General features: G+C 42.3%; 1 protein-coding gene across 1 annotated transcript; it reads left to right on the top strand.

The window, feature by feature from the left end:
- Positions 1 to 14,895: 14,895 nt before the first annotated feature.
- LOC146802404 (E3 ubiquitin-protein ligase TRIM56-like) lies at positions 14,896 to 59,497 on the top strand. Its single transcript, XM_085621984.1, has 2 exons — positions 14,896 to 15,034; positions 56,498 to 59,497. Exon 2 carries the CDS (start codon positions 56,502 to 56,504, stop codon positions 58,899 to 58,901), a length of 2,400 nt encoding a protein of 799 aa, XP_085478110.1. The 5' UTR covers positions 14,896 to 15,034; positions 56,498 to 56,501; the 3' UTR covers positions 58,902 to 59,497.
- The last annotated feature ends 12,592 nt before the right edge of the window (positions 59,498 to 72,089 follow it).

The raw sequence follows: 72,089 nt of genomic DNA, 5'->3' as shown, positions 1-72,089 counted from the left end.
TTCCTAATCATCAGGGGATTATTGAGGAAGGACTTGTTGATATTAAGATATAGAGCATTGCAGTAGTCTATGTTAGTTGTTATCAAGGCGATGACTACTGCAACTCGAAGTTCTGGGGGGGTTAAAGAAAAAATGTAAGGCTGTGTTCTGACTCCACACAAAGGGCTGCATACCCCCTGTAGTTAGTCTGGAGCCAGGGCAGGAAAGGCAGGATGTGTGTGCGCTTCAAGGAGAATTTCTAGAAGCCTCTCCATCTTCCAGAGTAAAGGCATCAGGTATAAATAGTGGACTTCAGACACCACCTTTTCAGTACACTTCCGGACCTGTGGATACTATTCCAGGAAGAAGGAATGCTGTGCTGCTAAAAGGACTGCCACTCTGCTGAACTGCTGATCTGAAGGACTGTTGCCCTGCTGTGCTGACCTGCTGCCCTCTTACCTGGGAAAGAAGGACTGGGTCTCCATCTGTTTGAAACCAGGACACCAGAGTGACTCCAAAGGCTAGTTGACTGGCCTTCTGACTTGAGTCTGAGGGACATAAGGCTCCAACAACCTTAACTCCAGCTCCAGCACTCAGCCATCTGTGCGACCACCCGGCAAAACCATGCCACCCCAGTCCTGGATCCTTTAAAGTGGGCCAAGGATATACTGATAGCCTCTGTGGACCGAGTTAAACTGGTGCATCACCTCTGCTGCACAGCGCAACCCTGAGCAGAACTGATGCATCACCGCTGCTGTTTAGGTCGGACCTGCTGCAAAGATCCATATTGCTGATGCAGCCTCTTTGGAATGCAGGCCCTTGCATTCCTCATTGACGGCAGCATCAACAATGATGCCTTACTCCGCATCTTAGTAGAAAACCTCTTCAGATCTGATGCATCGCTCTGATATTGTGACGCATCCTAGATGCCAGACTTTGTAACGCAAGCAGTCATAGACTGGATCCACAATGGCGATGCAGGACATTTCATCCCAGCTTTGCTGCATATCAGAATCGATGGACCAGGACACAGTCACAAGTACAGGGCAACGACGATGGAGCACAGGCTGGCTATAGGGACCCATTGAGGCCAGCTGTACAAAAGGAGCTTGTTAGACCTGGCACCTTGGCGTGAGTCTCCCTTCCATTTTTTGCTGTTGCCTTTTGTTTTTTTGCTGGTATTAGATGCTTCGGGCACTGTGCCACTGCAATCCAGTACCACAGTGCAAGTGCTCCCTATGGTAAATTGATGTATGGGTTAGTGATTCCATGATTGGCTGGTTTGGTTTACCTGTCAGTCCCTAGTACAGTAAACCAGGAGTGCCCAGGGCTGGTAATCCAAATGCTGCTTGTGGGCTTGCAGCACTGGTTGTGCCACCCATAGAAGCAGCCGTTAAAGTGTGTCTAAGGCTTGCCATTGCAGAGCCTGTGTGCAGTCTGGTATTGTCATGCTGGCTGGGCAAGTGCACCCACTTGCCAGTCCCTAAGCCTTCCCTTTTCTTCATATCAGACACCCCTATGGTAGGCCCAAGGGCAGGGTGCATTGTAAGTATAAGGAGGGCATGCCCTGGGTGTGCGGCCTGTCCTAATAGTGAATTACAGCCATTTTCGTTTTTCACTATTGCAAGGCTACCTGTTCCCCATAGGCCAGAATGGGCAGTTTTATTATTACATCTTATAATCCTAACTGACTCAGGGAACATGGTAGAATTTCAAGTTTAGTATGCCTGAACTCAGAATGATAAAATACATCTTTTAGTGAAATTGGTTTTAACATTCTGTGTTTGAAAATACCACTCTTACAAAGTAGGTATTTTCTTGTCTAACCATCCAAACCTGCCTCTGCTAGGTTGTGTGTTCCTTGTCTGGAGTTTGAGTGACAGGGGCTGGGGAATTCCGGGAGACAGGGTGAGTCAGCACAGGGCTGAATAGAGAGATCTGCATCTAGATGGGAGGGTGGACTTGCACCTGGGACCTGAATAGGGCTGTGCCTTCCCTCCACAATGCTGGCTCCACCTCCTGTAGTGCATCTGATGTCTCTGCCCTGCACTCGAAAAGGAAAGAAGGAGTCTTGTCAACAAAGTGCTCCAGGACTGACCAGAACGTGTTTGGACTAGGCAAAGGCCTCTCTGCCTTCAGAGAACAAAGAGAAACTGGGTATAAATATTGGGACCAAAACCCAGGAAATTTAGATCACTTTGGGAAACAAGAAGAAACCTTTGCTGAGGAGTTGAACCAGTGTCAGCGTGACTGACGAGCAAGAAGCGTGTCGCCGCACTGCTGCTGTCGCTTCACAACGAGAAAGCACCTCGCATCGCCGGAGTAGAGGATCGACATTGCATCAGAGGCTACCGCATCACCGGGAAGAGTGTCGAAGGGCCTGTCGCGGCCCAGAAGAACCGGTGAGTCATCGCAGGGTCCTCAAAGCGCCTCGCATCGCCAGAGAAGAGGATCGACGTCACATCAGACGCCGCCGCATCGCCAGGAAGCGTGTCGCAGGGCCTGCCACGGCTCTCATTTTTGCCAGAGTGTCCTGCACCATCGGAGAAGAGGATTGACATTGCAGCAGACGCCGCTGCATCACCAAGAAGCATGTCGCAGGGCCTGTCCCAGTCTGCATTGTGTCACATCAAGAAAAGACGCCATCTTTGTTTCTTTGCACCGGATCTGCATCGCATCACGGCGTTGCGTGACGCATCGCCAAAGAGGCGCAGTAAGATACCGACGCATCACCTCCCCTCGCAGAGAAGAACTGACACATCCCCTACGCAGCAGTAGGGACCCGACGCATCACCGTTCTTGCATGTAAGGAACCGACGCATCACCTTTGCTGCAAAACTTTTGTTGTATTGTGTTACGCATCATAAGGTACATTGAACTCAAAGTGTCGCAATTTAACATCTAAAGAAAACTAAGCTAATTCTACCATTTTAAGTGCAGTATTGTTGATTTTTGTCGTTTGTGGTCTTGTGATAAGTCTATATAAAGAATACTTATTTTTTATATAAAACTTGTGTGGTGTCCATTTGTAGTGTTGTCACTTGATTACTGTATGTGTTCACAAATGCCTTACACTCTGCCTCTGAGATAAGCCTGTCTGCTCGTGCCAAGCTACCAAGGGGGTGAGCAGGGGTTATTTTAGGAGTATACCCCCTTACCCTGACTAGATGCAAGGGCCCCTACTTGGACAAAGGTACCTACCTCTGCCAACTAGAGACCCCCAAATCTAACAGACCTAAAATAGTGGTTTGTGGAACGTTGCATGGATATGCGTTGAAGATGCATTGCACAGGTGAAGCATGACATTGGTTCCAAGATGCAGCGAGGCCGTGATGCGAAGGCCTGCATCGTCATTGAGGATCTCATTGGATCCCATTGACAAGCTTGCGTTGCGAAGTCCAGCACCAAGGATGTGTTGTGCGCAGTCGTGGTGATGTGTCAGTTTTGAAGAGCTGTGAGGCTGCAATGTGGAGTCCAGCGTCATGGCTGCCATCATCGAGAAATGCAAGGGGCAGCACTGAGGATGTGTTGTGTAGCAGTGGGTCAAAATTCATTTGTAAGCTTCAGTGGCAATGTGGGTTTTTTGGATGGGTCCAATCCATGAAGCAGCAGAGATGTACCAATTTGGCTCGGGGTTGGGCTGCACAGCTGTGGCAGTGCATCCATTCCGCTGGATTCACAGAGGCTGGTTAGCACCTTAATCCCTTTTCCCAGGTTCCAGGGTTAGGGTGGCACCATTTTGCAGGGTAGGCCCACAGATGGCAGGGACCAGGTGCAAGGTTGCTGGAAGCCTGTTATGTTCCTGAGACTTAAAGATCAGGACACCAGCCAACTAGCCCTTGGAGCCACTTTGCGTTATGGGCTCAAGAGATACAGGTGCAGTCCTTTTCATCCTGGCAAGTGGGCAGCCAGCAGCAGGTCAGCTCACCAAAGCATGAGTCCAGCTGAGTGACAGTCTTCCTGCAGCACGGTGGTCCATCTTCCTGGCAGAGTATCCACAGGTCCAGAAGTGTACTGACTTGGTGCTGTTTGAGGTACAGTTATTATACGCAGATGTGCCTTTGAAGATAGGAAGAAGCTTCTAGAGGTCTGCAGGGGTCCTGCCTTCCCCAGATGAACCACAGGGAGGTATCCAGCCTCTTATGTAAAAGCAGGACACAACCTATTGAGGTATATGTGTGGTTGTGCCAAGCTATTCCCTCCCATACTGACAGTTATGGCCTATCAAGAACTTCAATTTAAAACTTCAGCATAAGTTAGGATTTAGAACTGTGATTCCAGAGACACCAAACATGAACTGATCATCTATTCATATTTGGAAATTACACTTATAAATTGTGATAAGGCAACATCCGGTGTTATCCTATAGGAGAGATAGGCCCTGCAGTAGTGAAAAATGATTTTAAACGTTTTTGACTACCAGGACATGTGAATCGTAAAAGTACATGTCCTACTTTTTAAATACATTGCACTCTGCACTCTAGATTGTCCAGGGCCTACCATAGAGGTGAGTTATATCTATTTAAAAGGAAGGTTTAGGCCTGGTAAACGGGTTTCTTTTGATAGGTCGAAAAGTTAGTTTAAAACTTCACACAGTGGCTCTGCAATCGCAGGCCCAAGACATGGTTAAAGGGATATTTAAGTGGGTGGCACAATCAGTGCTGCAAGCCCACTAGAAACATTTAATTTACAGGCCCTGGGCACATGTGCTGTCATTTTACTATGGACTTCTATGCAATGTAAATATGTCAATTGCGTATAAGCCAATGTTAGATGTTTAGAGGAGAAAGCACAAGCATTTTAGCACTTGTTTGCAGTGGAAAAGTGTGCAGAGTTCGAAGGCCATTAAAAACAAATTCAGAAAGGTTAGAAGAAGGCAAAAGGTTTTGAGGAGGACCACCCTAAGGATGATAGGTCTAACACATCAATTATTCTTAATAAAAAAATAAAATGTATAAAAAAAATAAAATTTTAAAAACACTGTTTTAGATTTTTTCTGAAATAGAAGGACAAAATACAGCCAGCTTCCATGGCGTGGAAGCCAGAAAGCATTTTATTTTTGACTCCAGTCGAGTCAGCAAGAGTACTTTTACCAAAATGTTTTGTGCTGATATACTAGGAAATCTTAAATTCAGCATGTAGTCCTCAGAAGGGTCAGGTGAGGTAAGAACCTCCACGAGACTGGTGGTGTGACAGAGCACCAACAGAGATTTAAATTAGCACCTGTATGCCATTATCAACTGAAAATAATAAAGTATATGGACCTTTCCTGGAAACAAGAAAAAAGAACAAAATACCTGTCAAGTTACTGTAATGCAGGCATAGTTAAAACAATGTTGTCAAACATTTAAGGTTGACAATTGCTGTTGAATAACAGATAAGACAGTAAAATAGAGGATTGCAATTTTCTAGTCAAAAGTGGTGATTTTGTTATGGTTTTCATGACTTTATGATTTGTGATACTACTAATCCTGAACACGTAAAATAGCTGAAAATAAGAGCAAAACAGAGATAACAATAAAGTGAAACAGTAACCTGCAAGCGGAATGCGATGTGTCTCGGAGTTTAAGAAAATGTGTTACATTGGCTTGTAAAAATTATGTTTCAGTCTGTTTAGGTCTAGGTGGTGTCAGTCTTTTAAAGTGGCTATATCTCATTACTTGATAACTTGGGGGCCACAGAGACCCGAAATAAGAGGCTATCTACTAGATGAGATTAGCCTGTACTATAAGGTGGATTAGGTGGCATTCCAAAACACAGAAGTGGCGTGCACAGTTTTAGACACCCTGCAATAGGCATGCTCTTCTGGATCTCACTAGCGTGCATGGCACAAGGGTATTAGAACTCTAAACAAAGAGCAGAGTCAACAAAGGCCAAAACAATACAAGTGAGTGCAGGGAAGGAGTATGGCAGATAGTCCCCACTTGGTACAGCTGTAGTAGTGACTTCTTGAGCCAGCCCCCTTTGATGTCTAGTAAGAGGTAGAGATGGCTTCTGGGTTGCTGTGTTTTCATCTATAGACCCTTTGAGTTGGTTGAGTCTTTCTAGTGTACAATTTAAAAAGCAGAAGTGAAAGCCAACGGGTCTTCAATAGACATTCAGCCATGTTCTCAGGTAAGAGGAAATGAGCAGCACTCACCACAACATCCTAAAAGCATAACAGTAGACAATTTTGTTAGACCTGGTATCTTTGGCTTCGTTTCCCCTGACTTTTTGCCTCCTATCCTTTTGTTTTGCTGACTTCATTTTTTCTGGTTTTAGGATTCTAGACACTTTACCACTGCTAACCAGTGCTAAGGTGCATATGCGCTGTACCCAAGGCATGGTAACATTGGGTTATCTAAAATTGGCATATTTAACTTACTTGTAAGTCCCTAGTAAAGTACACTATATGTGCATAGGGCCTGTAAATTGAAGGCTACTACTGGACCTGTAGCACTGATTGTGCCACCCACTTCAGTAGCTCCTTTAAACATGTCTCAGGCCTGCCACTGCAGAGCCTGTATGTGCAGTTTTAAATGGCCATTTCAACCTGGAAGGTTAACTTAATTGCTAGGCCCAAACCTTCCCATTTTTTACATATAAGTAACCCCTGTGGTAGGGCCTAGGCAGCCCTATGGGCAGATTACAGTGTATTTAAAAGGTATGATATGTACTTTTGAGTTTTACATATCCTGGTACTGATAAACTATTACATTCGTTTTTCACTACTGCAAGGCCAATCTTTCCCATAGGTTAACATTAAGATTACCTTAAAACATCTTGTAAGTTTAATTTCCAATTGGGAAAAGATAAGAGAGGAGTTTGGTGTCACTGGCCTCACAATTTAAAATCACAACTTATGGTAAAGTTGGATTTTACATTGTAAGTCTGAATATGCCACTTTTAGAAAGGTCAAAACAACACACATGCCAGTACTAATATTGATTTGCTCTTCACTCCATAACATCACACGTGACACTTAATGTGACCGAAGATAAAAAAAAAATTCATTTCTTTAAATCTTGATTTCGAGTAGAAACTCATTTTTTTAAAGGTTTCAATAGTTTACACAAAAAAACACCGTCAGACAAAGTTTTTAAACAGACCACAGAAAATTTGACACATTTTACATATGTAACATATATTTTACACCATACTCATAGGACAACATCAAACATGACGTAGACAACAAATTCAACATTTCCATTGTAAAAAGCGCGAGATCAGTGCTTCAAAAAGAGTGAACACATTGAAAAAATAAAAAGTGAAATAAAAAGATGGAGCCCAAATAGGTTGAGGCTTTATAAACTGATTTTTTTTTAACAACCTTGGTATGGGCAGTGACCAGACAGTGTACTATTCAGGGTACCAAACAAACTTCAACAGTATTTCACAAAATATTTCTCAAATGAGAGAAAGGGTTAGCCTGATAGTGTACTTTCACACACTTGTATGGTCATATTGTGGTCAACGTGTTTCAAACCCAAATATAATTTGATAGGGTTCTCCTCAGGACTTAGAACTCAAAGAGACCTGAAAGAAAGAGAAAAAGTGCTTGTGTTATCACTTGCGTCACTACTTTCATTCAAGTCACACCTTCCATATAAATCCAGCCTTGCAAAAAGTACCTTTTTATTGAGATCCACCGATCTCTGCTGCAGACTTGCTCATAAACTTGTCTTAATTTTTCTAGTTCAAAATACTGTAAAGAAAGAGAGAAGAAAGAAGAATCAAAAATAAGCCATTTATCAAGTGACACCTTGTTGGTGCCTCCTCATACCCAAACTGGATATTTTTGTTATTTGGCACATGTCCGGGCAGGTGATAATGCTGATAAAAATGGGGTGCACTTACTTGTTTGGTAAGAGGTGTTTTTTTGCAGTATATATTCGGGCGAGCTGTTAACTTTGTCTTGGGCAATCTGAAGGGGGAATTTTTGAGAGATTAACTTTTGTGTGTTCCTAATCCATGCATGGATGAGCATAACAAAGGTACAAAGACTCACTGAGTCGGTTGTATAATATCAGGTTCGAAGGGGGCCGCTCTTGTGTAGGTTTTTTGATGGCTTCAGCAGTAAACCTCTTGGGCGGGTGGGCGTACATAGTTCAGTCTTGAAAATATCCAGTCTTGAAATATCCCTAAATAAATGGTCAAAACATTGCTTTGATTTTTGTGGGATCTTATGAAGTGATGAGCGAATCAATATCAGTACTGGCATGTGTGTTGTTGTGAGCTTCATATTATTGGCCTAGCTTTACTGATTAAGGGCCACAACCCTCTCTAGTGGATCAGAGTATAGCAGGTGTTCACTTGCGAGGCTTTTTAACCATAAACTAAGTTAGGAGTAGGTTTTCCACTAATTAGTTTTTTGTGCGGTATATCCTTCAACTGCCTCGGTTTTCACTGACTATGACAGAACAAGACACATTTGCTTACTCAGAAGACCACATTCAAAGACTACTAAGTGCACCTTCCCTCTTTTTACCAGTTTCTTGAGTGTTACAGCCAAACAACAAAATGTATTAGACAAACTTATCAGACTCAAGACTGATTTGCATTGCCATTTTTTACTAGAGCATTTAAAGGCAGGGACGATTCCCACAGGACTACAAATATGGAACATTCCAGTGATCATCACAGAGGATCCAATCTACAAAAAAGGCTATAGCTGCATTGAGACTAAATGCAGTAGACACCTGATGGTCCTCACGATCGAGACAGCACATCGGCTCTCTCAACAACAGTTACTTGAAATTTCCACTCTTGATCAATAACGGATGCAAAATCCCTGTTATCCAAAGTTGAGAAAGAAATAGCTGAATTCAAGGATTTCACAATAAACCAAAAGGGATCGAAATTTGAAAAAGATCAAAATAACTTTGCTTTGGAAACCACATATCCATACTTCCAAACCAACTTTTACTCTCGTCCTGACTCCAGAAGATTTCTATCAGACTTTCAAGGAAGGTAAAAAAAAACGTTAATCTCATTCTCTGACATATCATCCTCTTCAGGTGGTGAATCAGATAGCATTGAAGGGCACCAGCACACCACTCGCCGTAAAAATAACCAACAACAACAATCAGTGCCTTTTTTAGGCAGAGGCCAACAACGACCATGAGGGACAAATAGGTACACAAACCAAAAATGGGAGATGATAACCAGACGGCAATACTACAAGACGTAGCTCTGTCCCCAATTTACAACGTATCCAACCGTTCCCTGTTGGAGTCTGTGAAAAGTATTTTGCGAAAAGGTCTTTCTTTTGTGCCCACAAAAACAACTAATTTTGTTAAAATGAAGTCAGAGGTGGTTAAGTTTTGGAGAAAAATTTGACAAAAAACCTTCTTTCTAGAAAATGGGGTTCCCTCAACTACATAACCCACCATATTAAGAGATAAATCCACCTTTTATCCCCCTGCCAATAAGGTTCCCAAAGAGATCTTAACATTTGAACGAACGGTTCTTTCTGCAATTACAGACATGGAAAAGAAAATAAATGTTGTCAAACATAACATCTCAAAAAAGGGCGGTTCCATAGTTATATGAAGCACCTCTGACTATAGAAGGAAGTTCTTAATCAATTGAAGGATACAAAATGCTATCGAAAAATGTAAAAAGATCCCACTTCAGAAATCCAAGGAGAATTATCAGTGCTAATCAGAGATGGATTGGACCAAGGATTCATTGATTCCAAGGAATTTGAGTTCTTAAATAAAAAACACCCAAGGACCTCATTGTTGTAAATTTGGCCCAAAGTACACAAGAGCGAAACACACCCACCGGGTCGACCCATCGTATCTGGATGTGAGTCAGTCTTGGAACACATATCGAAATACGTTGATTTCTTCCTCAAACCCTTTCTGGAAGACGTACCATCTTATCTTCGAGACACAACAAATTTTATCAACAAAATAAAAACAAAAGATTTTACAATGGTGAAAAAATATTGGTGACATTGGACGTGGTGCCTTTATACACCAAGATACCCCAAGATGACGGGTTATCTGCAATTGAAACATTTCTGGAAAAAATACCAAAACCAGAAAGAATTCCAACCCATTTCATCACGCAACTAGCAAGCTTTGCACATAAGAAAAGCTACTGCAGATTTGGCATCGATTTTTACTTTCAAACCAAAGGGACTGCCATGGGTTGTCCCTTTGCGCTGAAGCTAGCCGTGTTATACATGGCCAAGTTTGAAGAGAAATATGTTCATAACAACAACCCCTTTTCTCAACACGTTTCAACTTGGATTCGCTATATAGATGACATATTTTTGAGATGGAACGGCGGTGAAGACAATCTGCTACAATTTCATGGTTGGCTTAATGCTCAAACAGCAGATATCAAATTCAGTTTGAACTACAACTTTTGCAGGATGACATTTTTGGATGTAGAGGTTTATGTTTCAGAAGGAGTGCTAATGACAACACTTCATAAAAAATGAACAGACAGAAACAACGCACTGCACTACATGAGCCACCACCCGCTAAGTCTTAGCGATAAATTTCAATTTGGGCAATTCCTGAGGATCAAGCCAAACTGTTCGTATAAAACAGAATACACATTTCATGCCACAAACTTACTTGAGAGACTAAAAGCACGCGGCTACCCTAAAAAACTTTTTAAAAATTCAATGAAAAGGGCACGGTGGACACCCAGGGAGGTCCTGCTACAAAAAATAGAGCGACCGACAATGGAGAGGCTTGTATGGGTGACTACATTTTTTCCACGCACAAATCAATTGACGAAAGTAATTAATCAAAATTGCCATCTAATTCAAAATCTTGACATGTCCTTTACCAGACCACTTTTTGCCCTCAAAAAAGAAAGCAGTATTGGCAATCATGTAATCCGCGCAGTACTGCCAAAAACATTAAACAAAAGCACACTCTGAGAACAACTATGACTACCCCCCATTGTTGGCCACCACAAATGTGGGACCTGTGTATGATGTCATCAAACAATAGAAGGACTTTATTCACACACACAAACACCAATTGGAAAAACAATTATTTTTCCAATTGCAAAACAAAAAAATGTTGTTTACGGAATTTTGTTCCCGTGTCCAAAGCTATACATCTCAACTGGTAATCAATAAAATAAGGCAGTACAAAACAGTGATATAAATCACAATGGGACTGGGGAACAAAATGAAGGGAGACCACAATGGAAATGGTATAGTAAAAAGGTTATTAGTTGTTTCTTTAGCTCATAATCCACACAAAAAGTGAAAGTTCTAAAAGAACAAATCACCAAACAGAATTTGACTAAAACACAACTATTCCCCATAATTGGAAGGTTGTTAGCCCCCTCACACTTCTAGGCCCCAATGGAACTGCTGCACTAATAATACCTATGCCCATGAGTTCCAGGCTCTCTCCTCTGCCTATTTCACCTCTAATCCGCCAAGCCTGACTATCGCTCCGGTCTTGAAACAAACTCTCTGTCCCTTTCAGAAAAAATGGAACGTCTACTGGTTGCTCGCCTCTTCTCAGCATGGATGCCCCGAGGCCTAATGCTAGCAGTGAAAATCAGCCGCTATGCTTTGTTTAAAAGGTAAAACAGTCATAATTGTGATGCAATGGGATGCTCACCCTTCTGGGCAAGAATGGCACTGCGCCTGCTTTACTAATGAGAAGCTGTCCTTTTAAAGGCTTTATGAAATTTTTTTACTAAAATGTGGTCTTTGAAAGCACTTGTTTTAGCTTAAACACTAAATCATTTTGTGGCAGCCTATCTTATACTCTGGGAAACTGGACTTCTGATTATGTGATTCTTTGGCCACAGTGTTTTCTGCATATGCCACACAATCATTCATCTGATTCATAATCTGCAGATTTTAACAAAGGCTCAAATGGAACAGAAGTTACTAAAAACATGGCATCATGTGTCCTCCCCCACCAACAATTGGGACAGGTACCCTTCTCTTACAAAAAGGGACTGGGTCTGGACGTTAATAAAAACAAATAGATATCCCTTTTGTTACACACACATCAATTCATATCATTCATTAATGTCATTGTTAATATTCAAAAAAGAAGACAACAATTTACATTTATGTCTACACACTTTCTAAACACTGACCACTGTATTATGTATAAATGTCACATTTATTACAAATTTTTTAACCATATTACTTTAAAAAACAGTACATAGTTGAAATCACAACAATTAAAAATCACAATTCATCACAAATCCATCCTCAAATAATTGTCTTCTACAAAAGGTAATGGATGGTAATATTGTATCAAATATACACAACAATCACATAATTCTTTAAAACATAAATCTTTGTCAAAGGTTGTGGCACATAGTTTCTGTGGCTATTTATAATATTTCACTCCACCTTCTTCAGGACAGTTTATTAAAAAACATAAATTTATCTAGAGAGTAAATACAAAACAACATTTAGATATTTGATCTGATTTACAATAATCACAAGACAAGTTTACATAAACAGGCTCAGTGTATAGATATTGCTAATCATCAATACTACTCTATGTATCTACCACATTCATACACATTCTTTAACAAAATGTGTGTCACAATGAGTTTACCTTGACTCACTTTTAATTAAGAATATGAGTCTTTCTATAAACGTTTATTTTACATATATTATACCTTTGGTCACATGGTTAGACCATGAACTACTTTTTATGAGCTTATGCCTACCTCTGCTCTTAAAGGTCCTATATCTCTGTGTTCCGAATAGCCCTTTCCTTTGAGGTATGTGTAATATAGTGGTATAAACAATGATCTAATGGAACAACAATAAGGAGAAACTTTTAACCAATGTTGCAGTTTATTCTTTACAAAATGTATATCTCAAGTTCAACTTATTGGCTTGTCATTTTGGTCTGGTTTTACTCAAATATATATTCTCTATTTTTCTAAACTGGTGTGGAGTCTGTGGTGTTTTCACTGTGTTAGTGTAATTAAAGTGTGCACAAATACTTTACAAATTGCCTCTTAAGTTGAGCCTGACTGCTCTGTGCTAAGCTGCCAGAGGGTACATACAGGTTAATTTAGGGTGTGACTCTGAGTTACCCTGGTTAGAAGTGTGGTCCCTACTTGGACAGTTTGCAAACCTCTGCCAGCTTGAGACCCCATTTTTAACAGTCCCTGCCAGTCAATGTCTTAAGAGTTTTTGAGAAGATGGAAGGAAGCTACAGCTTCTATTTGAAGGTCCAGGTAGTTAAGCAGTAACCTACTTCCAATCAGTGATTGTGCATTCATTAAAGTTCAAAAATCCAACCTATCAGAATAGAACAATATTATTTTCCTCACAGAGGGGCATTAGGAAGGACAATCCCTGCTCTGGAACCTGTAATTTCCACCCCCCCCCCCCATGGTACTTTTAATTCTGGGGAAGGTACTGCAGCATAATTTTACAGCACAACTCATAATCTGGTCCTTAGGTGGCTACATCAAGTGCATAACAGCAATCATTGATAATACGAATGAACACCATAGTTAGTGCTTTACCTTCTGCAAATTTCAGGGCCCATAAAGTGCTTTATCATGAATAGAGATTTAAATCTGAGATTGCTCAGTAAATCAATGCCTTTAGCAAATTAGGTTCTACTATGCAGACAGAGAATGGTTGAGTTTTAAAACATAGAGGTTTATTAACGGTTAAAAATTACAGAGGGCAAAATAATTAAGTTAGTATCAATCAATAATTATTAGATGAATTCAGCAATTTATATGAGTTTCAAGCAAATCAAAGTTAGAAAAGAAGAGGCTGAAGTAGCGTAAAGTCACCTTAAAGGGAAAAGGTTTAGAAAGTCAGTTCTCCCACAGTGAAAGAACCTTAATATCTCCTACTCTGCTCTAAGCTGCATCAAATAAATGGGCAAAGCATTTCTGAACTGCAATCTACTCTGCACAAATTTAAATCACACATTTCTAACATTCACTGTATCTACACACAGTTCCCATAGAATTCTCCAATCAGGTTAGAGTGAAATGATACAATCACAGGCTCATTAGCTTTTCAGGATCTTCCACAATGCAGCTTTGCTCAATGTCCTTCAAACTTACATTATCTGCAATAAAATGAGGCAGAGGGACCAGACCAGCTTGCACTGTGTAGGTGTCTTCAATACTCATTATAACATTCCACAATGATTAAAATGAAAAGAGAAAATTCGTTGTATGAGAAAGTAAGAAACAGAACACAGTGTTCCAAAGAATTTGAAATTAAGCTTGCCTAGAAATAAACGTTTAGGTGTCATAAGCAAGCAACCAGCATTAGCTATTTTAAAAAGCAGCTCTTTATTAGCTATGGTCAATTTAAATGTGAATGCAACATAGTTAATAACATATATGTGTTTATGGATAATGCTGATTCAATGAAAAACATTGCATATAAAAAACATTTTCACCATCGTACAATAATCCATGTCTAAACCAAACTCTTTTCATTTCAATCTGTGGTAAGTAAATGTCACCTTCCTTAATATAGTTATGGGGCTACAAGTTCTATATCACAAAGCGTTGGTGTCTAAATAAAAGAAATGTCACGCATTACATGGGGCCACTTGGAGGATTATCAGATAACTACTAAGCTGCCAATTGCCATAGGACCATGTCAGAAGATACTCTTTTCACCAATTAGAGGGTTTTTTTCCGGCAGTAGTTCACATGCTGGGGTTTATAGGGCCATGATGATATCGTGAATCTCAAAACTACAATCTCCAAAATGCAGTGTGCTCTCCGTTGACTAGCGCCGGCTGGCTGCACGTGACTCTACCAAGTAATCAGTCAGAAGTTGTGCCATTTATTTCTCATTTTTTCTTTGATTACATTATTATAATTTTCTCAGGAAAAAGGTGAGTTATGTGCTAACATTGCTATGTTTTATTACATACCTTTCTCTGTGTATTTGCTGTCGCGCTGACACCTGTAGCTCAATTAGGGGTTACCCCTTGTTGGCTGCTGCTCAGCTGTGCTCACTTATAAAAAAAGGCGGGGCAGTAACTGGCAGGTCTTCCACACTGGCGGTGGGATTTATTTTCAAGCTGTGGATTGTTGTTGCCACACAGATTGCTACAGAAGTGTCCTGGTAAGTTAGTTAAGATTTGTCTTTTCTATATTTCTGTCTGTATCTTCCGAGAGAAGTCGGTGGCCGCCGTTTCTTTGCTTGAACGCGTGTTAAGGCAGCAGGTATGAACGCTCCCATCTAGCCTTGCGTGCTTCGAGTGGGGGCGGCTGCTCAAGACACCAGAGAGTTGTTGGATATTCACTCCTTCAGTTCCGAATGAGTCGGGCTGTATTGCTACACTTTCCACGTACCCTGCACGTCCTTTTCTCTCCACTGAGCTCTCCGTTTTTTCCAAGTCACGTTCTTTGTTCCCCAGTAGTCTAGAGAGCCTCTTTACTTTTACGGAACCGCACGAAGGGGCATATTAACAAGCCAGGCGATAAAATTATCGCCGCTTTAGCGGCAGAAAACTGCCGCTAAAACTGCGATAATGGGCTTGATAATATGCTCTATTGAATTCCAATTGAAGCCCATGTTAGACGTCCTTCACATCTAACAAGGGCTTCAATTGGAATTCCATAGAGCATGTTATCAAGCCCATTATCGCAGTTTTAGCGGCAGTTTTCTGCCGCTAAAGCGGCGATAATTTTATCTCCTGGCTTGATAATATGCCCCTACTTTACTTCACTGGACGTTTTTCACTATATGAAATTTTAGATCGCGAGAATGCGTAAACAACGCTTTCAGAACACCACCGTGTTCTTGTTCTAACTCACAACATATGCCTTTAATTCTGTTTTTCGCAATGGCTCTTTGCGAAAAAGTAAGTGGCAGGATAATAAAGGAGACGTGTTATGCAAACATTTATTTGCAGGGTACCACGGCTCACGCAGCTCATTTTAACTGCACACCTGATCAAGTAATATAGTTTACAACCACTGACATTTTTCAGAACTTGTAATCTATCCTGTTAAATGACCGGAATGGTGTTTTGTGACGTCATGGTTCTTCTTAAACCAAATTCCCCTTGTTTGTCAGTTGCATGCTTGCCCTGATAATTGCGTAAGGCCTCCAAGTCATTATCTCGATATCTTTCCCACTTTGGTAAACTTAATTTTTTTTTTTGTGTGGCAGGAGTACATGTGGGATTCCTGATAAACACCAAAATGATAGTTGAGCACCAGGCATGCATTTTTATTAAAAACGAAAAGTAAGTTTGTCAAGTCAAAAGGTGATTATCTTCTGTTTGTGAAAATTAGATGTATTTTTAAAGTTACAAACTTGCATTAGATAGCAAAATTCCTGTATCGAGAGTTGAAAACCCGGTGTTTGAGCACCAAATGAGTACATGTGTACACATGGACACAAACGCAGGTATTTGTGGGATAATCGGCACTGCTGTCCGCAGCTCTGCTTTCTTTTGTTTGGCATGGGGAGATGTGAGCCCCCGCCCATCCTCCTTCCCAGGCTCTTTCAAAGGAGAATTTCGGTTAGAACATGCGACTGAGTTTATCTGGAAGGGGGAGGATTGCAAAATGTCAGGAAGTAAAAATGTAAAACGAAAGTAAGTTGCCATGTGAAAGTCCATTTATTGAACTGCCTCTATGTAATTTTAAATCTTGGAGAAATTGTGCTGAAAAAATCACTTTATTACCATTTCTTGGAAATATTTTGGGGTGGGTGAACCCTGAATATCATGTGGGTGGGCCAGCCGCGTCACGCTGTGAAAGTAGTGGAGTATTTCGGGAGCCCACCTTTAGAACCTGTGGTGTTTTCGCCATGTATTTGAGAATAGTGTTAAAACCCCATTTGGTCTAATGTGTTATAAACGTTCATTGGGATAACCTCCTCACTGACCTTTGTAAAATTCAGGATTGATAATTACCTCTCAACACATCACCAGCCACCCCTGATTAGACCCCCCACCCCTCCCCCCCCTCATTCCCTGGACAGCATTAGTCACTAGCTCTGTGCAGTGTATGACTGGTATACAGATTTATTCCAGGGATGGCTTTAATTCCCAGTCTCGCCTTCCTTCACCTCCTGTAGGCTGCCAAGTGGTCCGGTCATGGTGCGACGGTATGCTTGTAAAGTCAGCTTGTGGTGCAGAGAGGAAAGCAAACTGACGGTGGAGGCTGAGTGCAAAGCAAGTTCCTGCCTGGACAAGCACTTGCTGGCCTCTGCAGACTGCATTATTGATTCAACCGTAGAGGCTGGCCCTGCTCTCCCTGGCTTAGTGAGATGGAGTCGTGCACATGAATTCACTGTTTGGGCAACATCGGGTGCTTTTCTGCCCCTGCAGTCATTGGCAATTTGTTGCACTCTGCCGGATGGTGATGCTACAGCAAATGAAGTAAGCTTTTGAGTTGCATGGATGCAGCATTCACATGCACCGTCTCCTGACCCAATCTTGAAGCCAGTGTCTTCACCTGCAGAGATGCCGGTTACCCACTTGTGGGTCATGTGCTGACTGCTACCATTGTCCCAGACCAGAGTATCTGTGTTGTGCACTGGTATTACACCATACCTAGTCCAGTGATAATTTTACCAGTTCTGCTTCTCAGCCATCCTGGACAACAGCGTGACTGGCAATACCCAAGGGCCTGTAGTGGGGCAGCTCAGACTGACCACCCCCCCCCCCCCGAAAAGGGGGCTGCTAGAATTGAAGACTTGACCTTCCTGCTTGCAGTTGAGTTCATGCGTTTGAGACTTGAGTTGGATTGACTGTCACACTCCAATACATCTAGGCAGAAATGGAGATCACCATGTAGCAAGTGACATGACTCGCTGTCCACGGGCAGTCCAAGTGAGGCCAAGAGTAAACACCTGTGAAGTAATTACTACTCTTTTCCTACTACTTTGGCCTAGTTCTGGTTCTCCAAATCCAGCTATGGTGTGTTTTACCCTCCTTCCTTTCCTGATACATTTAACATACTAGTAAGCTTTTCAAACTAGCAGGATTGTGTGGTTTAAGTGCCATGAAGAACTGTGCTGCAGTTGAGCAGTGCTTACATTATGCAGTGACCTACAGCGTTCAGTTTTGGGCAGTGGGGCTCGTTTCGATATCAGAATTGAACCCAAATCAAATAAGGTAGAAAACGCGGGAAGAGAAAGATAGGCAACAGTGACAAAGGGAAAAGCTGGGGATGAAAAATTCTTGGCACGAGTGAGATGGAGAAATGAATGGCTTTGTGGTGCAAGAATGAAACCGGTGTAATTAACAGTAGGTAGCATTGGTATTTTAGACTTTTGCATTCAGCAGCACTGACTGTGAGCTCCAAAGAAACCATTTGTGCCACAGTACTTATTTTGTAACAAACTGTAGACTGCTGATAGGGGTGAACTATATGATCTTAAACCTTTTCACAAGATTTGTCCAGTTTCATGTATGTAGACACTTCTTTTAAATACTAATTTCAAGTTTTAGTGTTGTCCTTTGATATTGTGGCAAGGGGATGTTAGTCTGTGCCTATGTTCTGCAAAACAGACCACTGATTCAAGGAAAACGAGGAACAGACAACACTCCACTGCCTCCCAGCTACAGGCCACCTTCTTATGGGAAGACACTAAGAGTTGTGTTTTGTGATTTGTCCCTGCATTACAGAAAAGCAAAGAACATTGCTTGGCAAAGCTAATGCCCAGTGAAAAACACTACGAACTCAGTGTTTGAGTGCTTAGATTTCCTGATTGGTGCATATATGATGTTCATGACATTTGAGAGACAGTCTGGTATCCTGGTCTCATAGTGCTTTCAATCATTCAACTTGGCTTTCACTCCTTGCTGGTCTGAAGCAGTGATGTCCATGTATTCGTTGGAGCCTAGAGCTAGAAAATGTAGATTTCAGTTCCATTTGCTTTATTTTTTTTTAATGGGGGTGATCAGAATACCCCAAACATCCCCTGAGGATATAGGGGCATATTATCAAGGTCGGCGTTAAAATTATCGCCGCTTAAGCGGCAGAAAACTGCCGCTAGAGCGGCGATAATGGGCTTGATGATATGCCCTTGAGAATTCCAATAGAAGCCCATGTTGACACCAGAACATGGGCTTCTATGGTAATTCTCAAGGGCATATTATCAAGCCCATTATCGCCGCTTTAGCGCCTGTTTTCTGCCGCTAGACCGGCTAGAATGTTTAACGCCGTCCTTGATAATATGCCCCATAGTCTCACTAATAACAGAAACACCATACAAATATGAGCTCCTGGTCTTTCATTGTCCTTGGATGTTGCGTGCCGTAAGAGTCTGTTTTCTTTGGTAAACCACCTGCTGCTGCATATCGTGGGTCAGGTGCTCAACATGCACATCTGACACCTGATTAGTAAGGGGGGGGCAAGTGAAACAGGGTAAGTGAAGTAAGAGAAATAGGTGACAGTAAGAGAAATAGGTGACAGATAATTTGAGTGTCTTGTGAGGGAGAACAGAGGTTTAATCAGCATTTGCAATGCAATAGGTCTCATGTTATTTTTTGGGTTTGAGCTATTGGCATTGTAATGGAAATGTTTCCTACTCGTGTGAGAGCGTCAGTGCAAAAGTGATAGCGAGAGAGAGATGGTATATAGAGACTTACTTATTTGCATATTTAAGTGAGAGGTAGAGTGAAGAGCGAGAGAATGAGATAGTTAGAGAAAGGTAGAGTGAGAAATACAGTGTAGTGGTAGGTTATTAGTTGGAGACATAATTGAGTGGTAGAGTGAAGCGAGAAATACATCTTGTGATTCTGGGCAAATCACTTAATCTCCCAGTGCCTACCAAAAAAACAGGATTGAAGAGCTATACAATTACTACACACTTAGTCATGCTGTGTGATTCTGGAATACATACTTCCCTGGGGACCAACAGGAAGCATTAGAAGTCAAAGCGACAAAATACAATAGCCGTCTACTGACACTGAATATTGTCGACTACAATAACATGCAGAATAGACGTGCTCAAGACCATTGTTTAGAAAAACAATAGACCACAAAGTTACTGGGTAAGATCATGTTTGTCTTCTACCATTCCAAATAATTGTTAATCGAATATCTCATGTAGTGCATGGTAGGACTACTGTCTAAAGGAGAATGCTGAATAAAGGCCCCTCTTTAAAGAAACTGGGTGCCTTGTTGCCGCAGTAAAGAAGTGAACACTTGTTCTCATTTTTTGGTTTCTTTGTGAACATTAGGAGTCCTGCTCTTGCAGCTCTTTGCTGTACACCGGCAGGTGTGCGGCCTGATCGCTGTGTGGGTGAATGCCGATTGCAAATAGTTCAAGGGCTGCCGCGTACAAAAGCGCAGGAGACCAGAACTGGAGCCCGCCAACCCCAGGTCTGTCTGCATGAGCAACGGGGTAGAGTGGCACTGGCCTGCTTGGTGCAGCTCTTCTGATTCCTGGCCGCTAAATGCTGCAGGGAGGTGAGCTGCAGGTTCTCCATGGGCTTAGCAAAGGGCCACGAAGAACCGCGAGTCTCTGTGCACCTTCCGCACACACAGCAGCGAGCTGACCTGCCCCGCCACATGTGATTAACAGCCTACTGGGGGGATAGCGCTCCCGGTGTGCCACTTCACTGCGAGGAAAGTCTTGATGAGAGGCGTGAGGGAGCGGCTGTGGATGAAGCCGGAAGAGACCTGGCCAGTTTAAAGTGCAGATGTTCAATTGCATTTTCAAATGATTCCTTTCAAATATGATCTTTTCTGCCTATTTTACTGTGCGCAATGTGTGCAATTTCACAATTTCTAATGGCAATCGTATCATTAATAAATTTGTGACACAGTTTATTCAGAAAAAGAAACTTTTACATTACTTCAGATCTATACAGGTTTTATTATAGATGTTCATGCACAACCTGAATAGAATACCTTACTTTTCTAAAATAGCTGCCACGTTTGCGCAACATTGTAGGGGTACAAGTGGGGCCAGTGGATTTATAATATACCGCTTTCTTATTACTGAGTCGCATGAAGTCCTCTAGGCTCAACCTAAAAAGTGGCCGATGTTCGCCCTGTTCTATGCATAGATCTACTTTCGATACTCAGATCATTAAGTATTTGCGACTGATTACTGAATGGCAGTGTGTTTGTGTGCTAACGAGATGTGTGGAAACATATGAAAGGTTTAGGATGAGTACCATCCCAGTGCCTGCTGCAGAAGCAACATGGAAGTGCAGAGGCGAAAAAAGCACTTACCTGGGTATGGCCAGCCGCCACCTCGCCTCATCCACTTCTCTTCTGGCTCCCTGCAGCAGGAAGCACCCAGGCTCCCTCCCCTAACCAGTCATGATGTGCCTGACAGCAGCGTCTTTATTGGTCTAAGCGCCCTAGTTTTGCGCTCGGACAGGGAGCCTGTGCAGGTTCTCCACCCAGGCTGTCCCAATACAGCCGGGTAGAGAACCTGCTAAGTGTGCATGACTATTTGGCCAACCCAAACTATCATGTGCCCTTGGCGGCCCACCACTCCCACCTCCCTGATCTGGCCTGCCCTGCCCCACTTCGGTTGAATCAATAGCTGAGCCACTGCACTAGGGAAAAATAAATTGACCATAGTTTTTTTTTTTCCCACTGCTTGCTGAGCAATTGGATGACACTCCCCCACCCCTATTGGCAGAGGAGCTGCTGCTGAAGACTACTCTGTGTTGCTTAAGGTGGCACTCGAATGCAACTGAACATGAACTAGGAGTAGCAATTGCTACCACTATGCATGTGATTGCTCTGCAACTGCTTTGCAGCTCTTGTGATGTGAACAATTTGACTTCTAATCTTTTAAGTCAGCCTACCTGTGACCTTTGCTAGTTTTTGCAGTTGAGTTTTTGGTTTTGGGCATGTTATCACCATTTGTTAACATCAAGATCTCCAGTTTCAAACAGATATTTCTAAAACCTTGTACTGGCCGAAGAATCTGGCTAAAGTTGGCATGCTTGCATTGTATTAGTGTTTTGCTTATTACCCCTAGGTGGGGTGCAGAAGTAGTGTCGTCTTACGGATTTTAGAGGCCTCGGGGAAGACCTATTTTGGGTCCCACTCTTCATAACTTTGAGGTTTTTTTTTTACCTATCATGACGGGCCATATTTGGTCTGCGGGTTAACATAGGGTGGCACTTGACAAGCTACAACAACCAGTGATGAGTGGGTGACTGGCAGTCCTTGACATGGAATCATACTATCTGGCAGCACAGATCCAGTGGATGGCTCACCGGATTCATGTGGAGGATTTTTGGGGGGGGGGGGGGGGGGAGGGGGTCGGGCGGATTCAGGAAGTTGGTGGTTCCTGATGGCAGTGGCTGACCCAACTCTTACTAGAGCCCAAGCGAGTAAGGGTGTCCTCTGGGGGTGCCCAAATACTGTTGAATAGCCAGTTACAGAAAACTAGGGTATGAGCTCCTTACTCGCCGGGTATGCCACTGAAATGGGTGTCTTTACTTCCACCACATCAACTTAATCTCTTCATGTGGGTGGAGAGGGATGTGACATGCTTGGGTGATTTATTCCGAGGTGGGAGTGCTGCTATTGATTCCAGAACTGCAAACTGATTTAAACTTCCACCCATCCTCTTTCTCCTATACGGGGCACTGGTGGAGTCAGACGCTGCTTGCAGTTTGAGTTGGCGGAACCTAAAATACACCAATGCTGCAAATTACTCGGGGGCAGTAAGCTAGTATCGATCCTTTACCGAACTCTCAGGTCTGACTTGGATACACCTTTCGTAGCTTTAAGGGATGGTGAGTAACTGATCTAGGGACGGCCTGGGAGTGGGTACTGGAGCATACTCTGTGTCCAGAAATGCACGTATTAAGCGGATTAATTTTTATATCCTGCAAAGAGCATACTGCACACCGAAATGCTTAAATAGGTTTTTCCCGCCGGCTCGGGCTACAAGTCCCAGGTGTAAGGAGCTAAGGATGGGATGGTTACATATGATCTGGAGCTGCGTCCGGCTGAGGGCACATTGGGAGACTGTGGCTGAGGTTTTCAATGATGTCACAGGCCGGAATATTACCTTTTCACTCCTGATGTGTATCCTGGTGTTTCTGCACCCAGCTAAACCCAAGGTAACATCCAGGTTCCAGGACTTGGGCCTAATCGCTAAGTGTCAGATTAACCATGACTGAAAGGCAGCAACTGGCTTTACTATTGATGGGGGTTCCAAGGAATTGACTCGATGGGGGGGGGGGGATACAAGAGTTTTGCACTCCTTAGAGAAGCCAAGAGGGGTCAGGGGTTCATGGAAGTAACTAGAGCATGGGAGGGTCTCCTGGCGAAGCCTCAAAGGGCTAATTCCACATCACATGGGGACCCCATACCAGAGGGGGGAGGAGGAGCTGGCTCCACCACTGTCACAAGAGGTGTCTTCATCGCAATGGTATAATACCTGATGTTACTGAATGCTGACATGAGTGCACTGGTAGTGATGCATTATCTTGGATGAAGCCTGTTGGCCCCAGCTGAAGGTCCCATGGTGCACAATGCTAATGTAGTGGATTGGACGGGGCTAGTTCTTCGCTCTCATGTGTGCTTTTGCTTTCACCTAAGCAGTTGTCGCTCCAGCTAGCCTGTGCTGAGGAGGTGGTGTGGGTTAGAGTTTTTGAGCAAGTGTAGGGTGTTTATAGCCAGATATCAAAGTTGTTCCCCACAGTTAAGACGATGGTCATGGGGAGAAAGGGAGTTCATCTTGTATGTCTACCATTGTTGTTTTTTTCCTAAGTGTTTGATATCCCTGCTATCCCTATTTTTGCATTGAATAGTCCTGAGAAATGAAGATAAACATTTTTTTTAAAAGTGGACAACCTTGGAATTTGGTATGGTATTCATAAGCACCAAAGACAGGCTGCTAACAAAAAATTGGGCCTGTACATATTTTTTACATTCAAAGCAGTCAGAAGCCAGCATCCCGTACTCTGAGCATTTGTCTCCTAGCTGATTAAGGAACATTAAGACACAACTCTTCTTCATCCTAATCAAATCTAGCATTCAATGTCTGATAGCTCTCCTGTATCGTACCCATGTCTTCATGCCTTTTAACTCCGTGCTACTTTCGCCGTGATTCCAGATCACATTTAGAGCTCCTTAATTTCTTCCGGACTCCAGATTTTTGCTTCCACGGAGCTCTTCTGTTAATTCTGAGCATCTGGGTCAAAATCTGCATAGTTTTTCTGAATCTTGCAAGAGAACTCATTGCCAACAAACACAGTTCCTCTTGTTCCAAACTGAATCTAGAACCCCAAACACCCAATCGCATCAATCCCCAACCTGAAGTCACTCATATGTTGACGACAGCTAAACCTGTTCCCACAGGAAAGGATAAGAGGGGTGATTAGGAGTCGAATGTGCCAGGCAAAGGAAGCAAATGTGGGAGTCAAACTTGTTTAACCAGTATAGAAGGCAGTGAGGAAAAGAACACCCAGGCTGTGATAGAACGGACAAAGGGCAGCTCTGGCAATAAAGATTTGAGCAAAGGCAGTTAAGTGGAAAATTGTGCCCATGTAGGTAACAGACGAAGAGACACCAGCTAAAGAATAAAGAGGCACTTCATACTGGAGGAGGATCTTCACCAGGTTGATGTGCCCACAGGTGACTGCATGAAATGGAAGTCCACAGCTCTGTCCTTCGAGTTCATGTTAGAACCATGGTTCAAAAGCAGCTTGATGACCTCTTCAAAGTTGTCAATAGAGCACTATTGGTTAGAGAACCAGAATGTGTTACATTTATATAGACCATAGTCAATAATTGTTAGAAAAGAGTATTTTGGCGAGACAGAAGCACAAGTTGTTATAGGACTAGCGAGCAAGCTTTGTTTTTGGTTTGTAATACGGATTATATATCGTAAATATTGTAAAGGTCCGACCAGTCTAAAGCAATAAAATTCTTGACTTGGAGGCTATCTTGAATACGAAAAAAGCACTACGTAAAGAACCTCAAAGCTCGCTTGTAACCGTGTGTTCACTGTAACAGGCTAGAACTTTAAAGTATGTCAACACTGAAGAGCACCTGCTGTACATACAGAACCACAAGGTAGTATAAAATCCACATGTGCACAGTTCCAGGTCTGAACAATCTGCTATATACAGAACAAGACCATGTCAAGTCAGGATGGAATATATTGAGCTGTGAACACCGGATATGAGCATGCTCCAAGACATCTCCCAACTGCATTATCTAATGTATAGATCTTCTCCTGCTTCTATTTACTCCATCCACTTTTTGTCTAATATTGTGCACCAAACGCCAGTTTGAAGAGGTTGACCTACATGAATTCCATTATAAATTCATTACTTATTAATTGGCTCCCCTTCATTTCAGAGGAAAAACAAACTGGAGTGCACCTTTCTGGCGACGCCATGTAGCGCAACGCCATTGTGGAGAATCTCATAAACGAGGACAACCTTTTGCTCAAATTTGCCCAAACGTGGAGAAAGTGGGACAAGAAAACGTAGAAGGATAAAAAGGGTTTTGAGAAATGGAGAGCAATGGCACGGGAGGTACTGAAGCATATGCAATAGTTGGGAAGTACTAAGGGGTACAGGTACTCTGTGTAGTAGGTATGGGTAGATTAACAAGGTTGTACAAAAGGATACAGCTACAGAAAAGGGATAAGGTGCTGCTGCATAGGTAGAGTAGTGTCCCAAGAATAAATATATAGGGACATATGTAGACTAGCACACAGACGTGGGTTGCCTTTCTGTGGGAAGGTAGAGGAAAGATACCATGGGTTAGGCAGGGGGTTTAGATAGTAGAGATACTAGTGTGTAATTTTTTTTTTTCTTTTTTTTTTTTTTTAGGCAGGGTAGAGGTAGTAGGGTATAAGAAGGGCAGAAATGTTGCTGGGAGCAGAAGCACTGGTGTTTAGATGGGTTAAAGGGGTTACCGTACAGGTAGGTGGAAACATAATATGCAGAGGTTCTAGTATAGAGGTATGAGACAAAGTGCAGAGGCATAGGCAGAGATGGAGGCACCAGGGTATACACAGGGCATACATACTATAATATCAATTTGTTTAGAGGTACTAGAATTCTAGGGAGTGGTAGATATACTAGGGTGTTGGCAGGGGAAAAGGACTTTGGTATAGAAAGAAAACGTAGCTGAGGGAGAAGGGGAGGAACCAACTAGGTTGCTAGGATAGAAATGTAAGCAGGATGAAAGAAAAGAAGGGAGTAATGTGAAGGGTTTACCCCACAAAAAAGCAAGTCCGTGATAATGGGCAGTAAGGAAGAAGGTAAGTAGGGAGAGTTTTCACCATGAAAGGGAATAAGAGGTTCTATGTGGCACGCATAAGGACTGACGATATTTATTTTGACCAGCAGATGTATTCACCAGGACACTATCGGCCTTCTGGGCATACCATCCATTTGGGAAAATTTGAGGAAATTTGTTAGCTGACAAAAGCTTTCCAGAACAGGTTTCCACATTGCTTCCAGAACTTGACAAGATATAAATTGCATAAGAATAGAATTGTACAGCGTTGCTGCATCCTTGGGCACTGTAAATACAGGAAAAACCAGAACAAACAGGACCATGCTGTCAGGACACAGCTATTATGGGCTTTGCTTAATGGGATGGGGCATTGAGTGTAAAACAGAATCCTGAGTTAGTGGAAACGGTGATAAGTCTATGGATTGTAGGACTATACCACAAACCTGTACCACGCAGATGGTATCAAAAATTGCTGTGCATACATTTATATTCCTCCAAGTCCTTAAACCAAGGGTGACGCCGCCGTGTGTGGTTGCTTCAAATCCTTTGTCAAACCTCTATTGTACATGTTTCGGCTGATTAAGCAAGGCTGGGACCAACCGAAATGCGTAGAATGGCGGATTGACAAATGATTTGAAGCAACCACACACTGCGTCGTCATCCCTGGTTTAAGAAGTTGGAGGAATTTATCACAGACCAACTCTTGCGAGGTCCGCTAGATGATGCGCTCTTCGGTTTGGTGAACAGCGGGCATATGCGAGAGAATAAATGGAAGGAATGAAAATATATCTATATCACACTTACCTTAAATATACATCCTTTGCGTGGTGAAGGCATGCTGATAAAGCCACATCTGTGGTAAATCTAAGCATGGTAAAGTATTGCATGGCAATGGCATCGAGTGTTATTGGATGTATGGTGTAGGCATTTTATTGTAAAAACAGTGTAATGGTGGTTTCTCGTCTGTGCACCCATTGGCAAATCTACTAGGGTTTCAAGAGTGAAACACTGATGCACACAGTAAGTCTCATCACTGAAATACCATCCCAAATACCCAGCCATGATCGACATCTTAGAAACCAGGGATAACTACTTCCATGAACATAAAAACAAGGTAAAGTCAAAATGCAACCTCTTAAAAGGTTCACAATGAGGATATAATGGAAGAATGGGATGAATTAAGGTATGCACAACATTAGGACAGTGCAAAGCTTTGTTGGATCCAAAACTTGCTCCCTAAATTTACTACGGTATGTGTCTCAGATTTCTTTAAGTCTTGATTGTGTCTTACCTTTGCGCCTGTGACTATTTCAACCCAGTTCCTTTATGAATACTACCCAAGTCCTAATTTTGATTTTGGTGGAAGAAGTGTCACTCTTGGATCAACTATGTCCGAGGCGAAGTCACCACATTAACCCCCACCCCCCCCCCCCCAACACTGGCCTCCCACAGGCCAGAGTGTGGATAGCTTTAGGACTGTGCTCGTTTAAGGAGTGAGCCATGAGGAGCAATGGATGCGTGCTGTGCTGAAAAGGGAGCGACAAGCAGGAAAGGCTACAGGGTTAGCTGAGAAGTGAGCTGCGAGGAGGAGCGGCATAGGCGGAATGTCCTTTGCGCTAATTGAAGGTAATGTTTGCCCTCGGAATGCGCTAATTGAAGGTAATGTTTGCCCTCGGAATGCGAAGTGCCGGTGTAAACAAGGGTGACGTAAGAACAGGAGGAGTGGCACAGGCAAGACATCCCTGCGACCATGCAGGATAATTGGGGGAAAAACAGTTGTCCTCAGGACAGAAGAGCAAGCAGCACAAAACAAGTCCAAAAAATATTTGCAAATCTATAGGTCCTGCATTTAAAAGTGCCATTATCTTAAATATTATCAAATAATCTGGGAGGGGTGCGGGGTGTGCTTGGGATTCCAAAACTGTAAAGTTGTCTTTGAATTAATCCCATTATAACAAATTTGACTGCTCCAATGTGCTTTGGCATGTTCCATTTCCCACCACATTTGACACTAGTCTATTGCAAGAACCTGCTCGTGCCATGCAAAGTTGTTTTCAACTTTGTTCTGTTTAGTTTTACTCCAGTATACTAGCTCACTCCAGTATACTAGCTCACTGTGCTGTATGTGCAACACTGGAATATCCTGTTTTGACACATTCCATTAGAGTCTCTGGTACTCCTCTTATAAGAATACCTTAAAATAAGTTCAGACTTCACTAATGTACTATCTGTCTCCCACTTTCACCTCTGGGTAGAGTAAACCGCATAAACAGAAAAATAATTTGGGCATTTAAACATCACCAACACTGCAGGCTACCAGAATCCAAGTTGTTCCTCCTCCGCCCCCAAAACCTTTCCTTGTTATTGCTGAGGGCAAAGCCCCCAAACTATACACTCCTGGCTATGGCCCTGCTGCAACACCTAGCATACTGTTGTAAATAAAAAGTACCCTTGTGGTAAGCAGGAGTCGGGTAACCAGATAATGTATTATCTAATGGGAGATTTATTTAAGAGGTTTACAATTGGTTACAGATAAGTTCCTTATGGGAAACCCCACCAAGAGCAGCATCCTCTCTACTCAGCCCACTGTCAACCAGCCTACAGTCACCCACCAACATTCCAGGACCTCACACGCTGGCTGAGCAGAGCAGGGAACGATGGGAATCTGCAGACTACATCTAGAACATAGCAGATTAGAACACCCATCCTGCCCCCAGAAAATAATAAAAATGCAATAAGGAGGCGTGAAATGGATATTACAATCAATAAATCCTATAAATGATTGAAATCTGTAAATATTTTAGACCGTTCCAAGAGACCTCTTCACACGTGTGGCTGCTGAGTAAATAATAGCCACACTATTCTAAATGGAAATATGCATCCACAACCACTGAAAGAGGAATCCAAGATCTACTTTAATAAAACATGCGTATCCTTAACCTATCGAGGAAGGACTTTGTATATTTTGAGTGCAACATGACACCAAGCAACATCTCCCACCCCCCTGAGGAAGGATAGTTTTAAATTGGACTGAAACACTTACCCTCTACTGCATACCGTGCAGGACCAGGGACACACCACGCACCCTCTACTGCGTATCTTGCAGGGTCCGAGGCACAACATATACTATTACATAACCGCATTTTCCTCAAACTGGGAGAAATGAAAACCATACTCTCTGCTGCAATTTCAACATGGTATGGAATGTTTCTTCAACTGATCCTTGACCATTACATTTGTTTGACACCTTACCCCCAAAAAATATTCCACAGTTCAGGCGAATAGGAATCGCCATAAATCATGAGCTATGGAAATATCACTTTTGTATCCTATTTTTAATGCAGGACCGTTCTGTACAGCTATGCTATGAAAACGCCTCCATTTACTTTTTTATTCACTTATCAGTGTCCCTCTCTGACGTGCGTCCCACTGCCATGTACTTACTGATTACAATGCTGCCACATGCTTACTCGGAGTTTCCGCCTGCCATTGCAATAAACCGTACTCATTCCAGTCCATTGGCTGTGACCTCATGAAGTTGGCAGCACACGTATACCTCACCCGCACGTCTTGGCAACAGTGCATGGTAGCCTCGCAAGTCCTCAAATGCTGCACTAAACACGCGCCTGAAATTATTCAGTAAATTGGCCACACGCATACCTCACACATCATGCCTTGAATTCTTGAGTCTCTCAATCACTGTACTTTACACGCACCTGGAATCCGCGCACGGCATCCTCGCGGGCCATTTCAAATGCTGCAACAAACCCTTGGGCTCCTAATGGGGTAGGTGCTGAAAGATTCGGTCACCGCCTGTGATTTCTTTTTTTTTTTTTTTAAATTGTGCAAAAATTCAAACCCAAATGTAGTTCCAACGCTGCCAGTTCCCACTCCACCAAGAACGCTGACTGCAACCACTCCACTAGATATTGGTGCTGATTAGAATAACTCTATATTGTTGAACTGTTTACAGACGAAGTTCAACAAAAAGCCACTTTTCGGTGTTCCTAGACCTTCACTGCAGGTATGGTAAAAAACCATGACCACTTGACAGCATCTTTGTACACCTGGGTGCACTTTACCACCCTCAGTCTGAAGGCTGTCTGATGCGTTAAGGCACTATTGGGGTTCAGGGCATCTACTATTTGCATCTCTTTACTTCTCCTGCGCCTTCAATGTTCCTTCGTTCCTACTTAATGAGTTTACTTACATGTATGTTAGTCTACAGATCATCACCAGTGTTGTAAATTAAAGGTACCCTCTTGGTAAGCAGGAGTCCGGTCGCCAGTTCATGTATTGCAGGTCTATTGAAGAGGATTAAGAGTTTGTTACGGGTTAACAGGTAATTAAGGGAAACTCCACCAAGAGCAGTATCCTCCCTACTCGGCCCATTCTGTCAACCGGTCCCTCATCAACATTCTATAATATCACCCACTGGCTCAGCAGAACAGGAACAGCAGAGATCTGCAGAGTACATCTAAAGCATAGCAGATTAGAGCACATGCTTTCTGTTGAAGAAAGGACTGGTATTTAAAAACTGCCCCTCCTCATGCACATTATTTGTGATTAAACTAATAACAATGTCGAGACAACAAAATGTGGCTTACCACAGCTAACCACCCTCCCCTAACCGAATGGAAATTAATCTATAGTTAAAACTTCTTTGTCTGTATGCCGGGCACACTTTGGTGTACAAATGCCTAAATTGCAGGTGGGCCTATTGTCCTCAAGAATAACAATTACCTACAACTCCTGCTCACCCCAAGTGACACAATGATTGTCAGTTGCGCAATCTAATGCATTCTGAGAGATGCTGTCCTGTTTGGCATCAATTATTCTTATAGCTTGTTAAATAACAGTTTGTTCTGGTCACTGGTAGTACTAATATGTTCCCTGTATATTGGCACTATCTAAGCAGTTTCCTTCCTACCACAAACAAAGAGCTGACTGGGAAAGGCATTGAAGAGCATTAAGTTGTACTCCTGCAATGGTAATTGTGGTTTACATAATTCCCTTTGTGAATTGCCCCTAAAATATCTAAAATTACAAAATGTGATTCAGGGAAATTCATAAGTTGTGGGCCTGTTTCACAAAGATAAACGTACACTTTTTTTGTAAGTTCACTATTCGGTATTGGAAAATGATTTAATAACGTTACAACTGTGGAGACGCTACTATTCGGGTGAAGAATTCTGCACATGAAAAGATGAGACGGGCAGATCGGAGTCGTTATCCACCCAGACTGTGGAGTCTCTGCAGTCTAAAGTTTCTATTCAATAGTTTGTTGCAAATATGGAGTACACAAGTGTGTTTCCCTTTGTGAATCGGGCCCATTTAGTACAAAATGAAAGGATTGTACCCTCTTTACACTTTTAGTAATGGGGAGTTTTATATTTTGGGGTAATACACAATGGTATTGGAGTATGTGAATTAGTGCTACTCCACATACTATTCAGTGCATTTGCGAATCACTCTGGAGTGTGAGGTATTGTAGGAAACTAGCTTGCAAAAAAGTGGCATTGTTTCAGCAACAAAGTATCTGTCCCAGGTAATACAAAATTCCATTCCCAAATTACATAAAGGAGTGTTAAGTTACCTGTAAAGAAAGCTTTGTTTAATATATATCTAATAGTAAATGGTAGAATGTGTCTTCTGTTCTCTGACCTGCTAGGAGCATGTACCTAGATTTGCAAAAATTGTACTGAAGGAACCACCTGACACCTAAACAAGCAGTTTTTTTTCTGAAGTGAGGCAGGATCTTCAGCTTAAGCCCCCCCCTCCTACCCCACCCTTAAAACTGGGTTAAGCACCTGCTGCCCATACAATGTTATACTTTTAAAGCCGAGTATACGTTGGTCCATAAGTGTTACTGTGCTCCATTGAAGACTGCAAAGTGATTAATGGGGATTCAGCCATGATTGAAATTTGATCTGGCTCAGCTGTTTGGGTTAACTTTTTTTTTTTAATCTGAAATAATTCGAGCATAATTTACAATTTCAATTTATGCGAAGGATCTCTGGCCTAATCATTTCTGTACTGCTGTGAGACATTCACTTCTATCTTGCTTTTCTCAAAACTGGAAGATGAAAGGGCCTAAGACCACATTGTTGGAAGGTGTAGCTGTCCGCTCCCCACCCCTCTGGAGTCCTTAATTGAAAGTTGGGCCAAGTACAAATAATACGTTTGCTGTGACTATGTGCAAGTGAATTAGACTTATTTGATACATGGTAGAAAAATTGGCAGGCCCAATATTGTGGCAGTGTAACTTTCAAGCACTACCAGTTGGTGCCATTTTTAACAGGCATGGCTCCTCCTTAAGGGTAGAGGGCCCCTGCCCCACCTGTTTGCAATATGCAGTGTCTGCCAGGTTGAGCAAAGATCAGCCTGACACACTCTTCATGTTCAAGTCACGCATTCAGGTGCATTAACCTGTTAAATGCATAGTTACCTGAGCCAAACTTTGCCTGTTTGAGGATTTCATAGCTCTCTGGGAATGACCTTCTTAGCCCAGCAGAGCACTTGTAGATTCTGCCCCCCCCCCCCGAGGCTAGGTGCGCGTCAAGGATACTCTGATGTGGACACTTCATTTTTAATCCTTGAAGTGCCCCTGGCAGATTGTCAATCACTGACGCTATGCAGAGTAGGATGGAGGTCGGCAACTCTCACTGACTCCACCCCCCCTTACTCTGACAAGTAAGGGACTACTGCCCCCTCTCATAGGCTGATCTAGGGTCTGCCAATTTGAGGCAGCAGTCTCGATTCTCCAGTAATTTTGGAGCTTTTCCTCCCTCCATCAGGAATCGCCACTGTGCCCTGGTAAGTTATTATTATTGATATTATTTTTATTGATATTATACTTATTATTGATTTTATATATATTTATATATATATATATATAAAAAAAAAATTATGGATGAACTTGTGTTTGTGAATGCTATGAATGGGTGTGTACTGGTGAACAGTGGGTGTGCGTGCATACAAGTGAATGTAGACAGGAGTGTGAATGCATAATTGGGGAGCAGGCAGGCCACACACAAATTACCGACAACCACTGATTTTTACTACAATCAGATTTTAACATGTCCGTCTCTAACACATGTCTAGAATGGTCAAAGCAGGAAACTACTGCTAAATAGGATGCACATGCAAGTTAATTTCTGCTTGCAAAACATGATCAAATGTTTTTGTTTTTTTATCCCACGTACTACTCTCACCTCCCTATGTTTAGATTCTCCGCAAAGCTGTTAAGATTAACTGACCGAAATAAAGTAAGGTACAATAGTCTACTTTAGAACTCTTACCAAGTAAAGGCCTTCATTGGGCCCCACTGCATAAGACAGACCTCAAGATCCTAAAAAAATAGAAGCAGACCAATGAAGTGTCCATCAGCACTTAGATTTGGTGATCTCAAGACACTTCTCTTGGCTCAACTTTTTTTGTTTTGAGTTGACTAATGGTTCACACTCGGCATATTTAACTTTGTCTAAGTCAAGTCCTTTGCAGACTTTCAATTCCTCCTTTTGGACAGATTTGTTTTCTACAGAACAATATTAAATTTTGAAGGTAAAATCCATGACCGTATAAAGTTAGAAGTTTAGTCACGCTACACCTTTACTGGTGTCATTGTCCACCTTCACTGGTGTCATTGTCCCTTGGTTCCAAGTTGTGGTTAATGCTCGATGAGGACCCTTCAGGTTTATTTATAAGATTTCTCACACTCCATTGAATTGGTTTATTCTTTGTCATGGATCAAACAGTTCGACAGCTATGTCAATGAACTTCTTTTGCATAACAGGAATTCAGTTTTTAATTATTGATGGACTTTCAGGATGATTTGAAGCAGTCCAGATTTTTGTTACGGAAGGAGTGTGGATATAGAAGAGTTGAGCTTTATTTCTCCATTTTGATTAATTAGCTGCACATCATGTCGTCTGTCATGAATTCCTCATAGCCTTGTAGATGGCAACACTATTTGCACAATTTGTTGGGCACAGAATAAACTAACTGGAATTAAAGCATAGAACGCGGTTGGGTACAGAATCTTGTCTAATGTGTGATGTAAACTGGTCATGAATTGTACAGGGTGATTGGGAGGGGTAAATATTGGAGTAAGTAAAATGTGTGTGTGTGTATTTTAATGGCTATTTATTTGACGTTCTACACTGCAGGCCGTTACATGTTTATACTGGGCACAAATGTAATAGTTTGAGAACCTGGCAGCTGCCATCCGAAATTAATGTACTTCATATAATTGAACTTCAAATGCCTTGGTTTTTTAGTCCTAATTGTTTACTAGAATGTAGTAGCAGCATTATTTGCAGTCGTTCAATGCTTTTGTTCCAGTAAGTACTTTTTTTTGTAATTTTGGATATGATACTCCGTTCTGCTGTGTGCGGGTAAAGCACTTTCAGAGCTGGTTTCAAGTGGTCCTGTTTCAGGTTTAAATATAGTTTGGTAAGCTTGTGTTTTTTTGTTTTTTTTAAACTTAATCTGTATGCAAGGATCTCTTTATTGATTTTATATGAAGCAGTACAGTCATACTTTCACTATGTCCCATGTATTAGTTGGATCCAGTGAGGATTTTACAAAGATTAAGAGATTTTTAAACCTAGGTTAAAATGTGATATTAACCTTTACATGATTGACTAAATTTTAGAATTTAAATTCATTTTTTGTTTATATCCCTTCATGAAGTACTACAAAAGGACAGTGGGCAATAGTGGTTTCTTATGCAGTACAGCAATATCCTGTGTCTGATGTTCATTACCTTCACCTATGGGACATCACTTGCACCATGCTGTCTAGGCAAATGTAGCTTTCCGCAGTTTTCCCTCCTGCAAAGTGTCCGCAGGGTATGGTCTGCTGACTTCCTTTTTCAAGGACTGAGCCCACAGAACTAAGCCAAGAGCTGGAAGAATCGTGTTGCTATATTGGCTTTATCCCAGTAAGTAATTCTAAGACTAGGTGCGAACCTCAAACTATAAAATCTGGTTAAATGTAAACCTACTGCCTCCAACCTAGTCTACAAAAGGCTTCCAGAGCAGTTGACCTGATCATGGAACCAAAATGTTACTCCATAAAAGTAAGAACCTTGTCTCCTGATGTAAAGAACTCGCCCAGTTTTTACCACCTGCTTCTACCATAGCCACAGAAATGCTATTGAACAAGGCTCAAGATTGAAATGTGTGTACATGCATCTCAAAATGGCTTCTGGAGTACATATTTTCAGTCCACACACAGCCAGCTTGTTTACACAATTCTATCCTGAAGTGTGACTAGTTTTTGACAATTAATTGTGGGTATAGAAAGATTCTAGGTGGCCCTTTACTTGACCAAAAAGTATGCTCCTGTTTTCATGCATGGTTTTGTCTTCATGCATGGTTTTGTCTATCCTTTTAGTACAATGGTTCAGAAGTTTTAATGAGGTGAACCCCTTAAATGTAGGCAAAAAAGTGTGGGGGGCTATGAATATTTTTTCACAACTCTATTAAATTGGCTGGCAGCTCTAAACCTATGTAATGGGTCAAACCAATTCATAATTGCAAACGTGCTATGAGCAGCCTGGCCTCCCAAATTAGTGGGTGGGGGAGAGTATCCACATAGTGCACGTTTATCAAAGCAGGGGGTGTGGGGCACGTTGAGGATTATTTGGAGCCAGACAACCCCTTTGATACCTACTACTAGCCAAGACAATGCTTGTAGGGTTTGGAAAGCTAAATGGGCTCCAAGAAAGGGTTATTCTGAAACTGGGTACATTCTACCTTTGCATTTTCTTTTCTAGGGAAATGTAAATAAGCCAACTCTTGTACTATTTTTTTTTTTTCCCCAGACCGTATTCCCTGCAAAATGAGTTAAATTAATTTTTTTTTTTTTTTTTGGAGCACAATCTTTTCACCATTTCAGTGGAAAAAATAACCCGATATGAGGTCAACCATACAAAATGCACCTCACCATACCCAGAAATAACTCTGTGGGTAGGTAGTTGGGACAGTAAATTTGCTATGATCTGGTCATGAACTCTGAGGACATCTTAAATTAGTGGTTGTCCCACTCAAGAAATCACTATTCCCCGTATGGATCAACTCATTCAAAATAATTGTGTGGGCGTATAAGGCTGCAATAAATTTTAATACAAATTAATGCTCTTTTGTATACCCATTTGTTTCCCATTGAGCTGCTTACATTTTGGAATAAGAATTCTTTCCTTGCACCTACCCACTTAACTTCTGAAGGCAAGGATTTGTGCCGGCCAGGTTCCATTCTTTTATTGGTCATGCAGTGTGTTCCTTTGGAAAAGCCATAAACCTGTTGTCATGAGAAGGCCCTCTTTTCACATGGCCACCCCCTATTTCTGACCTCTATTCGGGTTTTTAGAGACTGCACAATGGGTGTTGCCACCCAGTATGTGCTCCTACACTTAAATATGTTAATGTGGGTTTAGTCAGCTTTTAGATGTTTTAACTCTACTGTTAGGTCATAGTATATGGTTTAAAAACAACACCCATATCGTGCAATGTTAAAATGTTACTTTTGGACTCGGGCAATTGTTATGCCATCCACTAGCTTTACCATGTGATGTAGCCCTAGGTTTTCCAATGTAGCCTGACTGATTCAGTCAAACCTGTCAAATTAACCCCTTAGTCAGAGGAAAAACATTCCTTTCAAATACTAGTCACACTAAGTAAACCTTGTAGCCCACAAGGTAGTGTGCCTTCCAAAAGCTACCCTCACTGTTAAAGTTGATGGGTCTCCCATGATGAAAAGTACAGATTCATATATTAATTTTGCGAGCTAAGGTTTGGGACCAGGTAGAAATCGTTCAGCCACTGGTTCTCTATTTAATATTTATTTAAAAGAATCCAATGACATTTTGAAGTTGGTAGTTGGACATGGCTCTTTCTGTAGGGTCATCCCTAACCTTTTGCTTTCACCTTCCTGTTGTCTGTACCAGTTGTTAGCTTTTAGGACTCTAGCACTGGTTTTCAGTGGTAGTGTGCCAAGTGCTTGTACTTTCTCCTTTACACATGGTAGAATTGGGTTGCACTGAATTAGCACACTTAATTTACATCTAGATCCCTAGTGGAGTGGTACTGCATGTAGCCATGGCCTGTAAATTAAGTGCTGTAAGTGGGAGGAGGACCTGGCTTGGCAATTCGGGCTGGACTGTTCCCATGAGGCAACGGGTCAAGACTGATTTGCATATGGCCAGGTCTAAACTGGGGTGGCATGGTGAGGAAAAGAATGATGGATTTAACCCAGATCTCTTGACTGGGGGGGAATGTTTTGAATTGTTCTGCATTCCATCCATCAATTGTGTGTCTTTTGAAAGTGGGCCTGCAGCACAGGTTGTGCCACCCGCTTCTGTATCTCTGTAAAACCAGCTCCAGTCCTGCCACTTCATCCTGTGTGGGTAGTCTTAAACTCTCATTTCGACTTAGCAAAATAAACCTTTTGCCAGTCCCAAACCTTCCTTTTTAATACACAACTCACCTCTGCGGTCTTTTATGTACAGTCCAGAAGGCAGGGTGCTGTGCATTTGGAAGGCTGGACATTTGCTTTTAACTTTTACATGCTCTAGTAATGGAAACTCTTAAATAAATTTTTCACAACTGCAAGGCCTACCTCTACCATAAGATAAAATGGGTTTTCTTTCTACATTTAATAGGTGATAACTTTAAATTGGGAGCAGGTGGAGAGGTAGAGTTTAGGACCTAAAAATTGTAATTAAAAGCCCTCTTTAATGGTAAAGTCAGATTTTTCCCAACTATGAAAATTTCAGAAGATGGTATATTCTTGCCCTAACCATTTGGTGCTTGCAGCCTGTCCCTGCATCACATGACTTGGTGTAGCTGGCAGTTGGTCCTTGTGTATTGCTCCCAGACGGGGAAACCGAGGAACCATGGGTGTTGGCAGGATGGGCCACTCTGGCTTGTGGTGGATGACAGCTTTGCCCCTTTGTTGTTTGCCCATCTAAGACCCTGCTTGAACACACAACTGGTTTGTCTTTTTGTGTCCCCAGACAAGCCAGGGCAGGGAGGAATGGGATGCTTTGACACCCCAGGAGGGTGGAAGGCTCCAGCATGATCTCCTACTTCAGAGTGGGCACCAGGTATAAATAATGGACCCAACTCTTCAGTACGCGTCTGGACCTGTACAAACTCACAAGAACTGCTCTTCTGCAAAATGGACTGCCACTCTGCTGCCCTGCTTCATTAGAGAAGGACTGGGCCTGCATCTTAAGCTCTGGACCACCGGAGTGACTCTGGGTTATATGGTTATCTGATGGGGTGGGGGTGGTAGCTAGCCTGCACTCCATTGCGCTCGTCTTGAACTTGCGACTGTCTCAGTCTAGCATGGCCAGATAAGCTCAGTTGGCACTTTGTGTGGTGCTAGTTTCTTTTCAATCTTTAAAATCGGCTTTAATGATTGGATTTTTACTCTGTCCGTAAATTGTTTATTTTAAAATACCTTCTGCGACCCAAGACCCTGGTTTCAGGTCAGGTTGCCCCCCCACCGTGCTAGCTCACCCTGCTAGCACAGTGTTCCCAGCCTCACTACTGCCGCGAGTTCGAGCCCAGTGGTGGGCTTGTAAGTGTACTCATCTGCCCCTGACTGTTTTTTACTGATTCTATTGTGTGTGTTTTTGTTTGTACTTGGTTTTCGTTTTGTAATCCTTTTTCTGTCACCGTTACTGTCTGTACCCCCTCTGCTCCCCCCTGTGTCCCCTTTTGCCCAGTTTAGCCTGTTTGCTGCCCTCTGTGCCCCGTTTCTCTTCTGTTCCCCCCCCCCTCCCGCCGACCCGAGTTTCCCGCCGCTGCCTCCCCTGCGGCCCTGCCCCGTGTCCTGATTCGTCCCGCTCCCCCCTCCCTGCTGCTCCTCCCTTGCTCGTCCCCCCTTCATAATGCAGGCTGCTGCACGGCCGAGCCGCTGGCGTGCCTGAGGTGTGCCAGAGGCAAGCCCGTCTGCGCCCGGCTTACGCCCTGCGCCAGAACCCCTGGACACCGCAAATGCAACTACGCCAGACTCCGCTATGACGCCACCGCCCTCCACGCACTCATCACCGGCCGTAAACACAGCTGCTTCCATGCCGCACCAAAACGCACCCACGGACCCTTCTCCTGCCACAGCTGCAGCTTCACCTGCGACAGAGCCACCAAACCTCCAACGACCAGACCCAACCACCTCTGCTGCATACTCCTCAACCCCCGCTCCACACGCAGACCTGCCGTCGAGCTCTGGGACCTGCTCGACACCACCGCCCCTGACGTGGCTTTCCTGACCGAGACCTGGTGGAACGACTCCTCAGCGCTCGACTTCACCATAGCCATCCCAGACGGCTACAAGATCACCCGCAGGGACCACGCCAATGGTATCGGAGGAGGAATAGCCATCGTCCACAAATCCACCCTCAAGATCTCCACCCACGCAGACGACACCCTCAAGACCGCCGAACACCTGCACTTCCAAATCCACCCTCAGAGGAACGCTCATCTACAGACCCCCGGGACCCAGGGCACCATTCAGTGACTGCCATCGCCGACCTCTCCAGCACCCATGCACTCGCATCCACGGACTACATCCTCCTCGGGGACCTGAACGTCCACCTCGAACAACAACTATGCCAACTCCGCCACCCTGATTGACAACCTCGCAAACCTCAGCCTCAGACAGCTCGTCTCCACACCCACCCATGCCACCAGCCACACGCTGGACCCCATCTTCTCCACAGGCACCCACGTCAACTTCGACCACACCACCGAACTCCACAGTACCGACCACCGCTGCATTCACTTCACCTTCAAGAAAACAACCACCTCACCCAGCAACTCCCCCATCACTGCTGGAGCAAAGTCACCGAAGACCAACTGACCTCCCCCCTCGCCCAGAACCCACATGAGGCCTCCACCAACCCAAACACAGCAGCCCGCAACCTCAGACAGTGGATCGAAGACTGCGCAAACACCCTCGCTCCACTCAGGAACCCCCCCTCCCCCCCTCAACCACGCCAGCAAGAAAGCCACCTGGTTCACTGACTAGCTACAGACCTCCAGATGCGCCTGCCGGAAAATGGAGAAAAGATGGCTTCGCGAACGCACACCAGACAGTCACGCAGCCCACAAGGACTCCAACCGTAGACACCACCACCTCATCAGAATGGCCAAAAGATCCTCATTCAAAAACCGACTGGACAACAACACAAGACCGCAAAGAGCTCTTCAGCTTTGTGAAGGAACTCTCCAACCCCAACGATGTCCCGCCTTCACAAGAATTGTGCAACGCTCTGGCAACCTTCTTCCACCAGAAGATTGCAGACATCCACAACCGCTTCAACACCCCGATCAACCCGATAGCGCCAGACTGCACCCCCTCAAACACCACCTGACCTCCTGGACCAACGTCCACGCCGAAGAAAAACGCAAGGTCATGAACTCCATCCACTCGGGATCACCATCAGACCCATGCCCTCACCACGTGTTCAACAAAGCCAACGCAACCATCTCACCCCAACTACGGGAGGTCAGCTACGCCTCCTTCGAGACAGCCACATTCCCCGACAGCTGGAAGCACGCCGAAATGAATGCCCTCCTCAAGAAGCCCAAGGCAGACCCCAACAACCTCAACTTCCGACCCATCTCCCTGCTCCCCTTCCCGACGAAGGTCATCTCTAAAATCGTCAACGCAGAACTATCCCGACATCTCGAAGACCACATCCTGGACACATCCCAGTCCTGGTTCAGACGAAACCACAGCCCTCATCGCCGCCACAGATGACATCGGGCGTCAACTCGATAACGGCGAGACCTCAGCCCTCATCCTCCTGGACCTCTCACCTGCCTTCGACACGGTCTGCCATCGCACCCTAAAAACACACCTTCAAGAAGCCGGCATCCACGGGAAAGCCCTCAGCTGGACCACATCCTTCCTCTCCGGCAGAATCCAGAGTCTGACTTCCACCCTTATCCGAAGCCACCGACATCTGCGGCATCCCCCAGGGATCATCACTCAGCCCGACGCTGTTCAACATATACATGACACCCCTCTCAGAAGTGGCCCGTCTGCACAACCTCCATCTCCTATGCCGATGACACCCAGCTCATCCTTTCCCTCACTAAGCACCCACACACCGCCAAAATGAATCTCCACGAGGGAATGAAGGCTGTCGCTGACTGGATGCAGAGCAGCTGTCTGACACTGAATTCGGACAAGACGGAGGTCCTCATCCTCGGACCCACCTCCTTGACCTGGGACGACTCATGGTGGCCGGCACCCACCCCCACCGACCACGCACTCCACCTCGGATTTGTCCTCGACTCCTCCCTCTCCATGTCAAAGCAGATCAACGCTGTCTCCTCCTCCTGCTACAACACCCTCCACATGCTACGCAGGATCTAAAAGTGGATCCCTCCCGAAACAAGGAGAACTGTTACACAGGCCCTCGTCAGCAGCAGGCTGAACTACGGCAACGCACTCTACACAGGAATCCCAGCCAAGCACCTGCGTCTACTTCATCGCATCCAAAACACCTCCGCACAACTGATCCTCAACGTACCCCGCTGCAGCCACATCACCCACCCACCAGAAAGACCTGCACTGGCTCCCCGTCAAAGAGGATCACCTTCAAACTCCTCACCCACGCACACAAAGCACTCCCAACGCCGGACCAGCTTACCTGAACGCCAGACTCAACTTCTACACCCCCACACGCCAGCTCCGCTCAGCAAACCTCGCCCTCGCGGCTGTCCCCCGCATCCAACGAAAGACCACCGGCGGAAGATCGTTCTCCTACCTCGCCGCCAAGACCAGGAACACCCTCCCCACGCACCTACGGCAGACCCAGGACCTGCTCACCTTCAGAAGACACCTCAAGACCTGGCTCTTTGAGCAGTAGCGCCCCCCCCCCCCCCCTCAGCGCCTTGAGACCCTCACGGGTAGGTAGTGCGCTTTACAATTTCAGTGATTTATTGATTCTAAATTGGTGAGGGTTTTTCTTGTATTATGTCATTTTATTACGGTTTGAATTGCTTCAGAAATATTTAGACATTGCTTCGAAGTTGAGCAATACAGCTCTGTATCAAGTTACCAAAGGGTTGAGCACAGATCAATTTAGGACTTGCTTGTGACTTCACCATGACAAGGATTGTGGTTGCTGCCCGAGTAGGGTTTCACCACCCTTCATCAGTAAGCCATTTTCTTTTACACTGTTAATATATGTAAGGAAATTTCCTTTTAGATGAGACTTCCTCCTTGAAGCTTCAGAAGCCTAATTTGCATTAGCCTGCCAGCAGCAGCCAGTCAGTGCTTTACCTTAAAAATTGTCAAAACTGCTTCCAGAGCAGTGTTGAGAGCTGCCTGGTACTGGTTCCACTGGGGATGAGGTATCTCTTTCCGGTCAGCCCAGAAAGAGGCTGGAGGTTTTCAGGGTTTTTATTTAGTTCAAGCTGTCAAGGGTGAGGCCTGCCCTTTCACATTCCAATTTAGGGGATGCCTTTTATCTGGAAGGCAAATGGGATATGGTTACAATGTGGCCAGGGCATACCCCTGGATCTATTGCCTCATTGTAACACTGGCATCTTGCGCACAGTCCTTCAGAACAATTTATTGATCTCCAGAAGAATGGAAGAGGACTGACTTTGCGGTCTAAAAACCTGTGGGGAGACCTATAGGGCTGGACCTGCTCTCACTGGTACCCAAGCAGACGCTGATTCCACCGGTCAGTTGGCTGATCTGCCATGTAGCTGCAGGGACCTCGAAAGCAGCAACAGGCCTTCCCCCCCCCCCCCGACCCCGAGTGACCAGTGACTACCTACACCTGCAAGATATTTTGACCCTGTGTGTGGTCTCTGCTGGGGCAAGTCTGGACTCCTACTTGCTCTCCCTGAGCTGGGGGAGCCTTAATGATTCAGGAGGAGTCTTTCTGAAATTCCTGAAAAATGTGGCTTTCGAACAATGTTGGACTTTTGGACTGCAGAGGACCTGGATCAACTACCAAATTCAATCCAACTAAGGAGCGACCTCACAGAGCTTGAAATTCTGCTTATCGCTCTGAGCTCTCTGCCAATTGAAAATCCAGTTCAGTGGACCCTTGTGCAAGCTTATCTGACTTAATGACTTTCCCAGAAACTGCATGCTCCTTTTCCAAGATGGACAAATCTTAGCTCCAAAAACGTCTAAGTCCTAAGGAAGAAATTGTGAATGGGCAAAGGTGCAAAAATTCTCCTGCAGAAGATGACTTCATGGGCACAAATATTTTTTCCCACCCAAGCTTGTCCTGCTGAAGCAGTTTGTTTTGGTAGGAACTCGCTCAATGCTTATTCTACTTTGAGGTAACTTAGCAAGATACAGCCTGCTGCTTTACCTGTTTTGACTAATATTTAGCAGCAAGTCAGAAGGTGAAACATCACCAGAATGAACCTGTGTGCAAAGCTGACCCACGCTCATTTGTGGTCAGCCCAAATTAGCACTCAGATCCTGGTATTCTGTGAACCGTAATTTCTATTGCCATTTTTTCATTTTCTTCGTGCATTTGCCCTTAAATGAAATGTATCTCTGGTTCCATCTTATTGCATGTTTATCATTTTTCTTGTCACTGTCCTAAATGTCTCTTTCAATTGGGGTGTGGGATTTTTGACTATTTTGGTTCTTTTAATAGCTTCACACTTTAATTTTGTTTTTTTTTAATCTAAGTTAAGTTTACCTGTTCTGTGCCATAGCTATCATGAGTTGAGCATGGGTTTAAGGTATTGAAACCTTATGTTAAACTTAAAGTTGGTGGCTTTATTACTAATGGTTGACTACCATTTACCCCAATTAATAATTCACTGTCTTACTGTTGCTTTTATGGGTCCTCTAGTTGGGAAGCAGTTGTGGAGGCTGTTAGTTACGTGAGGCCTCCTGAGCAGTTTAACCTTAGGTTATGCATCAGAAAATTGCAACAAATATTGCATTTCTTGATACCCCAAATTTAACATTATCATGGAAAAATGCATTCAATTTCGTAATAGTTAATGCATGCTACTTTAAAGACAGTGGGCTGTGATATTTGATTTGTGTGTTTGTATTTTGTTTTGTGGTGGTCGAGGTTTATACTACCCTATTAAATTTCACAGCAAAGAGCAGTCTTTCTTGCAGATAATCAGAGCACTCTTGTCCATTCCTTTTTTTTTTTTTGTATATTTTTTTTAAATATTTTGCTTCAAATTTAAAAAGTATGAGACTGATTACCTCAAATCAAAATGGGGCTCAGCACAGCCTTCTGATTGACTATGTCCAGAGTATTTTACTGTAGGACTCAGCATAAATTACGAAGGGGAATTCTATCAAGAAATGCAAGTGTTGAAACCTCATTTATATTTTTGCCCACCCCCACTCTGTATAGACACTGCTAGGATCAAACTCTTTACCACATCTTTACAGAAAGTAATGTTTCAGGCAGATTCTCTGAGTGAACCATAATGTATTTGCTTTCATCCCAGCCCCTCTGGGTTTATTCATCTGAGTATAACTGAAGGCTTCAGTCTATGGTATAAACCAAAGTTCATAATCTCGAAACATTCATTGTATTTAGGATAGAGAAGAGTGTTCCGGAGTGAATGCGGTACCTGATGGTCTCAAAGTTGCACCCTAATACCAGATCTCAGTGGGCATGTCTTAATGATGGGGATGTCTGGGGTTTACCTTTATTAGCACAGCATGCAGGCTACACCTAAAGGGTAAGCTTTGCAGTCTCTGGCCCTAATTGTGCAGGGTATTAACAAATGTCCAGTCCGTTGCCGGTTAGCCAATGCCACTGGGAGGGACCATCAAGTGCTATGGGTACTCTATAATTCATAAACCAAATGACTTTAGATCTTAACAGAGCAGAGGTTAGTTTAGCTAACCCAGACCTCATCCACTCTGATAGAAACTCAATGGAATTGGCCAGTTCTGTTTATTATCCAACCAGAGCCAATGCTGTTTATTAGATCTCTGGTCTTATCCCATGAGACTAACCGTGCAATCTATATTGTCATAAAATGGGATTTAGATGCTCTTCAGTGAAACTTGGATTAGGCTAATCTTGCCAAACACCTAACCACAGCGATGGTATGGGGTTGCTGAAATCAGAATGTGACCTGATTCAGTAATGGTTCAAACCACAATTGTTAAACTGGGTAATAGTAATCCTACAGTAAGTGCCCTTACATCTGACCTTTAGATGTTGTTGGGGCGACACTTGCATAACTAGCATGTGTGAGATTGTTCTAGTATAGATGCCATCGGTTTCTGTAGATGGGTCCCTCTAAAGGCCATTTTTCTTATGCTGCTTTGTTTCAGGATGCCCTTCTTCAGGGGAGTGAAGTCTCAGCCTAGTGGCTGAAGGGTTTCTTTTCCATGAAGTAAAGACACTAGCAATTTCAAGAGGTAAAGTTTCTCTATAGTAGAATTGTTATGCATGTCAGCATTATCAAAGTAGTGTTTTAAGTCCAGGCCTCACACTTCACTGTCTTATTTTCCTATTTTTCTCAATCAAAAAAAGACTAGATCATAATAGAACTTTTTAGGTCTCGCCTGGCATAGGCTGCGCAGTCTCGCTGGTGAGCTTTAATGATTTGAGGTATTTTGTGTAAAGGGCATTAAGCCCCTCCCCACTTTAGCATAAACGGTGATGCCTGCCAATCAAACAGTGGCCAGCCATTGGAAAAGTGCTTGTTGTGACGTTTTCGTTAAGCTTTTCTGCTGTTCCACTTGGACGGCCTCGCCTGCTTTCCTTCTGAAGTAAAAGGTTTCTTATCTTTAGGGGGCAAAAAACATGGCCCCATAAAGATAAACCTTTTAGCAGGCGAGGCCGTCCAAGTGGGATGGTAGAAAAAGCCAAACTAAAATGTCATGACGAGCGCTTGTTTGCTTTGCTATGGGGTTATATCCGCAGCAATAAAACGGAGGACTGCCTTTCATTCAGCCATGGGGAGGCTCGCGGCTGTCACAGCATCGGTGCCATTCATTTTCAGCCAAAAATGTGGGTGTACAAACGCGTCCCTGTAACACACCCTTGACACAAAGCATGTTTTGTGTGACAACCGGGCACCCCTCGGCAAATGTTTTGCACCGGATAGTAATTAGGACACACTGCCTTCTCTCACTCTCTGCGCCACCCCAAAGCCTTAGTGAGTCCGGGCAACTATGAGGCTGCATGGTCGTGTACTCACTCCCTGGTGATGTCTGCAGTAACCTGCAGAGACAACTCCACCTTTCATCCTTCATTGTGACACCTGTGCAGTAAAGGCGCCATGAGGCCCAGCAGGGGAGCGGTCCCTGCTGGTGCGTTAAGTGGCCTGCAGGTCACACCAAAGAATCTCTGCAGAGTTGACTCCGCCTTTTATCCTTAAAAATATAAAAAATGCTGAGGCCTCAGTATAGCAGAGCCAGAGAGGGGACTGGTTCCTGCTGACATCTGCAGTGAGATGCAGGTCAAATAGCGACTCTCGCAGGGCCGACTCCGCCTCTTATCCCTGTAGTTGACACTTTTTCGCCTGAGATTTAAAAACGGCATGAAGCCGCAGGGCGAAGGCTCTCTGCTGACGTCAAATTGGACCTGCACGTTCACAAAATTTTGATGTTGTTTTTTCGGTTTTGTGAAGACGTTGTTTTATGCGATGCACAAAATAATTTAATATTCATTAACAATAATGCAACTTAAAATAAAGTATCTCTTCACTATTTAGAATTTCATGTTTCTTGAGATTTTTGTGGTGCTGCAAAGAGCGTGGTGTTAGGAGGGTAATTGATCGATCGATTAAGTCACCCAAAAACTCTATCACTGGACAAGCGCGGACTGTCCAAATCGGTAGTTAAAGGGCCACCGTCTGGTTTAATTGTATTATTGGTCATTGTTAATGGAAATGCTGTTAGTAGAAGCAGAAAGATTGTAATTATTATCCCTGTTAATATTCTGTTAGCAAATGCCATTGATAACTCTCACCGAGCCAATTAATACAAATGATAATATTTCCTGTTACCTTGTTTCATGAAACCCAAAATAAAGTTATTTTATCTGTCGGAGGCGCGGCTTCGAGACAGTTGTGACCATCAGCGCCAGACGTGGTTTCTCGCTGTAAGCAAGAGGCGCCCTCCCTTGTGTGGCCTGCTTTGGTCTGGTATCGCCTGTTAACGCCCGCTTAGTCTTGCCGCGGTCCGTGCTCAGGCCCCAGGTAGCCCTTTCACCACCATAGCCCCCGAGGCGCCGAACTGCTCTAGCGCTCCGTGCTTCGGTCTGTTATCACCTGTTAACGCCCTCTCCGGGTCCTGTCCGCGATCATTGTTCCTCCATCCGTCAGTCCTTTCACCCCAGGATCCACGGACCGGGTCCAGGGCTCAGTGCGTGTCTGATCTCGGCACCCTCAAGTCCTTCAGGGCACACTCCGTATATTTCTTCAAGGCGCTACACCTTTAAAGCACTCCGAGGATCACATACAGCGCTGCGAGAAGCTGGATGCCGCTTTGTGTAACTGAGGCCCATGGATGGAAATTGTGGGGCTTATTTACAAGCCCCCAGCGCCGCCGGTGCCTCACTTTGTATCATATAAAAGACACGCAGGGGCGACGCACAAGTGTAATTTTAAAAGCAGTTATCTGCAAGTGTTTTATTTATTTTCTTATTTTTTCACTTTCCTTGTGTGTCTGCATGCTATTTCCCTACATACATTACAGGTTTTTTTTAAATGGTAAAAATGACAATTAAACGTTTACAAGCACACAAAGCAGCATATTAAGAAAACGGAATGCTTTTTTTTGGGGGATCATAATTCTTCATTAAGTGTTTTTCAAATTGACATACCAATATCATGGGTTCATACATTGACCATGGAGTGGTTTAGCAAAATAAAGATATATGTACACAAGAATTGAAGAAATATATGCATTCAAAAACAAAATCCCTCGTGTAAACCCATTGAGAATAAATAGTATTACATTAGCTGAACTGAAGGCATCCTACCAACTAGAAGATCTAGATCTATATAGATTTCTAAAGAGAAAGACGGCCCTAACAAAGTCTAAAATAACGTACACAGTCCCCTCTATCTTCCAATACGTAGCATACCTAAATAAATTGGGCCACCAAGCATCAAAACTATACAAAACACTAAGACCCCTCAAATCCAAACTCGACCACAAAACAAAGGGATACTGGGATAAACTTGTACAACCACCACTAAACGAACAGGAGTGGGAAAAGCTGTGGGCCTCAGCTACCCAAAATAAGATCACCCCAGTCCTAGCTCAAAGCAAACTATGGCTACTATACAACATTTTGGACCCCAGCTCGCCTACACACACTAGGCCTCAGATAACCCACGTTGTCAGTCCAACCCTGTGTGCATCTGTTTGAACCAGTGTTTTTAATATTTTTATCATTAATACTCCATTTGGGCACCTTTCATTTTTTGTGATTAGAGGAGATATGAATGACATTTATTTTACATTAGAGCATTTATTCTACCTTACTGAGGAATGCTAAATTTACTGCCATATTCCTGGTTACAGCCGACTTGTAAATTTCCACCATTTGATACACCTTTATTATAGGAATCTGCACTAATCGCAAACCGGTGCAAATTTCCTAATTGGTTAAATGGAAAAGTGCTAGAAAAGTGGCTCCTCCTATCCAAATAAGGTATGCACACGTGTACAAATGCATTCTTCATGACGAGGCCCCAAAATGAACTGGTGCTATGACAAGGCCTTTGCATACTTAAGATGCATGCAATTAACCCAGAAATTAAAGTTGATGCATGAGCTACAGAAATCTCTGCTCCTAAACTGAAAAGTGAACTGGTGCAGTCTTTCTGAACTGTGCTCTTTCTCCTATAGGAAGTAACCCAATTTCAGAGTACAGTGTTGGCACTTAAAACCATGATTTGTCTTATTATTATTATAATATTTATTAAGCGCGCAGCTACTTCCAACGGAAGTGTCCCGGCGCTAGCATCCATCCGAAGAGAAGAGAGGGGAAAGGTGGTGCGGTATAAACAAGAGTTAAATAAGGTAGTCTAAACAGCCAAGTTTTCAGAGCCTTTCTAAAAGGAAGTTCCGTCTCTATCTGGCGAAGATCATTTGGCAAAGAATTCCATAGCAAGGCAGTTTGGGTGGAAAAAGCACGACCACCCATCCTTGCCTTCCAAAAGCGCGGGGTGACCAAAAGATTGCAGCTATTTGATCTTAAAGTTCTTGCTTGATAATATTTCTGAAGTCTTCGTCTTAAATAAAGAGGACCTACTCCTCTAGTGGCTTTATGGGCCAGCACCAGTGTTTTGAACTGGACTCTTTTTCTCATAGGGAGCCAGTGCAGGCTACGCAAATGAGTAATATGATAACGAAGAGGCACATTTCTAATGAGCCTAGCCGCTGAATTTTGGATGCGTTGCAGTCTCCTCATCAGATAATCAGGGATGCCCACATACAGGCTGTTCGCATAATCTAGTTGAGACGTAATGAGAGCATATACCACTGATTTCCTGCATTCCATAGGAAGAAGGTGAAGAAATCTACGAAGTGCTTTTAGTCTCCAGAAGCATTGAGAGGAAACATGCATAATTTGCGCCTTACTTGTGAGCTGAGCATCGAATCTAAAACCCAAATTCCTAGCTGAGGTTACTGGAATTGGTGGCCGATTTAGATCAGCTGGCCACCATAACTCCGAGCTAGGGGGAGTAGGTTGATTGAAAAATAGAACCTCCGTTTTATCCGCATTCAATTTTAAGCAACTGTTTGTCATCCAAGAGGAGATATTTAGGAGACATTGCCTTTAAGTTAGCAAATGCTGACTCGCTTTGTTCGTTAAACGAAAAGACAAGTTGCGTGTCATCCGCATACGAGACAACACGCACACCCAATTTTTCCACAATTTCCGCCAAAGGAGCAAGATAAACATTGAAGAGCGAGGGGCTGAGTGCCGAGCCCTGTGGCACCCCCTGTGACAGACTTTGAGCTAGAAACATGGGGGTGTAGAAACACCTGTTGTGACCTATCCTCCAAAAAGGATTGAAACCAGCGCAACACGGTCCCCGTCACTCCTAAATTATGTAGCCTATTCAGGAGGATGTTGTGGGAGACGAAACTCGGCAGATAGATCCAGCAGCACCAGCATAGCACATTTACCAACATCAAGGGTTTCACGGATCGACTCTGCGACCTCTAGGAGAGCTGTTTCGGTGCTATATCCTGCCCTGAAGCCTGACGGAGTCATGCAGAAGATTGTTGGATTCAAGGAAGTTTGAGAATTGCCTCTGAACTTCCTTTTCTAGAATTTTTGCAGGGGCAGGCAGTAGTGATATAGGCCGGAATTTTTTTAGCTCCGTTGGGTCGGCATCCTCTTTTTTTCAGGATGGGCTGAACAAAGGCTTTTTTCCAGTCGGAAGGAAAGATTCCGGTTTCCAGAGACATATTCCAGAGGAGATTCAAGGGACCATTTAGAATAGGTGCTAGGAGTTTAAAAATTCTAGCCGGACAGGGGTCAAGGGGAGACCCAGATTTCACTTTCAACAATTCCTTCAGAGAGGCCTCCACCTCAAATCGGTGGAAGGTAGACCAATTGTGTGATGACTTGACAATTGCCATATCCTGCATTTCTTTCACTGGGAAGGCAGAGTAAATGGTCTGAATTTTTTCGTGAAAAAAACAGCAAGTTCCTCGCAAAGAGCTAGGGAAGGTGAAATCTTGCTTTTTAGGATCTGGGGCTTCATAAAGCCCTCTACTATCCTAAAAATCTCCCTAGGGGAGTTGTCAGCCTCTCTAATTTGTTTTGCCATAAAATCTCTCTCGTATATAGAAGCGCACCTATCCTCTGCACACATTCATGATTATTTCAGCACCTTAACAAATGAACTGCCCCTTACGTGTAGTCTTTAGTAGTATGAAGAACAAAATAATTGTTCTTGAAATAGAGGTAAGGTGCCATGTTTGTGGGACTCACTAGCCAGTGGGTGGTGTAAACCTGGACACTTCTAACCAATGAGTTCCTGGGGGCAACCCTTCCCACTTTTGCACTACAATCTTTACTGTAAGCTACACAATGGTGAACTAGTCGGTCCTTGGAGGGTCTCAGCCAGGGTGTCTGTGTGAGGAAATAAGCAGTCTCTTCCTTCTGTACTACACCAAGCTAGATCTGGGACTGGTCCCAAGCTGCCTACAGTTGGCTCATGGTGCAAAGGCTCCCCTTTCTTATGGAATTCCTTCCCTATAAATGAGGTGGCTTCACCCTGGTCTTTCAATGGAATGAAGCTTCTGAATGCTACGGGCTGCCATTGCTGAGCAGAGATGAGTCGCATACCCAGGTCTTACTCCAAAACGCCCAAGTCACTTTCCGTTGTGGGAGCAGTATCCCTGCCCAGGCTGAGCCGCATCGGGCAAATGCTCATTGGCCTACTGGATATTCAGGCAGACTAAACTTAACCTTTTGAATGTGATAAATGTTCAGGAACAGTAACCTTTCTGACCACCAGTATATTGGAATGTTGATAAAATATTATAAATGGTAAGAACCTCTAGCTTATCCCAATTCTAGAGCAGCAAACATTTTACTTTATCTAAAAGTTAGTTTTCCTCATGGAAGAAGTTACAGCAGTGAAAATGACAGTATGGGCTATTTACTGTACGTGCCTGCAACACTAAATTCTAGCATGCACTATTTTTCGATATAATGCATTCTACTTTATGGGCTACAAAGCCTACTTAGGGGTGACTTGCCTAATGTTTAAACATAGAATTATTTCCCATTAAGAGTACTTTAACTGGTTTGACTGCAGATTTAGATTTAGGTTAGCCTTAAGCTATATTTTCTGTCAGTTTTATCAACTGCACATTGTATTGTAGCACACATGTGCCATTTAACTTTCCATGCCATTTTCGTGCACCATATACTAAATCCATATTGAAAAGCTAAATATTCCATTGGGCATTACCCAATATTACAATCTTGTAGAGCACATACATGTTGGGCTATACAGCAGTGCTCCTGAGTGTGGATTTAAAACAAGTATGGGTGCAAACACACAGGTTTTGCTCACCTCTGTCAAGGGTCTGGATAAAGTGCAATTATGCTGATGGAAATTAAATAACCCACTTGCTCCAAGTTCAGGTCTGTGGTTAATGTTTGTTAATCAGTGGATTTGTAATTCAGGAGCACAACTTAGCAAGCACTTTTTTTTATTTTCTGATCTGTGGAAAAGTCTGTGTTTTGGTAATTGTGCTTTTTGTTTTTGTTGGGGGGGGGGGGGGCATCTTTTGCAAATTGTTCAAAACTTGCCCTTTTTTCCAAATAATATGCAAGATGTTTTCAGAGCTACTGGACATGGTCCTTTTTTATTTTTATTTTAGTTTTTTTGTTTATATTGTCAAGAAGTACAGTATATGACAATCAGTAATCTTTTAACATGTGCTGTACGGCTCTTTTAAGCAGCCCCAAATGGACCCATACTTTCGCAGAGCCGGAATACCCCTTATTTAGCCAGCACTTTTTCTCTTTGCCCAGTTTCTTTTAGGATTAGCCACCATTCCATCTTGGTAGGGTGTTTAGGAGAGATCCTGGCTCTAGCTATCGCCAGCCGGGCAGCAACAACATAATTGTCAGTAAGGGCCTATTCTGACCGGAATCTTCCTTGTACCTTAACATTTTTTCAAAAGCATGTGATCCCCATAAAGTCTAGTTTTAATTGCCACTGAAATCTTATCCCAGAATGACTAAGGCGGGACACATAACAAACCTATGAACAATGCCAGCCGTATAAAGCCCACATTTAGGGCAGGTCTGCCGTGTCCCTCCATAGATTCTCCCCCCCCCCCCCCCCACCTGCCCCACCTTGACACCATCTGGCAATCCTTTCAGGGGTATAATAAGGTAGACAAAGCATCTGAAATTGCTGCAGCTGTAAGCTCCGAGTGTACGGAGCGGGCAATAGTGTCCAAAGCTATCTTCATATTCTCTATAGTAATATTTTCCCCCAGAATCTCACTCCACTTGGTAGCCAATTTCTCGCAGCCCTCTGCTCTGGCACAGAATTTGATACGCCTTTCATTTTTTTAGAACTGCTAAAACTTAAGAATGCATATCTTAACTGCCTGTTCAAAGCGAAGTTAAAGATTGTAACCAATAAATTGCAGACCTCTTTAAATCTTGGTTTAGCACCAGAAAGGATTGGCAAGATCTAGAGTATCTTTATTCTCCAACACCAGTTCCCTGAAAGTAATTGCATTCTGACAAAATATTTGCTAGGCCTCTGCCATTTGTGTATTGGGATGTTTGCAGTAATTATTGTACCTCTTATACATCTTCCATGCAAGGCTAGTTTCCTTTGTTTGGTGCATTGGATACAGTATGTCTACCAGTTTGTTTCTGACAACCATATTTCATACAGGAGTTTATCCCCAAATGTTTTGTTGTGAGATCTGGCATTTGCATTTTTTTTTTTTTTTAAAGTAGTTTGATCTGTGATGAACACAGTTCAGGCTGCTATTCTCAAACTATGTTTTGTAGTAATTTAAAAATTATATATTATAAAACATAATACAAACTGTTATTCACAAACATGCATGGGGAGTTTATGCCTCCACCTCTCTATACTTTATGTGCAGATCCCTCCTCTCCGAGTTTCTGCAATCAAAGTCTGTGGCAGGGACTTCGGGGAGTGGCTGTAAGATGGGGTTTACATATAAATAAAGAGGGGAGTAAAGGTTTAGGAAGGGTTAGGGATGTTAATCAACCTACTCACAAAGCCTATAATGTGTCTCAAACTGAACTTCTATAGTTACTAAAGCCAAAAAGGGACCCAGAGCAGTAGTAAAGCAATCTGCCCCCGCTGGAACACAACACATGGCACACCACTGGTATTATAATCGCCTCCCATACAAAATAATGGTTAGTGATTCAAAATAAATTCTATAGGATAGGTTTTAAAATATATTTAAAATAGTAAAACGTAAGTAAAAAATTAATTATAAGAATAGCACATACATGTAATGTAATACAATATTTTAATGTTTTTGCATCTAAAAATTCATGTAAAAAGAAATTTGATATTATAAATGTACTTTGAATGAATTCCATTTATGTTTAATAATGCATATTTAAAACTTAACTTTAGCAGGGTTTTTTCTCTAACTTTTGAGGGAAAAAAATCATTCGATTTCATTAAATCTTTAATTCAATATTAAGTTAATCTTGCTGAAGCATTTAAAACCATTAGTTCTATATTTACATATAAAATTAACCATGATTATCCTAAAAGCTATTAGTTTTCTTATCCCTGTAGTCTACCATAGGTAGACTCTGCATTCAGACCAGAGAGCTAGGCATTTTAACGTGTAGAGGAAAATTAGGAAGGTGTTCAACGAAATAGTAAATATTTTTATGTAAATGTATTTTATTTTTAGTTTTTGTTTTGTTTTTTACACCTTGAGAGGGTCAATTAAGCCGAACTGCGTTGCAATGTTGCTTTGCTGCAAAAAAAAAAGCATTGCTAGAACAGCGCCCTGGGGTGCATGCCCATCTTTAGTGTGTCAAATTTGCTTTGACTCCTAGCGGGGCTGCGCCCATGACAGAACACCCACACGTCTGGTGGATGGGACCTGTTCTCGCTAGGGGAGAATATATAGATCTAGAATTATATTTTTCCAGTAACTTGCACTTATAAATTAGTCTCCACCCTCTTTTTTTTTTTTTTTTGAGGGGGGGTTATGGAGACATGCAAGTTACTTTTTTGAGTAACTTTTACACTGACTTTGTGATTACCCAAAAGTAGTAAAGTCACTCTAAAGTACAGTACAAATGTAAAGGTAAGTCAAAATGTAAGTTACCTTTTAACTAGCCCTGTTTGTCTGGAAGCTTATCTGCAAATACCCATGGGATTATGAAATTTCATCCTGGAAAGCTGCCTGCTACTTTCACTTATCTTGGTTAAACTCTGAGCTCAGACACGAGCCAGATTCCACACCGACCAGTGAAAGGCTGGCTAAAGCAATAAAGAGCAGCGTCTGTTATTTCCCACACCATCAAACTCTGACCTACTGGCCTGCTTGTAAAACCTGTTTAATTCGTAGTATTAAATAGCACAATTGATGCTGGTGGAGCTTAGTAAAAGTAAGTTTTGTTGAATTTTCCAACCTTGATGTTTTAGTTTTCAAATGTGGTGACTAAATGAATGACAAAGTGGTGATTTAGGCCCAGATCTCTGTACTGGGGTGAATGTATGATATTATTCTGCATTCTGTCCATCAATTGTTCTTTTAACATTTGTCACCCCGAGTGTGACTGGTATGCCCAGATGTGGGTCCTGTGCTCCCCATGCCACTGGAGTCCAGCTATCCTGGCTGATGAGGATTGAAACCCTGAAACCAGTCCTAGGATGCTCGTTTCCAGTCCAGGGAGGGCCTGGCCTGACAGTTTGGGCTGGACTGTTCCCACTGTGCTCTTGGGGCAAGACTGATTTGCGTATTGCTGGGTTCAAACTTGAATGACTTGGTGAGCAAAAAGAAATGGATTTAGGCCCATATATCTGTACTGGATTTTTTTATGCCACAATGAATATATTTTACGAGACTATTGTTGGGAAATAAATCTATCTCCTCTTTCCTCTGGTGGCGTTTTCCACTGAAAAGGACTTTCATTCTTCCACAATCCTCCTATCCCACATACCTTCCACAATCCTCCTATCCCACATACCTTAACCCTCACTCCAACCCGCCAGGCCACAAACCTAAAGTAATAACTTAAGTTAGTTATTCTAATCGCTAGAGCAGAAACAATGTCTATGAACGCTAGCCCTCCATCACCTCTTCCTTTAGGCTTGCTTCTGATGCACAAAAAATATACAGCTATAACTGTGCCTTGACTGCACTCGTCAAGCTTCCCTCCACAAGTCAATTCGTAAACTGAGTTCTTATTGTACACGTTCAGCAGTAATGCCAACGCCATCTTGGGATGTGGCTTTGTTTTACCCTGCAATGTCTTTGTCCTTAAAGTTAATGTTGCATCCTATATTTTCAACTCCTACTTATCTTTTCCTCTTAAACTTTCAGGAGCGGGCAGCTCTGTAAGCTCATGTGAAATACTGTCTTCAAAATTGAAACTAGTACTTTAGATTTGATAATGTTGTGTGTTCTACTTCTAGTTAAATGGGCTGTTTAACAAATGCAGCAATGTATTTTTAGGATGGGATGGTCTCATACCATCCTTTTTGTTGCATGCTTAATTATAAAGTGAATAAATGCAATTATTAAAAAAAAGTCAATGACACGAGAACTTAAAAGGAGTGTTTTGTTATAGATTTTCAAGTTCAACCTTTTCATTTTAGTAGACTTGTTGTTTGAAATTTTTGAGATTAAGGTTAAATGAGTTTTTTTCTTTTCACAGAGAAATGGACCCTGCTGTGATTTCTTTGCCGGATGCCATCCGTAAAGATTTCCTAACTTGTAAAGTATGCTTTGAACTTTACAAGTCTCCTAAGCTCCTGCCTTGCCTACATAGCTACTGCCTGAAATGTCTTCAGCTGTTATTGAAGAATGGGTCCATTAATTGCCCAGAATGCCGGCTCAAGGTGGATATTGAAGGGAGTGTCTCCAACCTTAGGACCAACTTCTTTATTAACAGCCTCCTGGAGGTGTTCAAGTTAAAGAATACAAAGAACAGAGTTTGCACCTTATGTTCTTCCACGCAGCAGTCGTTGATAGCTACCTCTTACTGCATAGACTGCTGTAATTTTCTATGTCAGACTTGTACCCAATGTCATAGTAGTCAACTTCTAACCCAGGACCACAAAATAGTAGAAGTAGATGTTATGAATGAACATCCTACCACAGGAGCAATGCTCCAAGAGGCTTGCTGTCAAGAACACCAGCAGGAGCCCAGGAATTTCTTCTGTGACACATGTAAATTAACAATTTGCAGGGTGTGTTGTTATCAAAGCCACATTCAGCATCATGTTGTTGCAATGGGAGAGGCATCCCAGACAAGTAAGTCTGAAATCAAGAAACTTCTTGATGGGCTGGAATTAAATATACTTAATATTTGTGAATGCAGGAAGAAAATGGATGAAGAATTGGAAATGTGTCAGACAGCAGATACCAGCATCCGCTTGTATATTGGTAGGTATGTGAAGAAAGCGACTGTGCACCTTCTAGAAATGCAGTCTGCAACTTGTGAAGTGTTGGACATGGTAAAGAAACAGAACTTGGAAAAATATAGATCATTGGAACAGGTGTTTCAAAGGCAAAGTGACCGTGCAATGAGTACCAAGGATTTGGCGTTGAAGGTGATGGCAATGGGAAAGTGTTCTGACAAAATGTCTATGGAGGATTTCTTGAGGGGTTGGGTGCAGGATGTGAAGTTTTGCACTCCCCAAAAGTTAGACTTAAAAATTCCTAAACTGACAGTGATCATCGATGAAGTGAACATTCCTAGTATAAAACTCTTCAACCTAGAATTGTCAGAGTTGAGGCAAGAAGATGCCGAAGAGTCACATTCCGAGGAGGTCAGTGTTTCAACTACAGACCCTTTTGTGAACACTGTAAGCACAGCTGATATCTCATCCACTAGCAGTAGCGCTGAAAATGGAGACTCCTTACCTTTGGAAGACAGTGTGAGCCTGGTCCCCTTTTTGCCAGCTGGGGAAGAAACTCTATCCACAGGTAACCCTTCAACTATTTTGGATTCTTCGGTCACTGGGGACTCCATGGTATCTGGGGTGGCCTCTGTCACTGGGGATCTTGAATCCTCTTGGAACACTTTAGAAACTGAGAATGCACAACCCAGTGAGAATGAGTTGCCCAGTTTCAGCAGAGCATTAGAGGAGCATTCTGACTTTGACAGATATGATTTCAGTGATGATCTGATGGATGAATGGGATGACATGTATTATTTGGATTCTGATTACTCACTTGATGAATCGGATGCATTTGACACGGACTCATCTGAATGGTCCTATGAAAATGAATATGATTGGGTCGTCAACAGAAAGCCCCCACCTGTATATTGTGAGCCAGAGTACATTTGTTCTTTTCAAGTAAACCAAGTACCTAATTCGGGCACCCCTAAAATCACTGGTATAGCACTTTTAGATTCTGGGCGCATTCTCATGGCTGATGAAAAGAATGCTGATGTAAAAATATTCTCCAGGAATGGAAATCTTTCTAAACTGATTATTTTGCCAGAAGTACGTGGTCAACCACCCCCATGTGGCATCACGGTTTGTGGAGACACCTTGGTTTGTTCTGCTGGTTGTTATCTTATCTTTATGACTTTAAGGGGAAAGCAGCTTCATAACATCAAACTGCGAGGCCAACAGTCTCAGTATGCAATAACATCCTACAAATCTGATTATGTGGCAGTTTGTGAAGGGACCCGTTGCTCCCTTGCATTGTATGAAGTGTCTGGCCACTTCCTAGGTAGAGTTGAGCCTGCTGGTTACACTGTAGGAAGGTTTCTCTTTGTTGCTGTCAATAGTCAGGAAGTATTTGTAGTCTCAGACTTCTTTAACAAGAAGATAGTGCTCTTTAGGAAGTCTGGAGAAATTGTCAATGTATTGGATACTTACACACCATTGTTGAGAGATCCTTTTCATGTTTGTGTGGATAGCAACGATCACATATTCGTGGTTGACCAGAACCGGGTGCTTGAGTTCACATGTGATGGAGTGTTTGGTCGGGTTGCTCTACGTGCAGACAAAATCACTGAATACCCCCGTGTCATTGCTGTGGATAAAGAGGGATTCCTTATTATAGTCCAAAAGAAAAATCATGCTAAAATTGTCCACCTTTAAAATATAAGCGCTAAATATTAAATCCACATTTAAACGGTAGTAATGTTAGACTGGGGGTAACTTGTTGCTGGGAGAACAGAAACCTATTAAGACTTGAGCATTTTTTTTTGTGTTCTAAGCACATTTGCAAAGCCACTTAGGTTTACACAAACTGTAAACTGCAGGCCCGTTTCAAACCCATTTTTCTAAAAAACTGGGTAGGTGTATACTTTTTCAATTAACTGATGGCGCAGGTGGTTCACTGCCAACTAGTAGGGGCACAGTTATGGCAGCCTCTTGAGCCTGTATACCAAGAACTTGAATGCAGTGACCAATGCCCGTATGCTACTACAATGTTGTATAAAAACCTAACCAGTGCATTTACTTGTGTACAAAAACAATGTCCAGGTTTGTTTAACTATTGACTTTAAAATATTTATGAATTAATATATTTACTATCTCTGCTCTATGACCTGTAAAAAATTGCACTTTACAAATCACATTGCGTGTTTTTCTGCTTTTTCTGAAATGGTGATTTGCATTGATTTACAGGATATTTGTATTGAATGCAACTATGCATGGATTTCCACAGCAATAAAAATAATTTTCATGATGTATTTTGTTGTGCTTTTTTTGTGTCTCCTATTTGGCGGTTCATAATGTTCCAGGGTATACACTGATCTTTTGTAGATTTAAATTCTAAATAAGATTACACCCAGCATTCTAGCAAAATTATTTTGAGCCAAGCATGTGGTTCTGGAATGCAGCCAAATACAGTAAAGCAAGAACTAAATCAAATTTTTGCAAACAAATGTTTTTAAACTACTGTTATGGCAGCATTGGGTCGCTTTTTAAAATATTGCAAATAAGAAGTTATTTTGACTAATGTGGTTGAGCAGGTAAGTCCTGGTCTCCTCTCTGTTCTCAAAGCACTTTTTTAGCAGAACACTCTAGAAGTCCAGTTTTGGATCTGGACAAACGTTTGGGGGTGACCCTGCAGAGGGCCAAATCCAACAGTAGCGCATTGCAATTCCTCGGTTCTGCATTAATCCTGGTATAAAGATATTTGTCTGAGCTGTGGTGGAATCCTCTGCTGTCCTGCAAGATATATATATATGTGTATATATCATTTTTTTTTTAATGATACCTGTTTGCAAGACCTGTTCTATCACATAATGGAAATCTGATGAGATCCTTAAAAAATGAGATCCATGATATGCTTTTTTTTTTTTTAATTTTTTTTTTTTTTTTCTCTGACTACACAAAATGACTTTGGAGAAATCGGAGTCAAGAGCATAGGCTGCACTAAGAGCAGGATAACACCCTTTCTCACATTTTGCACTTTTACCAAAGGAGAATAATATTCAGGAGCTTCATCTTTTTCAATAAAAAATGTTAAGGATTTCATCCCTGCACTCCACCCTCAATCTTGGTTTTACAGGACAGCACCATTTATTACACCGAGATGAGTACTAAAAGTTGGATGTAGATAGTCAAATAGTTATTAAGTATTTCCTTGCGAAGATCTTAGTCTTAGGCTTTTATTTTGTAATGTTCACTTACAATTTGTATTTCTCCTCCTACAAATAAGAGCAGTTTAAAATTTGTCATATGTCTTCTTAGTGAGTACTTTGGAATATCTACTCCCAGTTACACATGCACCCTTCTGCACTAGAACTCGCCAGGTGATCTAAGAAATTAGGCTCCAGGCAAGAAGTAGCCCAATGTCCTTAGATTGACCATATTGTAATGAGAATTGCATAGCTGTCATGTTTGTCCATGCTCAAACAGGCGGATACTTTTTCAGATGGCCTGCATTACTGAATCACGGTTTTCATAATGTGTCCTAAGTGTTTTCAGGCTGAAATGTACACAAGCGATGGATGTAATGCTGTACTTCTTTCCCTGGTATTCACTCAGACGACATCCCACTCATCGTTGTTTTGCACACCATGCCACCACGGTTTGTACCCAGTGATGTGCAAATCAGTCTTGACCCTGAGCCAATAGGATCAGTCTTACCAAATTGGCCAGGCAACGTTCTGCCAGAACTGGAACACTAACAACCCAAGACTGGTTTCTTCATTATTGGGGCTAAATAGTCCGGTATAGCTTGGTTCCAGTGGCACAGTCTGAATGGGATCCATGTTTGGGCATATCTGTCTCACTGAGGGCGTTGCACAGAAGAATACATAAGTGATGGCAAGAATGCATAAATTAATCTCCGACACTGGTTATCACTTAAGCTGCACCTGAGCCATTGTTTCGCACACTATGCAACCTCAGTTTTTGAACTAGCCTTATGCAAATTTGTCTTGACCCTGCACCAAGAGGAAAGTCCTGCCCAAACTGGTCAGGAATGGTAAGCGACCCAGGGCTATCTCCAGAGGCTGAGAATAATTCAAGCATTCATCCATTAGTCCATTTATTTATTTTTTCAGTGGATGTTCAAGTGTGATGGGTCTTGTAATCACTGTTCAATAGGCATCGCGCTATACTTCACTTTTGAAACCCATGTAGGTTGAAATCAGTCTGGTGCTGCTTGTGTTCCCATTTGGAGGGGACCTGGCAGATCAAGCTGTACTGTTCCTATTGGCGCATCACCCATCAGATAGATTTCTCCTCAATAGTTTCTCATGGGGCATATGGTGGGGTATAAGCCACTGGCCCTGGAGAGTCTCATGGAATCTGATTGAGTGGTCATATTTCCCTGGCTCAGCTCAAAGTGTCATAAAGAATGTGGAGGGACTCCTGAGCTATACTTGCCTAGTGCAGAATGGTACTTTAGTGACGCTTTTGCATATCAGTAATACAGTTTAAGCACCACAGATATTCAGTAAGCACTACAGACCTACACAACGAATGTCCCCATTGTATTATGACACCTATTCCAGTCAGTACCAGTTCTTGAAGGGTACATTTTGTGGCAGCCTACCTGTGCACTGATACTGGGTTGTGCAAGACTGCAGTCTTGCACGTGCATCCAACACACGTGTTAATGAGTAACCACCTCAGAGCCTCTTAATCTAACTGTGCAGTCTCATTATAAAAGGCAAATACTTGTGGTTAGCAGACAGTGAGCCTCACCAAAGTCACTTATGGTTAATTGAGTCCCTAACAGGTGAAGTCCAAATACTGGGTAGTCTAAAGTGAAAGATCTTGGAGTAAGTGGGTGGACCCCACTTCCCAAATCTTCCCTTGTTCTGTGCAGCTCATTTTGAATGCTAGACACCACTATATTATGCATGTTAATAATACCACATTAAGATGAATACAATCATTTCAGTACAAATGAATCGTGCAAGTGTTCCTCATGATGCATTGTATTGAAGTCCATACATCTTGCGACACGACTGCTTACCTTCTTCTTTGAAGATTCGATATCCCCTGAATAGTTCAGACAAGGTAACTGTATTGAGGGAACTTATTTTGATGAGCTGAAATATAACTAGAAAACCATAAAAACTACATGAAAAGGAAAGGGCCATAGAGTTCCCAATACATGTAAGCCTTGTTTATTAGCTATTTCATTGTCCAACTTTTCCAACTAAGTGTGTACTAAAAGGTGACTGGCCTAAATATATATGATTGAGGGTGGACTGCGGGGGTGATATGGTAGAAAGCTCTCTGAGGTCTTAAACAGTATGGCTGGAGGAACACTACAATCTCAGTTAGAAATAAACAAGTGCATCAATTAAGTGACCCAAATCCTTTGATACATCTAGGGGCTGCTACATCAATCTGATTAATGGTTTTACCAGACCACTATAAAGACATACATTGTAATATGGATTTGAATAGATTTAGATGGTCTAAAAGGCGCAGCTGTAATCTTTAATAATTTTTCATTATAAGCGTATAATAACTAGGATGTCCTGTTTTCAGTTTTTAATGATTGTGGATTTTAGTAGTTTTTTTCCAAACCATTTCAAATCAATGTATTCAGCTGCTCCCTCCCATAGGCAAGCTGTTTATCCAGTGTTAACAACACATGTTGTTTTGCAGGGATTATCATAAAGCACAATTAATTCATCTGAGAAGTAATGCAGGGTATATGGGGTCCTCATTGGCAACTGTCCGGTCTTCTTGCGTTAGATAGTATTCAGCATAAACAGTAGGTGAATTGCACCCTTAATCGCATTACTCTTTCACATCTTATTACTCCCATCCTCACTAACTTGGGACTCTGGTTTACAGGACTATTATTGGAATAAAACGTTGTTGTATTCAAATGTTATAATAAACAAATTCCTAGACCCATTTAGTGGTCATTCACCGACTCCTTACCGAATGACATTGTAGGGGTGTTCAATACTGCCAACAGCATAGTGTCTTGTAAAACAATAAAACACCAGATTAGGTTATAACTCTGCATTCTAAGGTACATTAAACTTGAAGCGTTATGCTTGCCGCGGTTTGCCTGACTACATTAAGGAGGTGGTGCTGCTGTGTGGACATTCATAAGTGCCACCATGGCAAACGTCTCGCTTTAGAACAGTTGTCATTGTATCGGACGTCACCCTGTATTCTGGGACTGCTCGTTTTTCTGTTAACGTTGTAACCGGGACCTCAAAATCCCCAGCAGTGTAGAGCTGTTAAGTAAAAAGCCAGTATTAGCTGAAGGTATTACACGTTGCAATGGGGCCCCTTGCAGCTGTGATTTTTGTTGGTATGTAGAAAGCCTTGTGTTTTGTTTTTTACACTAGTCCCTGTTCATCATAACTGCATTCTTCTAGCAGGTAACGGTCACTTCAGCTTGCATTGAAAGTTTTAGGTCCGGGTTGTTGATCAGTTGACTTGCTATCAATGCTGACTGGTTAGGAAAGGGGGCTGATTTATGAAAGGCTTTACCCATCCTGCATGTGATAGTTTATGTTGGCCAAGATTCTTCTGAGCCATCCATTTCACCGATCAGTGAAGGGATTGAACTCTGACCAAACGTCAATTTATTGGAATAATCCCAGATATTATCCAGTGCATAGAATAATTCGATCAGACCTAAAATATGCTCCAAATCCTGCACCTTAAATCCAAGCGCATTTCAATGACATTAAACAATACAACTCAAGCCGAATAATCTTAAAACTAATCTTTCTTAATGCTCCATTCTGTAAAAAAAGTTACATTGTGTTTTCCCTTTCAGGGAGAAAAAAAATCTTTGATTTCTTTGAAGTGCAATGTACTTTGTGCATATATGCTCGCATTGGCGGCCGTTTTCCCTTTCAGTTGACTTTTTGGTTGTTTAGGGTTAAACCTAAATCAAACCGGATAGCCTACGTGCACGCTGTTATGAGATGAACCATACAAATTGCTTCTCGTTCAATTGTGAATACATGTTGCCATTCAGCTCACTGAAACAGTATTCGAGGCAGTCTCCCAAAGGATACATAGAATGCGACGGTAGTACACTTTTATAACCCAAGCTCCTCACCGTAAATTCACAGTAAGGTGCTGTCCATGAGCGCAAGTTTCTTTGGTTTGAATCTAGATCCCAATTACTCCTCGTTTCACACATTCCAGCAATTCAACTCCCAAACTAGGGATTGTTCATTACTCTGCCCATTCACAAATCAAACCAATCGCAGATGATAGCAGGCATTCAGAGATGGAGTGTCAGTTGTACCTTTTAAATAACTTGTAGTATAGTCAGGGCGCACCAGGTATCTTGTGATTAAGACAAAATGTGCATAATTTCTGCCTTTGGGTAATGTGCAGGCAATTTGGTCAACCCTCTGATAGGGGAAAATCCTAGGAAATTCCCATTCCCGGTCGAGCTTTACTTCCCTTAACAGAATGTGGATGTAGTGATGTGAACTCAAACATGCGCTGTTTCTTAACTAGGCTATCCGTGTGACAGGTACTGCCTTCAACTTAAATGAGAGCTAACTATACACTATCAATGGGCTAATTAACTGTTAAATAAAATAGAGTAGTGATGGGAAGGATGCATGTATGCTGTAGCAATAAGTGAAGCATCTCCAGTGTCCTAAACGTAGAAAGGTTTGACAGTAGCACTATGCATCTAGTGTGACATGGATGTTAGAGACCAGCATTCGCTCTTCTCCCAAGCCACCTACATGCAACTGTTACCAACTGCAAACACCATGACGTTAAAGAGGTGCGTTATAACATGTTCCCAAAATCAAAGCGGGCAGGCATCAGCTATGTCTGCTCCAAGGAACAAGCGGTCTGCGATACTCGTACTGAAATTCAAATTTGGAAATGAAGACGTGTTTGTGGTGGAACAGATTCCACTGGTGCTTGCTCAGGTGTCCTAGCTTGTTCAGAAGTCATTCAAGATGACCACGGCCTGCATTTAAAAATAAGATGGCCTCCAAAGATGAGATTGCATAAAGCAGTGTGCTCATCTGGTAGCTTTTTGCTGTTTAATGTTGATTCTGGTCTCTTTTTTCAGTCTCCTGTTCAATGAATAGTCTTGTTGGCACGTCATTTAAATGCAGTAAAATAGAGTAACTTCTCAGAACCAAGAGGACCGTGTCGCATAAAGAGATGACTACAACTATCCTCGGTATATCAAAAACTAGATAAATCACTGTGTAAATTGTGCAAAAATGTAGCACATACTAAAATTAGACAAATATATATAATTTAGTATGAATAATTAATGGAGTTCTTGTATTAAACATACATGGATTAAAACAACGTAGTCTTCAAGATTAGAAAGAGCATGCTTCTATATTGGTTTATGAATTTATTAGTCTTCATCTGATTGCAATGGATCAATACTGATGTGTTATTCAAAGATCTAGATCACTTGACCTGGCGTGAATATTTGATTTGTTCCATATTCTGTTCATTTGTGTGTCTTTTACTTTCTCGCCCTAAGTGTGCTGGGTATGCCCAGGCATGGTTCCGGGCTCACACTGCCACTAGATTCAAGCTAGCCTGGCTGAGGCACAGAACTGGTTCCAGGACACTTGTTTCTTGTTCAGGGAGGACCTGGCTTGGCAGTTCGGGCTAAACTGTCCCCATGGTGGACAGGGTTGAGACTGATATGCATATGGCTGGGTCTAAACTGGGGTGGCATGGTGAGCAAAAGAACAATGGATTTAACCCAGATCTCTTGACTGGGGGTGAATGTTTTTTTTTTTCCTGCATTACCTCAATTTGTGTCTTAATCCAAGACCTTAATATGCAGCAAGAATAAAGTCCACAATTTTCATCGAAGCATTTCCGAAGATGTACCTAATTAATGGCAACTTGTAGATACCTATATTAAAAATCTTATACATTTGTAAATGGGTGCAATGATCGAAGGGCAAAACAAATATGACCAATTACACATTACATACACCAATACATTTGCGTACATGACCATTTAGCACAGTTCAGACTAGGATCATAAATTCCCTTGTGTAGATCTCGCACAAAGAGTAGATAAGGAGGAAAAACGCCCCCTCCACCCTCCAGATTTAGTCTAATATGGGATAATAGTTGTAGAAACACGAGGGCTCCTGTCAGCTCTACCACCCAGTTCTTTTCATGCAGATGTAGGTATCTTGAAAGGCAGCTAAAGCTTTAAATCAAACTTTTAAATAAATAAACGTTGTGCTAAAGACTGGGTTTTGTGATTTAGTCAAACACTTCTAGCGTACACACCTTTCATCATATTCCTACATCTCATAACATTTCTTCAAAGATTTCCTGATGCGTACATCTAACCATGTTCTGGCTATAAAGACACAACTTTTACCAAACTCTGTAAAATCTTGCCATGGTTTACTTCTCCAGTCTCGACAGGGACTCTTCGAAGTTATGTATATAGTCAGACATATTAAGGCCAGTACCTTTATCGTCTTCAATAGATTACTTCAATCCAAAGACATTAATTCTCTGAAGAAAAATATAAATGGTGTGCTCACCAAACTACATACAAATCAAGTTAGTGTTTTACAAAATGCACATATTGATATCTGGCGCTTGACCATGAACCTTTCTTTACTTGCTCAACATTTATTTTTATTGAAACAAATATTGTGTTGAAAAGCATTTTCAAGTTTTAGCATTTGTCTGAATCCAACCTCCAGGTTTATCCAGGTTAGGACTATTGTGACTGATATAAAAAAGCTTATGTATACATTATTATCTGGCTCCCATTGCTTTAATATTGCCACAGTTCTGAAAAGTGATGGGACAATACTTTCGTATGGAAAAATATCCATCCCTCCAGTTCGGGGAATTCCCATGAGTTAGTTCACTGTACAACGTGCAAAACTCCTATAATGAATGTCTGATGATTAGGAAAAAACATTGGGATCGATCATTAAACAAATGTCCTCCTTGTACCTTAATATTTAAAGAATCCCCCCCATTATAATCTCCTCTGTTTGTGTGTGATAAAATCTTTCCTTCAGGCATATGCAGAACAATCGGAGAACCAGTGGGTAGACATCGTTTAAGTGCAGGACGCTATGTCGCTGATGTGAACCACCTACCTAGGGACCGAGATTGATCCGCAAGTGGATTTGGACTGCCACTTTTCATTTAATTGGATAGTATTTTTGACACCCATTCAGATATCATAGACTTGTCCAGCCCTTCTTTTCTGCTATGGGTTAAAGATGTAATTCGCCATGTGTTAGGCAACCGCCTGCTGTTTCAGTTACCCAGCTGGCAGAGAAGTAACATAAATCAATGGAACAGGTAGACACAGCTTTCTTACTATACGGAGAAGTGTGGCTCAATGGTTAGAGCGGCAGACCCTCTGGGCAATAGCTTGCTTAATCTCCACAACGGCCCCAGCAGCGCTGGGATGCCTGGCTTCACCATGGGGGTGCCCAGGAGTGGACAATTCACAGGGAAAGGCCAGAAAGGGTTCCACAGCGGTATGAGTAAAAAGTGCCAGGATACCCCCGTTGGGGGAGGCAGTGCGCTATACAAGTACATACACATTTACATTTATTCTTAAGTACAGCTTAACTAGTTTTATAATTTTTGCTTATGAAAAGATTTCTTCAAACAATCTGCCTACACGGAATTCCTTATACTTGAAAAATCAATTAATTTAATTAACAAATATTTTACAACAAACATTTTGGTCCTATAAGGAGGAAAATACTTATTTTTTTTTAGAAATTCAGGTCTAATGTATAAATTCTTCATAATTCCATACAGCCCAGAGTCTATTGATAAACGGATACAGTCAACATGTGTTTTGTTGCGGAAGATCCGTTTTCTAGGGCTGTAAAGGATAAACCTGCATAACCCAAAGATCACTTGATTTGTAAATTTAAAATGTATCCAGCTTTTATAACCATACTATACAATTAACCAAGTTGATCTGTTACAAAATTGTCATGCGTACATATAGCCTAAAAAGGTAAACCTAATATACAAAGAGTAACAGTCTAGCCTGCAAGGTATTTTTCTACAGTATATATTAGGCACCATCAGGACCTATCGTTCTGGTTAGCAAAACATGTTCACAGCTATACCTAAAAAACTGACCGCTGTTAACTGATCATTCTGTCTTATTCATTCCCATGGTTTAATCCTAATATAAATAAGTAAAAAAAAAAGACACTTGTTTTTTCAACTTGCTTTTTTTTTTTGTCATGTCTCCATCCCTAAAGGAAGTAAATATTTTCCTAAATATACCATTTTAATTTGGTTCTCTTTGTAGTTTTGGTTTTACACAGTGCTCTGCAAGTAGCGCCCCTCCAATTATTTTTTTTTTTTATGTAGTACAAATGGTTGGTGTCCATTATAGCTGTTTCTGAAGTCACTATTTCACCCCCTATCCTAGTTGCATGGGCACTTTATTAAATAAACCATATTTTTGCTCTGCGATTGGGCATGCAATTGATCCATTATGGCTGACCATGATGTTCTTTGGAGGCATCTCCCATAGTAAACTTGCAGATACTGCATGCACTACATGGAAAATTACTCCCTATCCTAGACATATTGTCCATACCCAGTTGAGGTTTTTTTAGTTTTCCTTTCTGATTTGTGTACCAATCTGTTCAGTGTGTGTGTGTTGTCCTCTTAAATGCAAATAAAAGATTTTGCATTTTGGCTTTAAACTTGCATTTGAGAAGATCCCATTTTCCATTGATCATATTTTTCAACTGATTGCTGAGAATGTTTTTTCAATAGAGTTGCAACAATTTCTGTATAGATGCAGACATTTTTCAAAGAGTAATGTGACGTTGACATCATGGATGGTGACTTAATGTAACAATGTGTAATGGGCTGATGGGGTTTCTGTACAATTTCACTTCCAAACTAACAGAACTTTTTGGTGTCACTTGTAGACTCTGTAAATATGAAATTCATATCTCCTAGTTTTAGCCATTCAAAACATTCTGCACAGTACCTAAAAACCAAAAAAATCTGTATCTGAGCATGATCATAATGTTCTGAGGGGTGGAAAAGGAGTCCACTTGTTGAAAATAGGTTTACCCCCAAAATTCCCTACATATAAACATGCCAGAGTTTGGGCACATGTGGGTGCCATGATGGCCCCTTTTTGTTGCATATTTAGTTAATCTTTAAATAAAAAAATATTGTATTTATGGATGGCAGCAAACACTCTCAGAGCTTACATTTGGTATATCAAGATTGCAGTTCTGTAAAAAGTCTTATGTAACAGGTTTAGTGTTATCTTGGGGTATGATTGTATAAAGTTTTGATTTCTTAAGTTATCAATCTCTTGTTTTCACTATTGAAATGCAGATCATGTACCGTAGTAATCCTACTGATGGTATTTTTAACAAAATATTTTTTGCGGAAGTGGTGGAAATATTTTAGAATGTTTGCTGGACAGGATGGGTCTTATGGGGGGCCCTTTCACTTATGTATGCTGAGAAGTCCATAAATGGCCCCCATTATGGGATTCTTATTTAGGAATGCATGTTCACATAGCCAACTCTTATCTTTGGCATCAGTTAAGGTTAACTTAATTTCTCTCTTTAAAGACTGCAATTTTCTCCATACAGTTTCTGAAAAATGCTCTAACATTTATTAATTTTTTACTTTCATATTTCCTAATCATATATATCAAAGATAACATCCACCTGCTTTTAGTGGCTGGGTTGATGGATCATTTTATCCTTGTTTATCTCATCAAAGCCAGTCTATGCAGGGGAGTAACATAGTCCCCCGTGATGTGGGGGGGGCCCCCCCTCAGCACAGTGCTTAGGAGCTTCTGATTGAGCCCAGAGGGGGCCCCTCCACGTACCTTGCAGGGTTGTCCCCTCAAGTTTCGTTACGCCACTGAGTCTTTGTTCTTGTGTAAGATTAAACTGATCTATTCTCTACTTCAGGGAGGTCTTTATCTTAAAACTTCTTTATTCTGGAAAGAAATTAAAACCTGATCTATCTCAAATCTAGTCACATGAGTAAATGGTACAAAGCTTAAACGTCTTTCTCATGTGGTCCTTTCAGAGTCCGAATTCTATTCAATGCATTTATAATAGGTGTGCTCTTTTCTGACTTGTGTATTCCTGCTGTGGCTGTGTTTTCGAACTGCTTTTGACTTTTAGTTCTTCAGTCCCCTGCTTCTAGCTATCTCCTAAAAACATTTGGCTGTCATTGCTTGAGGTGGAAGGATCATCAAGAGCATCCTTCCTCTGTTCCCTTATCTTTGAATTCTTTGGTTGAACAAGAAGTGCCAGTGTCTTTTTTTTTTTTTTTTTCTTTTTTTTTTTCTTTTTTTTTTTTTTGTCCGGTCAGTCTCAAGATGGTTCACACAAAGGTCCTAACAATCATGTATTGTCACTCCAGCCAGCATGGAGCTTGTGCAACTAAATTCCTCTCACTTCAAAGCCACTGTGTAAAAGGTTCTCCCACCTTCCAGGACCAAGGCACTAGAGTATAAATACTGGACCTCTGACACCACTTCAGTACACCTGTGGGGACTGATGTGCTGCTGAAGAACTGCCACACTCCTGCTTTGCGGACCTGTTTTGTATGTTTTTCTTTTTGTATATGTCATATTGTTGCGTAGTTTACATCACTTGGATGACCATTGAAATTTTAAGGGTGGCAGGAGGGGGGGTGGTAAGAGGGGGGGGAAGAGAAGGGGGGAAAGGGGGTTGGATGGTGGATCTGGGGGGAGAAAATAAAAAATTGAAGAGAGCTCGTACTGTTAAAGGGATTTCGCATGAAGGAGGAAATTTGAAACAAATGTTGGGTTTTTATTATGAATTTAGGTACCCGGACAGGCTGCTGTTATGGAAGTGTTTAAAAATTGATAATGTCTAGACTTAGTATTGGATCTCTTAACATAGGAGGATTAAATAATTGGAAAAAGAGGGGGAAGCTTGAGCAGTATCTAAATATGATAAACTTGGATTTAATATGTTTACAAGAGACCCACCTACCGTGGAGCAAAAAACACTGGCTGAATTTTAAAGGCTATGAATTGTTGTCATGTACATCCCAGACTTCTATGATAAGAGGCGTGGCCATAATTGGCAAAGTGGGGTTGGGAGGGGCCAAAAGGTGTAAGGCGGATTCACTAGGCAGATGGGCAATATGCGAAATGAACTTAGGCTTCACTATTTGCACAGTATATGGATCTAACACAGATGAGCCACAAGTTTTTAGCTACATTGAAAATGAATTAATCGATTGGCATACCAATATAGTACTATGTGGAGATTTCAACATTTCTGCGAATTTCATGGATGGTAGTACATACATTGGCAGGAAGCCAAGGGTGTTTAGAGCAATTATGTCTATGATGCAGTCACATGGCTTATATGATGTGTGGGGAAACTTATCGACCGGAGATCCAGGGTACACGTATTACTCACATCCTTACAATAAATACTCGAAATTAGATTACTTTATGATATCGAATACCTTACTTAAGAGTGTTCAAATAAATAAGCTTCCCAAAATCATGTCAGATCATAACCCCCTAGTTCTAAATATGATTATTAATAGATCAGTCAAGGTCCCCAGACCCTGGACATTCGATAAAAAACTGTTAACGGATGTCGACTACATTACTCGCTTGAAAAAATGGACTCATTCCTTTTTCGACGCTAATAGGTATAGCGCCTCACGGGGAGTGGTGTGGGATAGCTTTAAGGCAGGAATAAGAGGAGAGACCATAAGTTATACCACCAACGTATGGAAAAAGGCTAAAAGTGAAAGGGAAGCATGGATGGGAAAATTGAGCGAGGCAGAGACACAACATAGACAAGATATAAGTACAGGTGATCAATCTGCTGAGAG

Source organism: Triturus cristatus, chromosome 8, assembly GCF_964204655.1.
Source record: "Triturus cristatus chromosome 8, aTriCri1.1, whole genome shotgun sequence".
Classification (NCBI taxonomy): Eukaryota; Metazoa; Chordata; class Amphibia; order Caudata; family Salamandridae; genus Triturus; species Triturus cristatus.
The sequence above is the reverse complement of the archived record's forward strand: the minus strand, read 5'-3'. Positions and strand labels throughout refer to the sequence as shown.

What these genes read in the sequence shown, in the direction of transcription:
- LOC146802404 (XM_085621984.1), top strand. Translation starts at nt 56,502, where the DNA reads ATGGACCCTGCTGTGATTTCTTTGCCGGATGCCATCCGTAAAGATTTC.